This window comes from Lactuca virosa, chromosome 5 (assembly GCF_052849685.1).
Source record: "Lactuca virosa cultivar CGN04683 chromosome 5, Lactuca_virosa_CGN04683_v6, whole genome shotgun sequence".
NCBI classification, from domain to species: domain Eukaryota; kingdom Viridiplantae; phylum Streptophyta; class Magnoliopsida; order Asterales; family Asteraceae; genus Lactuca; species Lactuca virosa.
In genome coordinates, this window is record NC_136430.1 from 409,242,884 (window position 1) to 409,314,972 (window position 72,089).

Consider the following 72,089-nt stretch of genomic DNA (forward strand, 5'->3'; position numbering starts at 1 on the left):
GATGCCCTATTACATTTATTTGTCTAAACTAATTTTTAACGACGGTCAATGATGTGTTTTCTTTGGTTGTCACAACATGCGATCTCATTAACATATAAAATTAATCTTAAGATCATCACATCTATTTCTAGAGTTGATATGGTGACCCTAGATGCACGACAAAAATTAAGTTGTTAACTTTGGTATGGTTAAGTTGGTTCGTTCATTTAATTCATGTTATTATGCATCCTAACTATTCAGAGTAGAATGTGGAGTAATAACATGTATATTTTATTCTTGAGATTATATCACTTTTTTCTAGAGTTGGTATGGCGGCAGCAATTGCACATATTTTGATGGGAATCTAGTTTATAGACTTCTTGATCTTTTCTTTCTTAAATAGATGTTTCCTTCAAATTTGTAGGGTAGGTAAAACCGAACTTGTAAACCGAAAACCGACAAAACCAAAACTGAAAAACCAAAACCGAAACATAAACCTATGGGTTGGATTTAGATTTTTTAAAACCAAATTTTTTTGGTTGGGTTCGGTTTATGGTTTTGGTAAAACTGAGAGAAACTGAACCGAATCGATTATTTATAAGTTTAAAAAAATATATATTTTATATACATATTATAATGATTTTTTGCAAAATAAATCAAAAACATCCACCGGTGTAGGTGGTTAGCACGCTGCTTCTTTGAACCTAAGGCCTCGATTTCGATTCGTCTTGTTTTTATTTTTGCAAACAAATTAAGATGTGTATATATACGTTTCCTGTAATGGAACGACTGAACATAAACACGGTCATGGTCTGTTGGTACACTTCTTGTTTATTCAAAAGGTCGCATGTTCGATTCACGTTCCTTACACCTTGTGTTTTATTTTACCAACTCAGCTTTTACTTCAAATAAAACTTATCCCACATCGTTGGAGACTTGAAATCCAACGCCACTTCAAGCTTATAAATGAATTAATCTTTTCTCATGTGCTTAGATGCATCCCACATCACCAATGGGAAAGAAAATAAATGCATCTTGGTACTTATATAATCAATGCTTCCTTAACATTCTATAGTTTGAATTGAGTTTAAATCCAATCAACTTAAAACTGAAAACCTAGCAACCAAACCCATCGTTTTGGGCTGGATTGGTTTTTAATTTTCTGAAAACCGATAAGGCGGTTTTGGGTTCGGTTTTACCCCAAACCGACCCAACCTCGCCCATGCTCACCCCTACAAATTTTTATTGAAATACCAAATTCCAGGTATATACTTCTTTGCTTGTTATGGCTTCTAAGCTTAAAATGATGGGTTTTGATGGCCACGACGTGATGATGATAGTATCACGATGTGGCAGTACCCGATGAAAGCGTGCGACTTAAGTGCGCGCTACGACGTTACATTGTAATGGTCACCACATGGCAACCATTTTATGTTAAACCCTAATTCAGGGGTTTGTGCCCCTATTTAAGGGAAGTGAGGATTGGGTTTTGCACACCCTCAACCTCCATCACCTCCCTTTTATCCTTAAAGTAACCCTAACCTCTATAGTGCCATTTTGAAGCTTTATGGTGTTTTGTGACCTTGAAGGAGAAGAAGAAGGTGTTCTTGAGCATTGGTCCAACAAACAAACCTCCCCATCATCTTGTTGCACACCTCCTGGACCTTTGTAGGTCCTCAAGTTGATGAGTGGTGATATGGGCATATTTAGTTATAGGTTTAGAAGCTTTTTCATTATCTTTTGTGTTCAAACCTTTTAGATCTAGGTTTAGAAGCTTTTTCATTAGGTCCTTATTGGTTTGGATGAGTGGTGATATGGGCATATTTAGTTATAAAATTAATGCATTATCTTAGTACTTTATGTTGTTTTTGTCTCAAATATTGAACAAAAGGTACTTAATTACTTTAAAATTTCATTTTCAGCAACGAAGACATGCTCGGAAGGAAAAGGAAGCAGATTTAGCGATTGGAAGCTTGGAATTAGGATTTTGAAGAAAGAAGGCAAAGTTGAAGAAGAACTCGGCGAGTTTACCTTAAAACTCGACGAGTTGAAATGATGAATCCAGACAAAATAGTGTCTTGTCGTACACGCAATTTTAGTGAAAAACTCGGCGAGTTTGGGTCCTCCAACCCGACGTGTTGCGCCTAATTTTAGAACCTATTCAAGGATTGTTTCTGTTCGAAACCCTAACGTTTGCTGGAGGCTTTTATCGACTTTTGGAGGCCAGAGACATTCTCAAGAAGCTTTGGAACTCAGAATTCGACTAGATGTTAATTTTGAAGAGATCAAAGGCAATTAATCATTACTTTTCTCTTAATTCTTTGTGTGAATCATGTTTACAACATTAGATTTTGAGTTTATGTGTTTATTTGCTAAAGTTATTGTGACATCTGTCAAATTTTGGTCAACAAAGTCAACAAGGGTCAACAAAAGTCAATTGTGTGTATATTAGGTTAAAAAGGAGAAATGTGATTCTCGTAACATCCCTAATGTATTATCGAATATTATAATGCTACGCATGCTATTTTGAAATCCGTTATCGAATAAACGTTTTTATTGCGATCAATAAACTACGGTAATGTAGTAATTCGATAAAACACACAAATATTACCGGGAATTGGGTAATGTTCATAACACAAGGTTTACGTGTTTACAAATCCATAAACACGTTTTAAACGTCATATGACCTAGTATTTTGTTGATACTCCGACGGTTATTCTAGAAAAAGGTCATACATTAAGAAAACGAAACTTATCACGATTTAACACTCATACTTTATATAACGAATTGGGAAATAGTCAAATTATAAGGTTTCAATATTATTATTATTATTAATATTAAATAACATCATTTTTATTAGTTATTAAACCTTACAAATTTCTCATATTACAACACACTTTTATAAAAATGCCAAACTTTTATAAAAAAAGGGCTAGGTTTTTTTAAAAACTATAAGAAGACAAATCATGTCTCTTCTTTTCCTACAAAATCCACCATATCCCAACATAATCATGATCTTCTTATAAAAAAAATCAAAAAGGCCATGCCTTGAATTAAATATTCACAAGACCATGCTTCATTATTTTAATGGAAATGGCTTAACCCTAGATTTTTATAATCAAAAGAATACATGTGCTACTTCCCCATGCAAACCACCGCCACTCTTCTCTCTTCCTCTCCTTCTATAAATTCGGCCAAGAGGCCTCCCTCCCCACCATTTCATCTTCAATCTCACTTATATACTCTCTAAACTCTCCAAGAATTCTCTAGTTGATTCAAGGCTTTTGACAAGTGTTTTTACAAATCTTTTGTTAAGTTTTCCTCCTAATTTTCGAGATTCACCACCATCCATCATCATCTTTTGGTTATTTTTACTCATAATCTTGAATCAAAAACCCTAGGCAATATCCTGAACTTCAAGGAGGTGTTGTCTTCCAAAGCTTGATTCCTACTTCATCTTTCTCACCATTTTTTCCATCTTCTAGGGAAAGCACAAAAGGTGAGTTCATACCCCCTTTTCTACTTTCACTCATTTTACACTTTCGGGGGAGGTTACATGTCATGCAAACAAAATACATTTTGAACAATAACTTTACAAAAAGGTTCTAGATCTAATATATGTTGGATAAAACTTTTAACCTTTGGGTAATACCATTACATGCATGTTTATGTTCTTTTTATGAAGATATATAAATATATTCATGTTTTCAAAGAAAGCACACAAGTCTCGTTCCCTTATATATAAATATAATCATGTTCTTTTTATGAAGATCTATTGTATGATGGATAATACCTTTATCCATTGGATAATATTATTACACATTGGATAAACACAAACTAACATTTTTTACCAAAAGTCTAGTTTTGAAAGATTAAAACTTTGTGTTTACACATTAGATAAAACCATTACCCCTTGGATAATACCATTACCCATTGGGTAATACTATTATATTAATACTATGGAAAAGTGATATTTACACATACAAGGGTTTGCATTACACCAAAACGTAAACTTGTTGAAACAATTATGTGAGACAAAGTCTTCACCGTACCTACCAGAATACACACTAAAGTCCTGAATTATAACCAGAGTCTCGGTAAGAGAGCGTGATACTTGTGTATAGATATATACGGGACTGACAATCCCGCACTTAAGATGCTAGCTAGAGCTAGACCGACAGGTCTGGGGTGACAAATGTCTAACATTTTGACGCCTGAAGAACGTAGCAGCAGACCAACTTCAGTTTTAGCATGGTTGTAATAACTCACATGGGAAATCAACGAAACATTTAGTTTACAGGGTAACATGTGTTCAAATGGTTTTATATAAGAATAAAACTACGTAATACTAATTTAAGTATAAAAATACTTATACATTTTGGGTCTTAGGGTTTTTAAGATACAACTCATTTTAAAGGAAATATTGGATTTTCTGGGAACAAACACTACATTTTTAAGTATGGTTATTTACTTATACAATACATTTATAAGTAAGGTTATATACTTATACACAACATTTATAAGTATGGTTATTTACTTATACACAACATTTATAAGTATGGTTATTTACTTATAAACTACATTTATAAGTATGGCTATTTACTTATACACTCGATTTTTGGATAATCAAAATCACATGACAAGTCACACTTTTTATAAGTTTAGAAGTTATGGGAACTTTTATTTTATAAATGATTTTGGATACATACTACACACATACATTCTTCTTTTACGCTGAAGGCGTACAAATACAAAACATTTTACGAGGATACGATTTTTACACAAGGAAGAATATCACAATTTTCTACAACTGAACTCTTATGAACTCACCAACTTTATGTTGACTTTTAAAACGGCATGAAATCTCAGGAAACAATTAAGATCGGGTCAGTGGAACTACTTTTGAATACAAGACACCAAATATCATTACGAGAACTACTTTATTTGATAAAATGCAAACCTTGTAATGTATTTTGATACTAAGTAACATTTGGATCATGTAACTGATATAATCATATGATATGATGGTTGTTTATGTACTTGTGTTTCAATGTATATAATTATTGTGATACTGTGATCATTATTCCACCCCAGACGTTTTCGTCATCCGGTTTGGGGGTGTGACAGTTATGGTCATACTTTCGTTTAGAATAGATGATCTTATGACTATGTGTTAATTGAGTGGCTTTGGATTAAGTAGAATTGATTATTTATCTTGTTAAGCTTGTTAAAAGATCCTTATGTGTTAATGATAATTATTTTCCGTTAATGACTAAGTATATTGAGTTGTATGAACATCTGCTTGATTACTTGAATCTTATGGTTTTGTGAAAACAAGATTTTATGCCTAGTGTTGTGAACATAACCTAGGGTTAACTAGAGAATAAGTAAATTAATGTGTGAGCATATGTGATGACCAACCATATATGAGTTAATTGAACCAACCAATTTGATTAACTATTATTACAAGTCTTACTTAATTCGAATTGAACACTAGTAAACTCTTTAATTTAATCACTTGATCACTGCTTGAACTGATTTGTTTGCTAAAGGATTAGTAATAGTGAACATGAACCTAATCATATTAGAAACCGGTAATTAATGATATATTAATCCATTGCACTTGCCACGAAATTAACCATAGGAATAAGTGAATCGAATCTAAACAGAAGTCTCTTTAATCTTATTGCATCTAGTTGTCTTTTGTTTCTCCCTTAGTTGTTAATTGCTTTTTGCTAAAGTATTCAAGTTATTGCTTAAGTTTCTAGTCTTGCAAAACTAGAGAAAAACTCCTTTTAATAATTGTTTTATTTAGATAATATTAGTAATATTTTAATTGTTTACCGTTCCCTGAGTTCGATACCCTACTTGCCTACACTAAACTGTTAATCGATAGGTATACTGCCTTTCGTGTGTTTGTTTTTATGTTTAAGTTAGTTAGGATTAAAACTAGTACATTCCACACATATCACATCCTATTAGGCATCCTAATTAATGTCATGTCACTTGTCAACCTGTTGATTTTCCATTTTAAATTTCTCATTCTAATTACATTAAATAAATAATATTAGAATAAAAATTAAAATAAAATTAATACAAATTATAAGGTGATATAATTTCACGTATTTATTTAAATGAACGATTATAATTTTATATAATTAAAAAAATATATCTTAATTAATAATTTATTTAAAATAACTGATTAATATTTTTAAATTTTTACTATGAAAAATTAGTTAATTTTGTAACCATAATTACCACTAATTATAAACCGGTCCTTATAAAAACCTATCCAAAATACACTTTGCAATTGAATTCCAATTGCAGCGAGATACATCACAACAAACATGACCTAAGCTTTTTTCTCAAAAGAAACTCTTTTGAGATTAAGCACTCCCAAACACATACTTTTTTTTCTTGAAATTGCGAGGATGATGTTAATCGTTTTCCTCTGGGTATGCTTTTCATCTTTTTTCTTGCTCTATCCAAAATACATTTGCGATTCTGTAGGGTTTTAAACACATTGTAGGTTGATGTTCTTTCCATTCCACTATAGGTTACTGGGTTTTTCATGGAACGCTTGAAATTTCTAATATTAGTCGTTTTCTCCGGTTCCAATAAACAAACAAATCTCTAGAAGTTGGCGATAGTGGAAGAAGACGATGATACGGAGACCAAGCGTTCATGGCTGTTCTCCTTTTTATGCTCTGCATTTTTTTTTCTTCAGGTATTTTTATTCTTTGTCTAAAACCCACTTACACTCGCATTTCTTTAGGGTTTAATTTTTCTAAAACACATTATCTGTTATTGATGTTCTTCCCATCGTAATAGTTCTTTTAGGGTCTAATCGGCTTAACCATCACAGATAAAAGTTAACACATTTTTTCACTCAAACTTTGTGTTGCTGACATTTAACAATATAGCAACGTATGTGATCTTCAAAAGCTACATCTTTTAGGGTTTAGTTAATTGTTTTTTTTTTTGGGTTAAATTTTATATATTATCTTGAAGATGAAATTGAAGGCATTCGACACTCAAATTGAGACGTGAGCATACTTTTTTGAAATTCAGAGCAAGAGTTTTTCTGTATACATCGTCTTTCACCATTAATATCCAGTGATAGGTGTTATTCTTTTTTTCAATTTGAACATTCTCATGGATAATTGAGTGATTCTAAACATCTGTTTTTTTTTTGTTGTGTTTTCTAAATTCCTATTACTTATAGTGGAGACACTAAATTCTTGCTACACGTATTGGTTTACATTGATCAGCATTCCAAACCAAAAGAACTTGAACAAGAAAATGCGCTAATACAATAAATAGCAAAATAATTTCATTTCTTTCTATTATTGTATTGTAATTTTCAAATTGTTTCTTATCAAGGCATTTTATATTGAAAAATCTACCAATTATAGTTTTCTTACTATAAGCACATTTTCCTTGTGAAAATTAGCTTTGTAATTTTAGTTTTATTTCTGTTACAACATTGTAACTTTCATTTTTCTTCTTATCAAGGCATTATATTAAAAAAAAACTTCCAATTATGGCATTGTACTTTTCAGTTTGCCTATTATAAACACATTTTCATTTGAAAAATCAACTCACGTATATCTTTGCCCTTTTTTATTTTTCTTTATGTTACAACATTGTCACTGTCAAATTTTTTTCATCAAGGCTTTTGTTTTGAAAAATATACCAATTATAGCATTGTACTTTAAGTTTTTCTTATTTTAAGCACATTGTCTTGAAAATTGAACCTAATTACTTCCGCTTTTTTTTTCTTATAAGGGAATTCCACTTTGAAAAATCCACCAAGTATAGCATTAAACGTTTTAATTGTCTTCCTATTACAATCTTGTAACATTTAAATTATTTTCTGTTGAGGTATTTTACTTTGAAAAATTCATCAATTTTTTTTATCAAATTTAATTTTGAAAAATATACCAACTATAGCATTGTACTTTCAATTTTCTTTTTATAAGCACATTTCATTTTGAAAAACCTACTCATATATAGTATTGCACTTTTTGTTTTTTTTTTCTGACAACATTATAAATTATAAATTTTTTCTTAATAAGGGATTCTTTTTTTTGGAAAATTTACCAAATATAGTATTATACTTTCACTTTTCTTATCAACACTTTTCCAATTTGAAAAATCAACACAATTATAGCATTGCAGTTTTTTGTTACGAAAATTGCAACTTTCAACTTCTTATCAAGACATTTTATTTCTAAAAATCTACCAGTTATACTGTTGTACTTTCAGTTTTCTTATTATAAGCATATATCCTTTTGAAAAATCAACCTAATTATAGGATTGGACTTTGTAGTATCTTTCTTTTACAACTTTGTAACTTTCAAATTTTTTATTATCAAGACATTTTACTTTGAAAAATCTATCAATCATAGCATTGTAGTTTCGCTTTTCTTTTTATAAGCACATTTCCCTTTGAAAAACCAAACCATATATAGCATTGCACTTTTCTGTTTTCTTTTTGTTACAACATTGTAAATTTTAATATTTTTCTTATCAAGGGATATTATTTTGAAAAAGCACCCAATTATAGCATTGTATTCTCACTTTTCTAATAAGAACGTTTTCCTTAAAAAATCAACCCAATTATAGCTATGTACTTTTTACTTTTTTCTTTGTTACAACATTGTAAGATTCTAATTTTTTCCTATCAAAGCATTTTACTTTGAAAACTCTACAAATTTTAGCATTGTATTTTCAGATTTCTTATTGTAAGTGCATTTTCCTTTGAAAAGTCAACCCAATTGCATAACACTTATCGGGCTTTTTTTTTAAATAAGGGAATTGCGGTTAAAAGATCCAACTTAGTGGGGCTAATTATGAGGCATAATGATCTTGCAAACGATATCCAACATACACCTTGCGTTTTTTCACCATTAGCTCAAAATACTAACAAATTAAAGTTTTTAGACTAGTTTTATGGTTGTGTTTTATGTTGAAGGCAAACAACAGAAGTGTTGAGGGAAGTGGAATAGGCGATGTTTACAGTTCACTTGTGAAAACACTGTTGGAAAATTAATTTAATTAATTTCCAAAAATGGATTTTCTCCATTTTTGAGCACAAATTTTGGACTCTAAATATAATCAAAACGAGTTATTGATTATATATTCGTGTTCTCTTCCGTGATATCTACGTTTCGATATATCACACGTCCAAAACGGATTAAAAATGAATGAGAAATTACTTGTCAAAGTAGAGCAATTGGAAGAGAAAATAAAAGAGTTAAGTGGGTTTAAAACTCATCCAACATTGGTGGGAGAATGAAAAGGAAATTGGTTTATAACTACAAAGACTAGCTACCTTTGTAAGACTTATTAGAACCAAGACTCTCTCTTGCGCGCGCATGCAAGGGGGGTGCAAATGCGAGCCAAATTGGCTTTGGGCACGAATGCACCACCGATCGACCAGAAAAGTTCAATGACCTTTTTTGCATTTTTTCCTTTTGGTTAACAGTTACAAAACCGAATTAAGAGCAATTAATCATAGATTACGGTTTTGATTTCTTGATTAATTTTCTTATTTAATTGTGACAGTTACGATTTCGTTTTAATTGCATCGGTTACATTGGATAGTATATATACGGTGCATATGTGACTGATTCCACACACCGGATGAAACGAAATCATTCTCTTCCTCTCTTACGCTTCTGCTTCATCTTTTCTCTCCTGCTGCAACCAAGGTATCATCCGGGCCAAGTGAGGGTTCGGGCAATCTAGAAGAATTGCTTTCTACTGTTGTATCCTGGGAAACAAACACCCATATAGGGCGAATTTGTTTTAAGGAAACTGTGTTAAACACAGGCGTCAGTCAATAATTTTTTGGATTTTGTTCTTTCGCACAGTTTTGGGTTATATTTTCCTAACAGTATATATAACCCAAAACTGTGCGAAAGAACAAAATCCAAAAAATTATTGACTGATGTAACATGCCATTTAAAAGAGATTAATTAAATAATAAATCAGGAACCCCGGGAAGTAATTATTATTATTTTATATTGTTAGAGCTCAGAAATTAAATAATAATTAGTGGGGTGTTGGTTTCGGGAAGTCAAATGACAAGATTTGAACTCCAGGGGTTAAAGTGTAGTTGTGAACTTAATTTGTAAAGAATTTTATAAGTCAAGGGTGTGTTTGGTAAATATTATACCTGAATTGTAATGAATTATGAAAGATGGGGGTTAATTGGTAAATACTGGATCAAATTTGAATGGATTTTGAAAATGGAGGGCTGTTAGGTAAATTTCGGACTTGATCTGAAAGGAAATTCAGAAGGTAGGGTATAAAACGTAAATATTGGACTTTGTTTGAAGAGATTGGGAATGGGAGGGACCAGTTCTGCCATATTCATTATAAGTTGCATGGAGCGGGTATATAAGCCTAATACCACCGGTTAACCCTAACTCTACTACTCTCCCTTCAGCCGCCATCTCTCTCTCTCTCCATTGCCCAGCCGACCTTCTTGCGTTTCCGATCAGCCAACCACCACAGCGACCACCGAAGCCAACCACCTCGTGCCAGAAGATGACCTTGCGGGTGCTACCACTTTGCTGCCGGCGAAATCGGGAGCCATCGAGCACCACCACTGCCGAGAACATAACCAACACTCGGGAGATCCATTGACGATCAAAGTCGGAGCAGGGAACGACGAAGTGAGGGCTGTGGAGCCTCTTCAGTTGCCACCCAGCCGAGATCGTCTGTCGCCAGCACCGCTCCATAGCGGCCGAAGGGTTGCTGCCGCCGCTGTTAGGTGTGTGTGTGTGTTTCAGCCAATGTATCGCAAGAAGAAGACGTGTGGGTGTGTTCTTATGTTAGTGTGTTGTGTTGTGTGAGGCTAGTAGACCGAATTTCACAAAAGGGCCACCACCACCACCGTGAGGTGGTGGCTAGCACCTCCGACCACCACCTGCCGCCGCGGTGTGGTTGTGTGTGTGTAATTAGTATGTGTTATTAGTGTTTGTGTGTGTTAAGAGGATACTATTGTAATTTGTAACCAAAGTGAAATAATGAAAGAAAAGTCTAAACCACCACCATAGGGTGGTGGCTGCCGCCTCCTGCAGTCACCGACCGCCGTGTCGGGTGGCGGTGTGCTTTGATTGCGTTTGGACCTCGTTTGGGGGATGTTTGGACAATGTGGGATCAATGAAACCCTAATGGGCCCAATGAAGATCTAATGGACCTAAAAGCCCACTCACTTGATTAATGGGCTAGTAATTGGGTTGGAAAACCCTAATGCCATGAAACCCTAATTTTGGGATTTATCGGGACCCGCACGTGGATTAATTATTAAACTTAAAATAATAATTAATAATCATTGGCAAACTAACTTAAGGCAATAATGGACTTAATGGATTAAGTCCTTAAGGGGTTAAGTAAGAAACACTTAACCCTAATCATCATTTCATGTGAAAGCCCTAATCTCACTCGGGCCTTGAGTTGGGCCTTCCTATTGGGCTTTGGTAATTGGATTATTGATGGATCATCCAAGAATGATCATATAGACTAGAATATGTTGATGGGCTTAGGGTAAGGCCCATATGAGGGTGTAGGCCCAATTTGGAAAATTGGGCCATAGTTTGGGCCTTGATGATTATATGATATTGGGCCATATGTTGGGCTTTGGCCTATTACTTGACTATTGAGCCTTTAGTGTGTGAGTTGGACTTTGGGCTTGGAACCCAATTATTAATTGGGTGTTGTTTGATGTTGACAGTTCGGGAATCTGTCAACCAGCAGCTGGAATTTTATCGGCGGGACTTTAGCAGTGCCAGGTGAGTTCTCCTCGCTATATCAACAGGGTCTAAGGCACCAAGGCCGACCCTTTATGGATTGTATTCGGACTATTGCATGTTATGCTTACTGATTTATATCCTGGTAGTTAGGATGGTGATATGCTATGCTTTAGTAACCCGGTTGGGTTGGTATCCTGGTATATAGGATGATGCTATGTTAGTGACATGTTAGGTCGATATCCTGGTTATAGGACTGTTGCTATGCTTTGTGATCTGTTAGATCGGTTTGACTGTTATATATATATATATATATATATATATATATATATATATATATATATATATATATATATATATAAATGAGTTTTATAACAATAATCTTGATTGTTACAAATATGAACATCGGAAACTTTATAATTTATTTTTAAACTGGTTCCTTCAGCTCCAGTAAGCCTAGGTTCTATTAAAGATAGTTATGTATGATATTTCTGTTTGTTATTTGGTTAATTTTTGTTTGAAGAATTTTAAGAAAATTATGAGTTTTGTTAAGAATGATACAGAGACCAGACCAGTGATTGGTTGGATTAGCGTAAGACGTGCAAGTATGGTAAGTCGCGGAGCCGGACCACAATCATCGTTGGGCCGATGCCCTCTCTGTTCATCCTAAATAGAACAAGTAAGTTTTCTTATAAAATCTTTAAACTAAAATTAATCAAATATGAGTAGATTTTCACGCATATTATCTAAAAAATATGATACTGGTAAAAATATCATGAATAAAGAACAAGATTATGATGATAACCATATAAACTCTATTGAAGAAACTATTGATAATATAGAACAAAATTTAAATGATTGGACTATACCTAAAACAAATATAAATACAATTTATAGAATAGGGACTTTTGATTATTTTCAAAGTTACTCAATTAAAATGACTGAACAAACCCTATCCATTGGTCAAGACCAACAAAATATAAATTTGTTATCATCAAGATCTATTTTTGAACATAGACAAAAATATAAATTTCTTCATTTAGGTCTTGTTCAAATTGCTATCAAACCTCTTTTTAGAATTGGTGTTGATGCTCCTGTTCTCTTAATATTAAGAGATAAAAGACATACAGATTTTCAAAATTCTATTTTAGCTATGGCAGAAACAAATATCGCAAATGGACCAATTTATTTTAATTGTTATCCAAATTTTTCTGTAGGATTATTTGACAAAAATATTTTAGACACTTTGGTTTTAACTGTTGAAACAAAGAATTTAGAATTTAAAAATAACTCTAAACCTTTAGCAATCATTTATCGTGTTTGTTATAAAACCATGACAACTACTTTAGAACCAAAAACCCGTTTGTCAAGTCCAAGAAATGAAACAATTATTTACGAAGCAAATACTAATCATACAAAAGTTCATATGCCTAAACGACTTAAATGGTCAGAAATTACTCAATCATGTAATTGGAATTTACAAAATGTTATTGAACCAAAATCTTTAGATTCTTCAAAACAAATTTCAAATATAATTGAGCATAATGATGGCTCAGTTGATATAAATTTTTCTTCTATAAATTTTTCATCATCTAGATTTTCTACTAATTCTATTCCTGAAATTGGTACTTCTAAATCTTCGTTTTCAAAATCAAAGTCTTTAAATTTAAAAACTGTTGACTATTCTAGTTCTATTCCTAAACCTCTTTATCAAGAAGATCAAACTAGTGATACAAGTTTACCAAGTCCTACTAAATCTGATTTTATTAATGAACTTCAAAATTATAGACAACAATTATGAGTAATAAAGTTCAAATAAATTGTAATTCTTTAAACAGAAATAGAGTTACTGCTATTAAAAGATTAAGAAATTCAATAAAAATATTTAAAAAACTCTTACAAGAAAAGGTATTAGAATTAAAAAATATAAATTTAATAATTAATGATAAGGAACTATTAGAATTAGAACAAGAAATTAATAACATAAAAGCAGTATTAAAAACCTTTAATATACATCTTGATAATTATTTAACAAATTTATCTAAATATACGTGTTAATGAGTTCTAAAAGACAGATTAGTTGTTGTAATAATAATATTTTTTGGAATAATTTATTAAAGACTAGATGGCAAATTATTGCAAGCGTTTCTAAAGAAATAAATAGAATTAAACAACTTAAAGAAGACGAAGAAATTAAATTATCTAATATTGAAAAAGACACATATAATTATAATATTCAAAAGGAAATAATATATTGTTTATTAAAAATGATTAAAAATAAATATATTGTTATTAGTGCTCAACTTAGTATTATTAAAAATATATCTTTCAGAATAAATCAATCAACTTGTTAAAATGAATATTAATATAGATATTTCTAAAATACCTTCGTATGTTAATTTTGATTATTTAAAAGAAGAAGAATATTATAAAGATTATAATAATACAAAAAGAATTTGGCATGAAGAAAACTTTTCATATTATATAAGATTTTTACATTTTGGTCTTTGGGAAGATTATGTTTTATCAAATCAAATTCACTCTCCGTTTTTTCAATGGTTCGAATTGATTTATGTTCCTAAACATAATATAGATTATCCTTTTAAAATGCAAACTGTTTTTCCTGTTTCTTCAAAAACATACAAGGATGTTATTACTAATCAAGAAATTATTTCTGAATATCCGCCAAAAAAGGAAATCATTATTGATAATAATTTTATTGCAACTCCTTTAGTTAAAGTTCCGAGTCAGATAACAAATGAAAAATGTTTTCAAAATATTATTTATCAAAATAATTATTCGAATGAAACTCTTTTAACTATTTCAGATCAACTAAATAGGATTGAAGAAAATACTATAAATTTACAGTTATCAAAAGAAAATAAAATTGAAACAAAAAAATTTTATAATAATATAGCAAGCTCTAGTAATGTCAGCTTTATTCCTCATCAAATAAATGGGAATTTTAATCTTGGAAATAAAGATTTAATTGATGAATTAGAAAAAAGACTTACTAATTTTCGTATTTCAAAAAATATATCTATAAATATGTTAAAAACAAATAATGACTCTTTTGACGAATCTGACGAAAGTAATAATGAAAGTGAATTAAATTTAGACAATCTTACTCAACAATTCATAAATGATAATGATGATATAAATCAGCTTACAAATGATTTTTCAAGATTAAATAAGATTAATTCTTTTGGTAATAATCCAAAACCAACTATTAAAAATTATTGGAATAGACCTTCTCTTCCTGATGTTCAAATTGAAGAAAGAGCTTTTCAATATGATCGTTCAGCTTACGATGGTACCTCTGTTTACGAATGGAATATCGATGGTAACTCTGAACATCAAATTCTTAATATTGTTCAAGAAATGACCATGGCAGCTAATGCTTACAAGTCTCACAATAATACTCAACTTCAAATTGTTAATATTATTATTTCTGGGTTTACTGGTACTCTTAAATGTTGGTGGGATTTCTATATTACACCAGAAGAAAAGAATTTTATAATGACTGCCAAGAAAACCGTTATAAAACAAGAAAATAATTTACCTATTCAAACTCAAGAAGATGATATGGTTAATACTTTAATTTTTGCTATAATCAAAAACTTTGTAGGAGATCCTACTACTTTTCAAGAAAGAACTTCTGAAATTCTAATGAACTTACATTGTAGAAAATTAACTGATTTCAGATGGTACAAAGATAATTATCTCGTTAAAGTTTTTTCAAGACCTGATTGTAAAGAATCTTATTGGAAAGAACGTTTTATTGCTGGACTTCCAAAACTTTTTGCCGAAAGAATTAGACAAAAATTAAGAGAAAATTTTAATAATACAATTCCTTATCAAAACCTAACTTATGGAGATTTAATTAATTATATTAATAAAGAAGGATTAGCTATTTGTGCTGACCTTAGATTTAAAGAAAAACTTAAAAATGATAGAATTAATAGTAAAAATGAATTAGGAAATTTTTGTCAACAATATGGTTATCAACCATTAACAGGTCCGTCTACTTCAAAAACCAAAAAATATAATAAAAAGTCTTCAAAATATTTCAAGAAAAAGAAATATAATAAAACAGAAAATTATAAGAATTATAAGAAAAATAAATTTTCAACATCAAAAAACCCTTATAAACAATCTAATAAAAAATCTAAAAGAAAATCAAAAGACATTATTATTTGCCATAAATGTGGTCGTAATGGTCATAATGCTAATAATTGTTATGCAAAAACAAAAATTAATGAATTAAATATTTCGGAAGAATTAAAAGAACAAATTAGAAAAATTATGTTAAATTCTGATTCCAATTCTGATTCTAGTTTTTCCGATTTTCAAGAAAATGATTTAAACATTTTAGAGCAAAATAGTTCAAGTTCGGAAGATTCTGATACATGCGAATGTGTTGGAAAATGTAATTGTAATTATTCAATTAATGTCCTTACAAACAATGACAAAGATCTTTTAAAAAATTTAGATTCCATTAAAGATAAAAATATCCAAGAACTGTTAATAAAACAAATGCTTAATAAGAATGAAAATTCTGTTTCAGATAATACAAAAATTTTTAATTTAAAGGACATATATGAACGATTTTCTGAAACAAAACCCATTTCCATGCAAGAACTTCAAGAAGAATTAAAATCAGTTAAACAAGACATAAAAGAAATTAAAGGCAAAATTATAACTCTTGAAAAGGGAAAAAATATTATTAATTCACAAAATAATGATAATAAAGATGAAAAGGTTATCGAAAGAATTATAAATGATCAAATTTCTCAAAAATGGAATACTCAAATAACTTTAGTAAAGGATAATTTTAAAATGGATATTACTGCTCTAATTGATAGTGGTGCTGATATGAACTGTATACAAGAAGGTATATTTCCCACTCAATTTTATGAAAAAACTTCTTCTAGGCTTACTGGAGCTGAAGGAACCAGTTTAAAAATAAATTATAAAGTTTCCGATGTTCATATTTGTAACAATCAAGATTATTGTTATAAAACTCATTTAATTTTAGTAAAAAATCTTACTTCTCCTTTAATTTTAGGAACACCTTTTATTACTAAATTATATCCTTTTATGGTTCAAGATGATGGAATTATTACTAAAGTTTTTGGAAAAGAAATTATGTTTAAATTTTGTGAACCTCCGTCTTATTCAACTATTAATATTCTTAATTATAAAACAAAACAAGCAAATTACCTTATCAATGAAATTAATGATTTTCGTATACATAATCAATTACAAGATAAGTATATTCAAGACAAAATTATAGCTTTAAAACAAAAGTTTGAAAATAATGTTTGCTCAAATATTCCAAACGCCTTTTGGAACAGAAAACAACATATTGTCAAATTACCTTATATTAAAACTTTTAATGAAAAAGATATTCCTTCAAAATCAAGAGCTATTCATATGAATAATGAATTAGAAGCTCATTGTAAAAAAGAAATTCAAGATTTATTGGACAAAAAATTAATTAGACCTTCTAAATCTCCTTGGTCTTGTTCAGCTTTCTATGTTATGAATGCTGCTGAATTAGAAAGAGGATCACCAAGATTAGTTATCAATTATAAACCTTTAAATAAAGTTTTAGATTGGATTAGATATCCTATTCCTAATAAAAGAGATTTATTGAAAAAACTTTATGATTCAAAAATATTTTCAAAATTCGATATGAAATCTGGTTTTTGGCAAATTCAAATTCATGAAGAAGATAAATACAAAACAGGTTTTAATGTTCCTTTTGGACATTATGAGTGGAACGTTATGCCCTTTGGTTTAAAGAATGCTCCTTCTGAATTTCAAAACGTTATGAATGATATTATCATTCCTATAAATAGTTTTTCAATTGTTTATATTGATGATGTTCTTATTTTTTCAAAATCTATTGATCAACATTTCAAACATTTAAATCAGTTTTATGATTTAATTTATAAAAATGGCTTAGCTGTTTCAGCTAAGAAAATGCATTTATTTCAAAATGAAATTAGATTTTTAGGACATAACATTGTTAATAATACTATTAAACCTATTATAAGAAGTTTAGAATTTTCTAATAAATTTCCTGATGAAATTATAGATAAAAAACAACTTCAACGGTTTCTAGGATGTTTAAATTATATTCATGATTTTTTCAAAGATTTAGGAACTCTTTGCAAACCTCTTTATAATAGATTAAAAAACAATCCAGAACCTTGGACTCAAGAACATACTAATATTGTTAAACTTATAAAACAAAAAATTCATTCTTTACCTTGTTTAAATTTACCACATCCTCATGCTAATATCATAGTCGAAACTGATGCTAGTGATATTGGATTTGGAGGTATTTTAAAACAAAAATTATCAAATTCCTCTGAAGAACAATTGGTTCGTTTTTATTCAGGTGCTTGGAATAATACTCAAAAGAATTATTCAACTGTTAAAAATGAGATTTTAAGTATTGTTTTATGTATTACTAAATTTGAAGATGATTTATTTATGAAAAAGTTTTTATTAAGAATTGATTGTCAATCTGCAAAATCAATTTTAGAAAAAGATGTTAAAAATATTATTTCTAAACAAATTTTTGCTAGATGGCAAGCATTGTTGGGCAATTTTGATTTCGATATTGAATTTATAAAAGGAGAAAGCAATTCATTACCAGATTTTCTTTCTCGTGAATTTTTGCAGGGAAAATGAGTTCATCGTCTTCCTCCAAGATTGAAGACAAGAAACCAGTTAATCAAAAGCTTGTTCCTTTCTCAAGTCAAAATCGTTTTTCCCCATTAACTCCAATTGCAAAAAATTCTCAACTTTATTCAAACATGCTACAATCAAAACTAGCTACTCCAAACATTTCTCCAGTTCAATCAATTAGCCCTTTTTCAAAACCTATTCCTTCTGAGACACAAATTTCAACAAATCCTAAACCTACAAATAAAGCCCCTTATGTTCTCAATCCAAATCTCTTGAAAATCCAAATACTTGAAGATTCTCAAATTCTTAAGCTTAATCAAGGTTTTCATGTTCTTACTGAACATCTCTTTGGTCGAGGAAAAACCTTTCATGAAAACTCTTACAAATCTCGAGAATATTATCAAACCATTCTACAAGAATCTGGATCTGTTCAGATTGATCACCGTTCTAATAATAAGGAAGGATCTATTGATTTTAGCAAAGCCCGAATTCTTAAAATCATTTCTCCAGAAAATTGGTCATCCAATCTTTCCTTCGAAAAACCCCTTTATCAATTCCCTGCTTATCCAAGATATTCATATTATGATTACCAAGAAGCTTGGACTAAAGCATTTTTTCTTCGAAACTATTCTCATTCATGGTTCATTTTCTTTGATAAAAATTTCAACTGTGAATACCCCAGATGGTTTGTCAATTGGTATCGTTATATGGGACTTGTTCCTATTTGTTTACCCACTGAAATTCTCAAAGGATTTTCTAAATTCAAAGAACTATTTATTCAACAAATCCCAGAATTTGAATATTTGTTACAGTTCACCATGTTATTCAAAGTTCCATGGATCATGTCCTGGACATTCTCTTATCAAGAAGCAACAGACTTAAATCCCCCTTGGCTCAATAGACAATTTCGTCTAAAATGGTGGGATAAAGTCACAATTTCTCAAGCAAACGAGCAGGCTGTTTTCAATCATTATCAATCAATGTATAATCAAAAGCCAGAAATTGAAGCGAATCTTATCAAGAGTCTATCTTCTCCAGATGCTAATCTTATTAGCAAAATTCGTGCCGCTGCAAATTCTTCCCCTGAAGATCTACAACAATTACTTCAAGAAATTCGCAATTCTCCAACTAATTCAGAAAATTCTCCCACATCTGTCAAAAATAATTTTCAAGATGCTCAAGATCCTTTTGATGATCCATTTGCAGATTAATTAAATTTTTAATTTTGGTGTTATACCTTCAATGAAAGGTATTCTTTCATTTCGTATTTCACCCTCCACCCTTGGTGTCATACCTTTTTAGGTATTTTGCAAAAAGTGTTTGTTATTCAAGGGGGGGTAGTACTACGTGTTATCAAATTGTGTTAGTATTTATTCAACTGTTATCAAATTTATACACTGTGTGAGTACATCAATTATCAAAAATAATCAAATTGTGTTAGTATTTATTCAACTGTTATCAAATTTATACACTGTGTGAGTACATCAATTATCAAAAATATTATCAAATCCTCTGCAGAGATAAGATGTTAAATTATTACAAGAAAACAAACAACTTTTACAAAGATGAAAGAAGATGCTCCATTATCGCAAAAGAAGATTTTCCATTATCAAAAAATGACAAAATATGATGCCAATTTGTCAAAAGCTTTACAGTTTTGTCTGCCACATCTACACTCCGACAAATGCAAGTTGATTCAATAATTCTCAAGATTGATCCGGTAATCCTTCGGTTTCCCGTTTCAAGATATTTCAAGACTCCAAGACTCCTATATATTGAGGAGATATGTTTTAATTAGAATCATCTCTAGGTTCTCTAAAAATTTCTCTCATTAAATTTCTCTCTAATGTTTAGTTCATGTCTAAGAAAAGTGTTCTCCTATCTACTTCTAGATGTTCAAAATCTTTAGATTTTCAAATCATACTTGCTCCAGACGGATGCTCTGATTGTAATTTAAAAGAAGGTAATATATAAAGAATTTTATTCAATTGTTGTATTATCTCTATGGCAATCTCATTTCGAGTTATTCTAACTATTAATTCTACAAAGTTTGAAATTTTTGTTAAAATAATACTCGCATTTAATAATAATCAAGTTAATCAAATTCATGCTTGAAATATTTAAATAACTTTTGTTCTTTTATTATTCATCATGTCTGATTCAAAGATACAAGCTAATCGTCATTATTATTGTAATCAATTAAAAGCTTTACAAGTTCTAATCAGTAATCATAAGTTTATAAGCAAAGATAGAAAACAGTTTTATAAACTAATGTATGATTTTTATCATCAAAAAATATCTGAAACTACTTGTTAATTTGTTCCGCAATTAATGGTATCAGAGCCTAGGTTCTATTAAAGATAGTTATGTATGATATTTCTGTTTGTTATTTGGTTAATTTTTGTTTGAAGAATTTTAAGAAAATTATGAGTTTTGTTAAGAATGATACAGAGACCAGACCAGTGATTGGTTGGATTAGCGTAAGACGTGCAAGTATGGTAAGTCGCGGAGCCGGACCACAATCATCGTTGGGCCGATGCCTTCTCTGTTCATCCTAAATAGAACAAGTAAGTTTTCTTATAAAATCTTTAAACTAAAATTAATCAAATATGAGTAGATTTTCACGCATATTATCTAAAAAATATGATACTGGTAAAAATATCATGAATAAAGAACAAGATTATGATGATAACCATATAAACTCTATTGAAGAAACTATTGATAATATAGAACAAAATTTAAATGATTGGACTATACCTAAAACAAATATAAATACAATTTATAGAATAGGGACTTTTGATTATTTTCAAAGTTACTCAATTAAAATGACTGAACAAACCCTATCCATTGGTCAAGACCAACAAAATATAAATTTGTTATCATCAAGATCTATTTTTGAACATAGACAAAAATATAAATTTCTTCATTTAGGTCTTGTTCAAATTGCTATCAAACCTCTTTTTAGAATTGGTGTTGATGCTCCTGTTTTCTTAATATTAAGAGATAAAAGACATACAGATTTTCAAAATTCTATTTTAGCTATGGCAGAAACAAATATCGCAAATGGACCAATTTATTTTAATTGTTATCCAAATTTTTCTGTAGGATTATTTGACAAAAATATTTTAGACACTTTGGTTTTAACTGTTGAAACAAAGAATTTAGAATTTAAAAATAACTCTAAACCTTTAGCAATCATTTATCGTGTTTGTTATAAAACCATGACAACTACTTTAGAACCAAAAACCCGTTTGTCAAGTCCAAGAAATGAAACAATTATTTACGAAGCAAATACTAATCATACAAAAGTTCATATGCCTAAACGACTTAAATGATCAGAAATTACTCAATCATGTAATTGGAATTTACAAAATGTTATTGAACCAAAATCTTTAGATTCTTCAAAACAAATTTCAAATATAATTGAGCATAATGATGGCTCAGTTGATATAAATTTTTCTTCTATAAATTTTTCATCATCTAGATTTTCTACTAATTCTATTCCTGAAATTGGTACTTCTAAATCTTCGTTTTCAAAATCAAAGTCTTTAAATTTAAAAACTGTTGACTATTCTAGTTCTATTCCTAAACCTCTTTATCAAGAAGATCAAACTAGTGATACAAGTTTACCAAGTCCTACTAAATCTGATTTTATTAATGAACTTCAAAATTATAGACAACAATTATGAGTAATAAAGTTCAAATAAATTGTAATTCTTTAAACAGAAATAGAGTTACTGCTATTAAAAGATTAAGAAATTCAATAAAAATATTTAAAAAACTCTTACAAGAAAAGGTATTAGAATTAAAAAAATATAAATTTAATAATTAATGATAAGGAACTATTAGAATTAGAACAAGAAATTAATAACATAAAAGCAGTATTAAAAACCTTTAATATACATCTTGATAATTATTTAACAAATTTATCTAAATATACGTGTTAATGAGTTCTAAAAGACAGATTAGTTGTTGTAATAATAATATTTTTTGGAATAATTTATTAAAGACTAGATGGCAAATTATTGCAAGCGTTTCTAAAGAAATAAATAGAATTAAACAACTTAAAGAAGACGAAGAAATTAAATTATCTAATATTGAAAAAGACACATATAATTATAATATTCAAAAGGAAATAATATATTGTTTATCAAAAATGATTAAAAATAAATATATTGTTATTAGTGCTCAACTTAGTATTATTAAAAATATATCTTTCAGAATAAATCAATCAACTTGTTAAAATGAATATTAATATAGATATTTCTAAAATACCTTCGTATGTTAATTTTGATTATTTAAAAGAAGAAGAATATTATAAAGATTATAATAATACAAAAAGAATTTGGCATGAAGAAAACTTTTCATATTATATAAGATTTTTACATTTTGGTCTTTGGGAAGATTATGTTTTATCAAATCAAATTCACTCTCCGTTTTTTCAATGGTTCGAATTGATTTATGTTCCTAAACATAATATAGATTATCCTTTTAAAATGCAAACTGTTTTTCCTGTTTCTTCAAAAACATACAAGGATGTTATTACTAATCAAGAAATTATTTCTGAATATCCGCCAAAAAAGGAAATCATTATTGATAATAATTTTATTGCAACTCCTTTAGTTAAAGTTCCGAGTCAGATAACAAATGAAAAATGTTTTCAAAATATTATTTATCAAAATAATTATTCGAATGAAACTCTTTTAACTATTTCAGATCAACTAAATAGGATTGAAGAAAATACTATAAATTTACAGTTATCAAAAGAAAATAAAATTGAAACAAAAAAATTTTATAATAATATAGCAAGCTCTAGTAATGTCAGCTTTATTCCTCATCAAATAAATGGGAATTTTAATCTTGGAAATAAAGATTTAATTGATGAATTAGAAAAAAGACTTACTAATTTTCGTATTTCAAAAAATGTATCTATAAATATGTTAAAAACAAATAATGACTCTTTTGACGAATCTGACGAAAGTAATAATGAAAGTGAATTAAATTTAGACAATCTTACTCAACAATTCATAAATGATAATGATGATATAAATCAGCTTACAAATGATTTTTCAAGATTAAATAAGATTAATTCTTTTGGTAATAATCCAAAACCAACTATTAAAAATTATTGGAATAGACCTTCTCTTCCTGATGTTCAAATTGAAGAAAGAGCTTTTCAATATGATCGTTCAGCTTACGATGGTACCTCTGTTTACGAATGGAATATCGATGGTAACTCTGAACATCAAATTCTTAATATTGTTCAAGAAATGACCATGGCAGCTAATGCTTACAAGTCTCACAATAATACTCAACTTCAAATTGTTAATATTATTATTTCTGGGTTTACTGGTACTCTTAAAGGTTGGTGGGATTTCTATATTACACTAGAAGAAAAGAATTTTATAATGACTGCCAAGAAAACCGTTATAAAACAAGAAAATAATTTACCTATTCAAACTCAAGAAGATGATATGGTTAATACTTTAATTTTTGCTATAATCAAAAACTTTGTAGGAGATCCTACTACTTTTCAAGAAAGAACTTCTGAAATTCTAATGAACTTACATTGTAGAAAATTAACTGATTTCAGATGGTACAAAGATAATTATCTCGTTAAAGTTTTTTCAAGACCTGATTGTAAAGAATCTTATTGGAAAGAACGTTTTATTGCTGGACTTCCAAAACTTTTTGCCGAAAGAATTAGACAAAAATTAAGAGAAAATTTTAATAATATAATTCCTTATCAAAACCTAACTTATGGATATTTAATTAATTATATTAATAAAGAAGGATTAGCTATTTGTGCTGACCTTAGATTTAAAGAAAAACTTAAAAAGGATAGAATTAATAGTAAAAATGAATTAGGAAATTTTTGTCAACAATATGGTTATCAACCATTAACAGGTCCGTCTACTTCAAAAACCAAAAAATATAATAAAAAGTCTTCAAAATATTTCAAGAAAAAGAAATATAATAAAACAGAAAATTATAAGAATTATAAGAAAAATAAATTTTCAACATCAAAAAACCCTTATAAACAATCTAATAAAAAATCTAAAAGAAAATCAAAAGACATTATTATTTGCCATAAATGTGGTCGTAATGGTCATAATGCTAATAATTGTTATGCAAAAACAAAAATTAATGAATTAAATATTTCGGAAGAATTAAAAGAACAAATTAGAAAAATTATGTTAAATTCTGATTCCAATTCTGATTCTAGTTTTTCCGATTTTCAAGAAAATGATTTAAACATTTTAGAGCAAAATAGTTCAAGTTCGGAAGATTCTGATACATGCGAATGTGTTGGAAAATGTAATTGTAATTATTCAATTAATGTCCTTACAAACAATGACAAAGATCTTTTAAAAAATTTAGATTCCATTAAAGATAAAAATATCCAAGAACTGTTAATAAAACAAATGCTTAATAAGAATGAAAATTCTGTTTCAGATAATACAAAAATTTTTAATTTAAAGGACATATATGAACGATTTTCTGAAACAAAACCCATTTCCATGCAAGAACTTCAAGAAGAATTAAAATCAGTTAAACAAGACATAAAAGAAATTAAAGGCAAAATTATAACTCTTGAAAAGGGAAAAAATATTATTAATTCACAAAATAATGATAATAAAGATGAAAAGGTTATCGAAAGAATTATAAATGATCAAATTTCTCAAAAATGGAATACTCAAATAACTTTAGTAAAGGATAATTTTAAAATGGATATTACTGCTCTAATTGATAGTGGTGCTGATATGAACTGTATACAAGAAGGTATATTTCCCACTCAATTTTATGAAAAAACTTCTTCTAGGCTTACTGGAGCTGAAGGAACCAGTTTAAAAATAAATTATAAAGTTTCCGATGTTCATATTTGTAACAATCAAGATTATTGTTATAAAACTCATTTAATTTTAGTAAAAAATCTTACTTCTCCTTTAATTTTAGGAACACCTTTTATTACTAAATTATATCCTTTTATGGTTCAAGATGATGGAATTATTACTAAAGTTTTTGGAAAAGAAATTATGTTTAAATTTTGTGAACCTCCGTCTTATTCAACTATTAATATTCTTAATTATAAAACAAAACAAACAAATTACCTTATCAATGAAATTAATGATTTTCGTATACATAATCAATTACAAGATAAGTATATTCAAGACAAAATTATAGCTTTAAAACAAAAGTTTGAAAATAATGTTTGCTCAAATATTCCAAACGCCTTTTGGAACAGAAAACAACATATTGTCAAATTACCTTATATTAAAACTTTTAATGAAAAAGATATTCCTTCAAAATCAAGAGCTATTCATATGAATAATGAATTAGAAGCTCATTGTAAAAAAGAAATTCAAGATTTATTGGACAAAAAATTAATTAGACCTTCTAAATCTCCTTGGTCTTGTTCAGCTTTCTATGTTATGAATGCTGCTGAATTAGAAAGAGGATCACCAAGATTAGTTATCAATTATAAACCTTTAAATAAAGTTTTAGATTGGATTAGATATCCTATTCCTAATAAAAGAGATTTATTGAAAAAACTTTATGATTCAAAAATATTTTCAAAATTCGATATGAAATCTGGTTTTTGGCAAATTCAAATTCATGAAGAAGATAAATACAAAACAGGTTTTAATGTTCCTTTTGGACATTATGAGTGGAACGTTATGCCCTTTGGTTTAAAGAATGCTCCTTCTGAATTTCAAAACGTTATGAATGATATTATCATTCCTATAAATAGTTTTTCAATTGTTTATATTGATGATGTTCTTATTTTTTCAAAATCTATTGATCAACATTTCAAACATTTAAATCAGTTTTATGATTTAATTTATAAAAATGGCTTAGCTGTTTCAGCTAAGAAAATGCATTTATTTCAAAATGAAATTAGATTTTTAGGACATAACATTGTTAATAATACTATTAAACCTATTATAAGAAGTTTAAAATTTTCTAATAAATTTCCTGATGAAATTATAGATAAAAAACAACTTCAACGGTTTCTAGGATGTTTAAATTATATTCATGATTTTTTCAAAGATTTAGGAACTCTTTGCAAACCTCTTTATAATAGATTAAAAAACAATCCAGAACCTTGGACTCAAGAACATACTAATATTGTTAAACTTATAAAACAAAAAATTCCTTCTTTACCTTGTTTAAATTTACCACATCCTCATGCTAATATCATAGTCGAAACTGATGCTAGTGATATTGGATTTGGAGGTATTTTAAAACAAAAATTATCAAATTCCTCTGAAGAACAATTGGTTCGTTTTTATTCAGGTGCTTGGAATAATACTCAAAAGAATTATTCAACTGTTAAAAAGGAGATTTTAAGTATTGTTTTATGTATTACTAAATTTGAAGATGATTTATTTATGAAAAAGTTTTTATTAAGAATTGATTGTCAATCTGCAAAATCAATTTTAGAAAAAGATGTTAAAAATATTATTTCTAAACAAATTTTTGCTAGATGGCAAGCATTGTTGGGCAATTTTGATTTCGATATTGAATTTATAAAAGGAGAAAGCAATTCATTACCAGATTTTCTTTCTCGTGAATTTTTGCAGGGAAAATGAGTTCATCGTCTTCCTCCAAGATTGAAGACAAGAAACCAGTTAATCAAAAGCTTGTTCCTTTCTCAAGTCAAAATCGTTTTTCCCCATTAACTCCAATTGCAAAAAATTCTCAACTTTATTCAAACATGCTACAATCAAAACTAGCTACTCCAAACATTTCTCCAGTTCAATCAATTAGCCCTTTTTCAAAACCTATTCCTTCTGAGACACAAATTTCAACAAATCCTAAACCTACAAATAAAGCCCCTTATGTTCTCAATCCAAATCTCTTGAAAATCCAAATACTTGAAGATTCTCAAATTCTTAAGCTTAATCAAGGTTTTCATGTTCTTACTGAACATCTCTTTGGTCGAGGAAAAACCTTTCATGAAAACTCTTACAAATCTCGAGAATATTATCAAACCATTCTACAAGAATCTGGATCTGTTCAGATTGATCACCGTTCTAATAATAAGGAAGGATCTATTGATTTTAGCAAAGCCCGAATTCTTAAAATCATTTCTCCAGAAAATTGGTCATCCAATCTTTCCTTCGAAAAACCCCTTTATCAATTCCCTGCTTATCCAAGATATTCATATTATGATTACCAAGAAGCTTGGACTAAAGCATTTTTTCTTCGAAACTATTCTCATTCATGGTTCATTTTCTTTGATAAAAATTTCAACTGTGAATACCCCAGATGGTTTGTCAATTGGTATCGTTATATGGGACTTGTTCCTATTTGTTTACCCACTGAAATTCTCAAAGGATTTTCTAAATTCAAAGAACTATTTATTCAACAAATCCCAGAATTTGAATATTTGTTACAGTTCACCATGTTATTCAAAGTTCCATGGATCATGTCCTGGACATTCTCTTATCAAGAAGCAACAGACTTAAATCCCCCTTGGCTCAATAGACAATTTCGTCTAAAATGGTGGGATAAAGTCACAATTTCTCAAGCAAACGAGCAGGCTGTTTTCAATCATTATCAATCAATGTATAATCAAAAGCCAGAAATTGAAGCGAATCTTATCAAGAGTCTATCTTCTCCAGATGCTAATCTTATTAGCAAAATTCGTGCCGCTGCAAATTCTTCCCCTGAAGATCTACAACAATTACTTCAAGAAATTCGCAATTCTCCAACTAATTCAGAAAATTCTCCCACATCTGTCAAAAATAATTTTCAAGATGCTCAAGATCCTTTTGATGATCCATTTGCAGATTAATTAAATTTTTAATTTTGGTGTTATACCTTCAATGAAAGGTATTCTTTCATTTCGTATTTCACCCTCCACCCTTGGTGTCATACCTTTTTAGGTATTTTGCAAAAAGTGTTTGTTATTCAAGGGGGGGTAGTACTACGTGTTATCAAATTGTGTTAGTATTTATTCAACTGTTATCAAATTTATACACTGTGTGAGTACATCAATTATCAAAAATAATCAAATTGTGTTAGTATTTATTCAACTGTTATCAAATTTATACACTGTGTGAGTACATCAATTATCAAAAATATTATCAAATCCTCTGCAGAGATAAGATGTTAAATTATTACAAGAAAACAAACAACTTTTACAAAGATGAAAGAAGATGCTCCATTATCGCAAAAGAAGATTTTCCATTATCAAAAAATGACAAAATATGATGCCAATTTGTCAAAAGCTTTACAGTTTTGTCTGCCACATCTACACTCCGACAAATGCAAGTTGATTCAATAATTCTCAAGATTGATCCGGTAATCCTTCGGTTTCCCGTTTCAAGATATTTCAAGACTCCAAGACTCCTATATATTGAGGAGATATGTTTTAATTAGAATCATCTCTAGGTTCTCTAAAAATTTCTCTCATTAAATTTCTCTCTAATGTTTAGTTCATGTCTAAGAAAAGTGTTCTCCTATCTACTTCTAGATGTTCAAAATCTTTAGATTTTCAAATCATACTTGCTCCAGACGGATGCTCTGATTGTAATTTAAAAGAAGGTAATATATAAAGAATTTTATTCAATTGTTGTATTATCTCTATGGCAATCTCATTTCGAGTTATTCTAACTATTAATTCTACAAAGTTTGAAATTTTTGTTAAAATAATACTCGCATTTAATAATAATCAAGTTAATCAAATTCATGCTTGAAATATTTAAATAACTTTTGTTCTTTTATTATTCATCATGTCTGATTCAAAGATACAAGCTAATCGTCATTATTATTGTAATCAATTAAAAGCTTTACAAGTTCTAATCAGTAATCATAAGTTTATAAGCAAAGATAGAAAACAGTTTTATAAACTAATGTATGATTTTTATCATCAAAAAATATCTGAAACTACTTGTTAATTTGTTCCGCAATTAATGTTATCAAAGCCTAGGTTCTATTAAAGATAGTTATGTATGATATTTCTGTTTGTTATTTGGTTAATTTTTGTTTGAAGAATTTTAAGAAAATTATGAGTTTTGTTAAGAATGATACAGAGACCAGACCAGTGATTGGTTGGATTAGCGTAAGACGTGCAAGTATGGTAAGTCGCGGAGCCGGACCACAATCATCGTTGGGCCGATGCCCTCTCTGTTCATCCTAAATAGAACAAGTAAGTTTTCTTATAAAATCTTTAAACTAAAATTAATCAAATATGAGTACTATCTTTAATAGAACCTAGGCTCTGATACCATTAATTGCGGAACAAATTAACAAGTAGTTTCAGATATTTTTTGATGATAAAAATCATACATTAGTTTATAAAACTGTTTTCTATCTTTGCTTATAAACTTATGATTACTGATTAGAACTTGTAAAGCTTTTAATTGATTACAATAATAATGACGATTAGCTTGTATCTTTGAATCAGACATGATGAATAATAAAAGAACAAAAGTTATTTAAATATTTCAAGCATGAATTTGATTAACTTGATTATTATTAAATGCGAGTATTATTTTAACAAAAATTTCAAACTTTGTAGAATTAATAGTTAGAATAACTCGAAATGAGATTGCCATAGAGATAATACAACAATTGAATAAAATTCTTTATATATTACCTTCTTTTAAATTACAATCAGAGCATCCGTCTGGAGCAAGTATGATTTGAAAATCTAAAGATTTTGAACATCTAGAAGTAGATAGGAGAACACTTTTCTTACACATGAACTAAACATTAGAGAGAAATTTAATGAGAGAAATTTTTAGAGAACCTAGAGATGATTCTAATTAAAACATATCTCCTCAATATATAGGAGTCTTGGAGTCTTGAAATATCTTGAAACGGGAAACCGAAGGATTACCGGATCAATCTTGAGAATTATTGAATCAACTTGCATTTGTCGGAGTGTAGATGTGGCAGACAAAACTGTAAAGCTTTTGACAAATTGGCATCATATTTTGTCATTTTTTGATAATGGAAAATCTTCTTTTGCGATAATGGAGCATCTTCTTTCATCTTTGTAAAAGTTGTTTGTTTTCTTGTAATAATTTAACATCTTATCTCTGCAGAGGATTTGATAATATTTTTGATAATTGATGTACTCACACAGTGTATAAATTTGATAACAGTTGAATAAATACTAACACAATTTGATTATTTTTGATAATTGATGTACTCACACAGTGTATAAATTTGATAACAGTTGAATAAATACTAACACAATTTGATAACACGTAGTACTACCCCCCCTTGAATAACAAACACTTTTTGCAAAATACCTAAAAAGGTATGACACCAAGGGTGGAGGGTGAAATACGAAATGAAAGAATACCTTTCATTGAAGGTATAACACCAAAATTAAAAATTTAATTAATCTGCAAATGGATCATCAAAAGGATCTTGAGCATCTTGAAAATTATTTTTGACAGATGTGGGAGAATTTTCTGAATTAGTTGGAGAATTGCGAATTTCTTGAAGTAATTGTTGTAGATCTTCAGGGGAAGAATTTGCAGCGGCACGAATTTTGCTAATAAGATTAGCATCTGGAGAAGATAGACTCTTGATAAGATTCGCTTCAATTTCTGGCTTTTGATTATACATTGATTGATAATGATTGAAAACAGCCTGCTCGTTTGCTTGAGAAATTGTGACTTTATCCCACCATTTTAGACGAAATTGTCTATTGAGCCAAGGGGGATTTAAGTCTGTTGCTTCTTGATAAGAGAATGTCCAGGACATGATCCATGGAACTTTGAATAACATGGTGAACTGTAACAAATATTCAAATTCTGGGATTTGTTGAATAAATAGTTCTTTGAATTTAGAAAATCCTTTGAGAATTTCAGTGGGTAAACAAATAGGAACAAGTCCCATATAACGATACCAATTGACAAACCATCTGGGGTATTCACAGTTGAAATTTTTATCAAAGAAAATGAACCATGAATGAGAATAGTTTCGAAGAAAAAATGCTTTAGTCCAAGCTTCTTGGTAATCATAATATGAATATCTTGGATAAGCAGGGAATTGATAAAGGGGTTTTTCGAAGGAAAGATTGGATGACCAATTTTCTGGAGAAATGATTTTAAGAATTCGGGCTTTGCTAAAATCAATAGATCCTTCCTTATTATTAGAACGGTGATCAATCTGAACAGATCCAGATTCTTGTAGAATGGTTTGATAATATTCTCGAGATTTGTAAGAGTTTTCATGAAAGGTTTTACCTCGACCAAAGAGATGTTCAGTAAGAACATGAAAACCTTGATTAAGCTTAAGAATTTGAGAATCTTCAAGTATTTGGATTTTCAAGAGATTTGGATTGAGAACATAAGGGGCTTTATTTGTAGGTTTAGGATTTGTTGAAATTTGTGTCTCAGAAGGAATAGGTTTTGAAAAAGGGCTAATTGATTGAACTGGAGAAATGTTTGGAGTAGCTAGTTTTGATTGTAGCATGTTTGAATAAAGTTGAGAATTTTTTGCAATTGGAGTTAATGGGGAAAAACGATTTTGACTTGAGAAAGGAACAAGCTTTTGATTAACTGGTTTCTTGTCTTCAATCTTGGAGGAAGACGATGAACTCATTTTCCCTGCAAAAATTCACGAGAAAGAAAATCTGGTAATGAATTGCTTTCTCCTTTTATAAATTCAATATCGAAATCAAAATTGCCCAACAATGCTTGCCATCTAGCAAAAATTTGTTTAGAAATAATATTTTTAACATCTTTTTTTTAAAATTGATTTTGCAGATTGACAATCAATTCTTAATAAAAACTTTTTCATAAATAAATCATCTTCAAATTTAGTAATACATAAAACAATACTTAAAATCTCCTTTTTAACAGTTGAATAATTCTTTTGAGTATTATTCCAAGCACCTGAATAAAAACGAACCAATTGTTCTTCAGAGGAATTTGATAATTTTTGTTTTAAAATACCTCCAAATCCAATATCACTAGCATCAGTTTCGACTATGATATTAGCATGAGGATGTGGTAAATTTAAACAAGGTAAAGAAGGAATTTTTTGTTTTATAAGTTTAACAATATTAGTATGTTCTTGAGTCCAAGGTTCTGGATTGTTTTTTAATCTATTATAAAGAGGTTTGCAAAGAGTTCCTAAATCTTTGAAAAAATCATGAATATAATTTAAACATCCTAGAAACCGTTGAAGTTGTTTTTTATCTATAATTTCATCAGGAAATTTATTAGAAAATTTTAAACTTCTTATAATAGGTTTAATAGTATTATTAACAATGTTATGTCCTAAAAATCTAATTTCATTTTGAAATAAATGCATTTTCTTAGCTGAAACAGCTAAGCCATTTTTATAAATTAAATCATAAAACTGATTTAAATGTTTGAAATGTTGATCAATAGATTTTGAAAAAATAAGAACATCATCAATATAAACAATTGAAAAACTATTTATAGGAATGATAATATCATTCATAACGTTTTGAAATTCAGAAGGAGCATTCTTTAAACCAAAGGGCATAACGTTCCACTCATAATGTCCAAAAGGAACATTAAAACCTGTTTTGTATTTATCTTCTTCATGAATTTGAATTTGCCAAAAACCAGATTTCATATCGAATTTTGAAAATATTTTTGAATCATAAAGTTTTTTCAATAAATCTCTTTTATTAGGAATAGGATATCTAATCCAATCTAAAACTTTATTTAAAGGTTTATAATTGATAACTAATCTTGGTGATCCTCTTTCTAATTCAGCAGCATTCATAACATAGAAAGCTGAACAAGACCAAGGAGATTTAGAAGGTCTAATTAATTTTTTGTCCAATAAATCTTGAATTTCTTTTTTACAATGAGCTTCTAATTCATTATTCATATGAATAGCTCTTGATTTTGAAGGAATATCTTTTTCATTAAAAGTTTTAATATAAGGTAATTTGACAATATGTTGTTTTCTGTTCCAAAAGGCGTTTGGAATATTTGAGCAAACATTATTTTCAAACTTTTGTTTTAAAGCTATAATTTTGTCTTGAATATACTTATCTTGTAATTGATTATGTATACGAAAATCATTAATTTCATTGATAAGGTAATTTGCTTGTTTTGTTTTATAATTAAGAATATTAATAGTTGAATAAGACGGAGGTTCACAAAATTTAAACATAATTTCTTTTCCAAAAACTTTAGTAATAATTCCATCATCTTGAACCATAAAAGGATATAATTTAGTAATAAAAGGTGTTCCTAAAATTAAAGGAGAAGTAAGATTTTTTACTAAAATTAAATGAGTTTTATAACAATAATCTTGATTGTTACAAATATGAACATCGGAAACTTTATAATTTATTTTTAAACTGGTTCCTTCAGCTCCAGTAAGCCTAGAAGAAGTTTTTTCATAAAATTGAGTGGGAAATATACCTTCTTGTATACAGTTCATATCAGCACCACTATCAATTAGAGCAGTAATATCCATTTTAAAATTATCCTTTACTAAAGTTATTTGAGTATTCCATTTTTGAGAAATTTGATCATTTATAATTCTTTCGATAACCTTTTCATCTTTATTATCATTATTTTGTGAATTAATAATATTTTTTCCCTTTTCAAGAGTTATAATTTTGCCTTTAATTTCTTTTATGTCTTGTTTAACTGATTTTAATTCTTCTTGAAGTTCTTGCATGGAAATGGGTTTTGTTTCAGAAAATCGTTCATATATGTCCTTTAAATTAAAAATTTTTGTATTATCTGAAACAGAATTTTCATTCTTATTAAGCATTTGTTTTATTAACAGTTCTTGGATATTTTTATCTTTAATGGAATCTAAATTTTTTAAAAGATCTTTGTCATTGTTTGTAAGGACATTAATTGAATAATTACAATTACATTTTCCAACACATTCGCATGTATCAGAATCTTCCGAACTTGAACTATTTTGCTCTAAAATGTTTAAATCATTTTCTTGAAAATCGGAAAAACTAGAATCAGAATTGGAATCAGAATTTAACATAATTTTTCTAATTTGTTCTTTTAATTCTTCCGAAATATTTAATTCATTAATTTTTGTTTTTGCATAACAATTATTAGCATTATGACCATTACGACCACATTTATGGCAAATAATAATGTCTTTTGATTTTCTTTTAGATTTTTTATTAGATTGTTTATAAGGGTTTTTTGATGTTGAAAATTTATTTTTCTTATAATTCTTATAATTTTCTGTTTTATTATATTTCTTTTTCTTGAAATATTTTGAAGACTTTTTATTATATTTTTTGGTTTTTGAAGTAGACGGACCTGTTAATGGTTGATAACCATATTGTTGACAAAAATTTCCTAATTCATTTTTACTATTAATTCTATCCTTTTTAAGTTTTTCTTTAAATCTAAGGTCAGCACAAATAGCTAATCCTTCTTTATTAATATAATTAATTAAATCTCCATAAGTTAGGTTTTGATAAGGAATTGTATTATTAAAATTTTCTCTTAATTTTTGTCTAATTCTTTCGGCAAAAAGTTTTGGAAGTCCAGCAATAAAACGTTCTTTCCAATAAGATTCTTTACAATCAGGTCTTGAAAAAACTTTAACGAGATAATTATCTTTGTACCATCTGAAATCAGTTAATTTTCTACAATGTAAGTTCATTAGAATTTCAGAAGTTCTTTCTTGAAAAGTAGTAGGATCTCCTACAAAGTTTTTGATTATAGCAAAAATTAAAGTATTAACCATATCATCTTCTTGAGTTTGAATAGGTAAATTATTTTCTTGTTTTATAACGGTTTTCTTGGCAGTCATTATAAAATTCTTTTCTTCTAGTGTAATATAGAAATCCCACCAACCTTTAAGAGTACCAGTAAACCCAGAAATAATAATATTAACAATTTGAAGTTGAGTATTATTGTGAGACTTGTAAGCATTAGCTGCCATGGTCATTTCTTGAACAATATTAAGAATTTGATGTTCAGAGTTACCATCGATATTCCATTCGTAAACAGAGGTACCATCGTAAGCTGAACCATCATATTGAAAAGCTCTTTCTTCAATTTGAACATCAGGAAGAGAAGGTCTATTCCAATAATTTTTAATAGTTGGTTTTGGATTATTACCAAAAGAATTAATCTTATTTAATCTTGAAAAATCATTTGTAAGCTGATTTATATCATCATTATCATTTATGAATTGTTGAGTAAGATTGTCTAAATTTAATTCACTTTCATTATTACTTTCGTCAGATTCGTCAAAAGAGTCATTATTTGTTTTTAACATATTTATAGATACATTTTTTGAAATACGAAAATTAGTAAGTCTTTTTTCTAATTCATCAATTAAATCTTTATTTCCAAGATTAAAATTCCCATTTATTTGATGAGGAATAAAGCTGACATTACTAGAGCTTGCTATATTATTATAAAATTTTTTTGTTTCAATTTTATTTTCTTTTGATAACTGTAAATTTATAGTATTTTCTTCAATCCTATTTAGTTGATCTGAAATAGTTAAAAGAGTTTCATTCGAATAATTATTTTGATAAATAATATTTTGAAAACATTTTTCATTTGTTATCTGACTCGGAACTTTAACTAAAGGAGTTGCAATAAAATTATTATCAATAATGATTTCCTTTTTTGGCGGATATTCAGAAATAATTTCTTGATTAGTAATAACATCCTTGTATGTTTTTGAAGAAACAGGAAAAACAGTTTGCATTTTAAAAGGATAATCTATATTATGTTTAGGAACATAAATCAATTCGAACCATTGAAAAAACGGAGAGTGAATTTGATTTGATAAAACATAATCTTCCCAAAGACCAAAATGTAAAAATCTTATATAATATGAAAAGTTTTCTTCATGCCAAATTCTTTTTGTATTATTATAATCTTTATAATATTCTTCTTCTTTTAAATAATCAAAATTAACATACGAAGGTATTTTAGAAATATCTATATTAATATTCATTTTAACAAGTTGATTGATTTATTCTGAAAGATATATTTTTAATAATACTAAGTTGAGCACTAATAACAATATATTTATTTTTAATCATTTTTGATAAACAATATATTATTTCCTTTTGAATATTATAATTATATGTGTCTTTTTCAATATTAGATAATTTAATTTCTTCGTCTTCTTTAAGTTGTTTAATTCTATTTATTTCTTTAGAAACGCTTGCAATAATTTGCCATCTAGTCTTTAATAAATTATTCCAAAAAATATTATTATTACAACAACTAATCTGTCTTTTAGAACTCATTAACACGTATATTTAGATAAATTTGTTAAATAATTATCAAGATGTATATTAAAGGTTTTTAATACTGCTTTTATGTTATTAATTTCTTGTTCTAATTCTAATAGTTCCTTATCATTAATTATTAAATTTATATTTTTTTAATTCTAATACCTTTTCTTGTAAGAGTTTTTTAAATATTTTTATTGAATTTCTTAATCTTTTAATAGCAGTAACTCTATTTCTGTTTAAAGAATTACAATTTATTTTAACTTTATTACTCATAATTGTTGTCTATAATTTTGAAGTTCATTAATAAAATCAGATTTAGTAGGACTTGGTAAACTTGTATCACTAGTTTGATCTTCTTGATAAAGAGGTTTAGGAATAGAACTAGAATAGTCAACAGTTTTTAAATTTAAAGACTTTGATTTTGAAAACGAAGATTTAGAAGTACCAATTTCAGGAATAGAATTAGTAGAAAATCTAGATGATGAAAAATTTATAGAAGAAAAATTTATATCAACTGAGCCATCATTATGCTCAATTATATTTGAAATTTGTTTTGAAGAATCTAAAGATTTTGGTTCAATAACATTTTGTAAATTCCAATTACATGATTGAGTAATTTCTGACCATTTAAGTCGTTTAGGCATATGAACTTTTGTATGATTAGTATTTGCTTCGTAAATAATTGTTTCATTTCTTGGACTTGACAAACGGGTTTTTGGTTCTAAAGTAGTTGTCATGGTTTTATAACAAACACGATAAATGATTGCTAAAGGTTTAGAGTTATTTTTAAATTCTAAATTCTTTGTTTCAACAGTTAAAACCAAAGTGTCTAAAATATTTTTGTCAAATAATCCTACAGAAAAATTTGGATAACAATTAAAATAAATTGGTCCATTTGCGATATTTGTTTCTGCCATAGCTAAAATAGAATTTTGAAAATCTGTATGTCTTTTATCTCTTAATATTAAGAGAACAGGAGCATCAACACCAATTCTAAAAAGAGGTTTGATAGCAATTTGAACAAGACCTAAATGAAGAAATTTATATTTTTGTCTATGTTCAAAAATAGATCTTGATGATAACAAATTTATATTTTGTTGGTCTTGACCAATGGATAGGGTTTGTTCAGTCATTTTAATTGAGTAACTTTGAAAATAATCAAAAGTCCCTATTCTATAAATTGTATTTATATTTGTTTTAGGTATAGTCCAATCATTTAAATTTTGTTCTATATTATCAATAGTTTCTTCAATAGAGTTTATATGGTTATCATCATAATCTTGTTCTTTATTCATGATATTTTTACCAGTATCATATTTTTTAGATAATATGCGTGAAAATCTACTCATATTTGATTAATTTTAGTTTAAAGATTTTATAAGAAAACTTACTTGTTCTATTTAGGATGAACAGAGAGGGCATCGGCCCAACGATGATTGTGGTCCGGCTCCGCGACTTACCATACTTGCACGTCTTACGCTAATCCAACCAATCACTGGTCTGGTCTCTGTATCATTCTTAACAAAACTCATAATTTTCTTAAAATTCTTCAAACAAAAATTAACCAAATAACAAACAGAAATATCATACATAACTATCTTTAATAGAACCTAGGCTCTGATATATATATATATATATATATATATATATATATATATATATATACATGCTGGCGTTATATGATGTCTGTGTGCACATGATTGTCCTGGTTATAGGATGGTGTTATGTTAGTGACCGGTTAGGTCTGTATCCCGGTTATTGGGATGTTGCTATGATTGGTGATCTGTTAGATCGGTTTGACTATTATATGAAATGAGCTAGCGTATGATATTTATGTGCACATGTTTGTTTGATTGGGGGTTGGGTTGAGGCGGTCCTGCTTTGTGTTGTAGGCCAACATACCCGACGAGCGGTCCGGATAGGCTGTAGGCCCTGCGTGGCGGTCCAGACGTGCCGAAGGCTCGAAGAGCAGTCCAGATAGACTGAAGGCCTGTGAGGCGGTCCAGTCAGGATGATGACTCATTATGCATGTTGTTCTGTATTGGTTATATGATATGGTTATGTTTGTATGGCGTTGGTATTTTGGGGAAACTCACTAAGCTTCGGGCTTACAGTTGTTGATTTTGTTTCAGGCACTTCTGATGATTGCTGATAGGCGAAGGCGTGATCGTGCACCTCCTCATATTTTCATGATTGATTCTGGGAATACTCTGATGTCTAAACTATTTTAAAAACAACCTGTAATAACTTAATGGTTTTAAAATGTGTTAAAAAGTTTAAATTTGGCTTGAATCTTATGGGTGTTACAACTGAGGCCTGTGTTTAACACAGTTTCCTTAAAACAAATTCGCCCTATATGGGTGTTTGTTTCCCAGGATACAACAGTAGAAATCAATTCTTCTAGATAGCCCGAACCCTCACTTGGCCCGGATGATACCTTGGTTGCAGCAGGAGAGAAAAGATGAAGCAGAAGCGTAAGAGAGGAAGAGAATGATTTCATTTCATCCGGTGTGTGGAATCAGTCACATATGCACTATATATATACTATCCAATGTAACCGATGCAATTAAAACGAAATCGTAACTGTCACAATTAAATAAGAAAATTAATCAAGAAATCAAAACCGAAATCTATGATTAATTGCTCTTAACTCGGTTTTGTAACTGTTAACCAAAAGGAAAAAAGGTCCTTGAACTTTTCTGGTCGACCGGTGGTGCATTCGTGCCCGCAGGACGCGCGCTCGCACACAAGTTCAGTAGCCCGAAGCCAATTTGGCTCGCATTTGCACCCCCCATGCGCGCGCGCGCAAGAGAGAGCCTTGGTTCTAATAAGTCTTACAAAGGTAGCTAGTCTTTGTAGTTATAAACCAATTTCCTTTTCATTCTCCCACCAATGTGGGATGAGTTTTAAACCTACTTAACTCTTTTATTTTCTCTTCCAATTGCTCTACTTTAACAAGTAATTTCTCATTCATTTTTAATCCGTTTTGGACGTGTGATATATCGAAACGTAGATATCACGGACGAGAACACGAATATATAATCAATAACTCGTTTTGATTATATTTAGAGTCCAAAATTTGTGCTCAAAAATGGAGAAAATCCATTTTTGGAAATTAATTAAATTAATTTTCCAACAATCCCCCACATGAATGAAAATTGCTTCAGCATCCGCAATTCCAAGCTACTTTAGGTAAAATCCAGCAGTTGAATCATGCACATGATAGGTAGGTATGACCCTTTGAACATTCCCTTAAGATACATATTTATTTTACTAGTGGACCAGTAGACTCGATGTCCTTGAACTGTTCTGCCATTTGTGTAAATAATCAATACATGTCTCACATGATTCTCCCTGACCTAGTTAGGTTCTCATGGATGTGTCCGTTTTGGTCGTGGACACTTGCCTGGTTCTGTAAGAGCTCTTAGGAACTTGCCCATTCAATTCCCTTTGAAGCGACCCCACTTCTCTCTCATATAGGTGATTATATCTTAATCATTAAAAGCTAAAGCTTGATGATTTCCAACTTATCACCAACTACTATAAGCTTAACCTGCATCACTGTTATTTATAGGAATGGGTTGGGGTTGACCCCCACAGTGATCCACATATGTTATATGCAAGTAGGTTGTCCCACTGAACCTAGATCTTGGGATCTCCAGGAAACTAGGTTGGGTTTTCCTTCGCAATAACTTATTTGTTCATGGGTTATAATCCCATTCCTTTTGACGATTTTGCAATTAACTCCCTGTTTAACCCTTTGGTTAGCGGATCCGCAATGTTATCCTTGGACCTTATGTAGTCAATTGAGATAACTCTTGTTGAGAGTAGTTGTCGAATGGTGTTGTGTCTTCGACGGATGTGTCGAGACTTACCATTATATATAGCACTTTGCGCTCGTCCAATTGCCGATTGACTATCGCAATGGATTGAGATTGCAGAAACTGGTTTAGGCCAACCTGGTATATCTTCCAAAAATTGTCGTAGCCATTCAGCTTCTTCTCCACTTTTATCAAGTGCTATAAATTCAGATTCCATGGTGGATCTAGCTATAACTGTTTGTTTTGAAGATTTCCATGATATAGCTCCACCTCCAAGTGTGAACAAAAACCCGCTGGTTGACTTGGAGTCTTTAATGTCAGATATCCAATTTGCATCACTATACCCTTCTATGACCTTGGGATATCTTATATAGTGCAGCCCATAATTGCGAGTGTACCTTAAGTATTGTAATACTCTTTTAATACTCTTCCAGTGTTCAGCACTTGGATTACTGGTATATCTACTTAGTCTACTTATTGCAAAAGCTAAGTCGGGTTTGGTACAACTCATAAGGTACATCAAACTACCAATGATTCTTGCATATTCGAATTGTGCAAGCCCTTCACCTCTATTTTTACTTAGATGATGACTTGTATCAATTGGTGTCCTAGCTACAGTAGTATCACCAGAGTTGAACTTCTCAAGAATTTTATCCACATAATGGGTTTGATTCAAAGTAATTCCATTTTCAGTCCTTGTGATTTTCACACCAAGGATGACGTATGCCAGACCCATATCTTTCATTTCGAATCTTGCCTTTAGCATGTTCTTTGTTGATTGAACCATTTTATCGTTGCTCCCAACAATAAGCATATCATCAACATAAAGGCACAAGATAACATAACCCTCACTTGTGTTTTTAACATAAACACACTTGTCACATTCATTAATCTTGTATCCATTTTCCAACATCGCATGCTCAAACTTTTGATGCCATTGTTTTGGGGCTTGTTTCAACCTATATAATGACTTCACTAGTTTTCAAACCTTTGATTCTTTTCCTGGGGCAACATACCCTTCTGGTTGTTCCATGTAGATTTCTTCTTCTAAATCCCCATTTAAAAAGCTGTTTTAACATCCATTTTATGTACTTCAAGATTTCTTATAGAATCGATTGCAAGTACCAATCTAATGGATGTAATACGTGTGACACGAGAGTACGCATCAAAATAATCAAGGCCACTTTTCTATCTATAGCCTTTAATTACTAGTCTTGCCTTGTACTTGTCAATGGTTCCATCCGCTTTCATTTTCTTCTTGAAAATCCATTTATAGCCTAGTGGTTTGCAACCTTGAGGTAAATCCACTAGCTCCCATGTATGGTTTTGCAAGATTGAATCCATTTCACTTTTAATTGCCTCTTTCCATTGAGGTCCTTCTTAGGAGGTGACTGCATCTTTGAAAGTTTTAGGCTCTCTTTCAACCATGTAAGTGTAGAAATCATCTCCAAACGACTTCTCCACTCGTGCCCTTTTACTTCTACGGGGCACTGTTTCTTCCTCTATTTCTTCTTCATAAGAGGATTCATTGTGCTCAATTAACTTTGAAGCATTTGTCTCAACCTTATGAAGACATGGAAACTCATTCTCAAAGAACGATGCATTTCTTGACTCCATTATTGTGCCTTTGTGAATTTCTGGAATTTTTGAGTCATGTACAAGAAATCGATACCCACTACTGTTTTGTGCATATCCAACAAATATGCAATCAACAGTCTTGGGTCCTATCTTCACCACCTTGGGTGCAGGTACCACGACCTTTGCAAGGCACCCCCACACTCGAAGGTATTTGTAGGATGGTTTTATACCTGGCCATAACTCGTATGGTGTTTTATCCGATTTCTTTCGTGGGACCTTATTTAAAAGGTAGTTAGCTGAAAGTATAGCTTCCCCCCACATTGAGGGTGGCAGCCCAGAACTTAACAACATGGCATTCATCATTTCCTTTAAGGTCTGATTTTTCCTTTCTGCCATACCAGTTTGTTGTGGTGAATAAGGTGCAGTAAACTCATGTATGATACCATGAGTTGCACAGAATTCCTCAAACGGTGATACATATTCACCTCCACGGTCACTTCTTAGTACTTTAATTTTCTTATTAAGAATTCTCAACTTCACTTTTATACACTTTAAACTTCTCTATAGCCTCATCTTGACTTTTAAGTAAATAGACATAGCATAATTTAGTGCAATCATCAATAAAAGTAATAAAGTACTTATTTCCACCTTTAGATGGAATTGATTTCATGTCACACACATCGGTGTGAATTAATCCAAGTGGTTCGGTTGTCCTTTGAATGGACTTGAAAGATTGTCGTGTTAATTTCGATTCAACACAAGTGTTGCATTTGTATTTTGAGTCAATGTGAAAGTATGGTATGTGATTGAGTTTAATTAAACGACGAAGAGTATCAAAATTAACATGTCCTAATCTAGCACGCCATATATTTGAAGACTCAAGCAAGTAAGTAGAAGAGTTATTCATTTCATTATCATTGTTACTTGGCTTTAGAGACATTACACAAAGTTTGAACATACCCCTATCAGCATACCCCTTACCCACATACACACCATTTTTGGTTAACACAAATTTATCTGACTCAAACACCAAGCGAAAACCATGCTTGTTCAACAACCAACCCGACACAAGATTCTTACGAATTTCGGGTACATACAACACATCATTCAACGTCAGCTCTCTTCCCGACGCCATCTTCAACACAATCTTTCCAACACCTTGGATATCAGAAGTGGCCGAGTTTCCCATGAACAACTTGTCACCATTATCCACAACCTTGAAGTTTCTGAACCATTCTCTATTTGAGCAAACATGACGGGTAGCTCCCGTATCAATCCACCACTCCCTTGGATTGGACTCCACAAGATTAACTTCAGAAATAACCGCTGCAAGATCGATGTCAGACACATCTTTGCTTATCTTCTCCACAACATTTGCCTCCTTAGCCTTCTTTGGAAGCTTGCAATTTGCAGCCCGATGACCCCGTTGGTCACAGTTATGGCAGTTTCCTTGAAACTTTTTCTTAAAAGTTCCACCTTTGGCTCCTAAGTTTGAACCCTTGCCTTTCTTTTGGAATTTGCCCTTTCCAGATTTATTCTTCCAAGAAGTTTGACCATGCTCCACCACATTAACTTTCTCAGAAGTAGGGGTATAACTACTCTTTTGAGCTATCTTATTGTCCTCTTCAATTCGAAGGCGAACAATAAGGTCCTCAATGGACATTTCCTTTCTCTTATGTTTCAAGTACTTCTTGAAATCAACCCAACTAGGGGGTAGCTTCGCAATCATGGAAGCAACAGAAAAAGGCTCATTCAACCCCATACCCTCGGCATGTATGTCATGTAGGAGGACTTGTAGTTCTTGGACTTGGGACATAACAGTTTTTCCATCCACCATTTTATAGTCAAGAAATCGGGCAACCACAAATTTCTTTGTCCCGACATCTTCAGTTTTATACTTTTTGTCTAATGAGTCCCATGGTTCTTTGGCTGTCTTTGTTACACAATACACATTATAAAGTGAATCAACAAGGCCATTAAGGACATAATTCCTACACAAGAAATCAGAATGTTTCCAAGCATCAATAGCAGTTAAAGCTTGCACATCTCCTTCTCCTTCGGGCATCCGAGGAGCCTCTTCAGTTAAGAATCTAGCAAGATTCAATGTGGTAAGATAGAAGAGCATCTTCTGCTGCCACCTCTTAAAGTTCGGTCCAGAGAACTTCTCAGGTTTCTCAGCATGATTGACCGACATGGTCATCATTGGAGCTCCTTGAGCATTAGGAGTTCCATTAGGCTTTGGTGGTTGGGAACCTTCACCAGTAGTCATGCTACAAAAGGAAGCAAATATAAAACTGTTAAAGATTAAAATTCAGTAACCACTAAACTGTTAAATATTGTCTGTTTCCAGAAAGCAGGTTCTGAAAAACTGTGAAACAAAAGAAAGAATCTGAAAATTGTTTTAGAAAACAATTTCTGAAAACAGTAACAGATTATGGATGCAATAAACTTAAACAGAAAACAGAAGAAGTAGAAAATGTCTTAGAAAACGATTTCTGAAAACAGATTCTGCAATTGTTATGTAGAGAAAAAAAATCGTTTTTATAAACACTTAAAGACGAATCAGAAACAATTTTTTTTCCAAGTTCGTTTCGCACAAACGATTTGTTTTAAGACTGTTAGGAAAATATAACCCAAAACTGTGCGAAAGAACAAAATCCAAAAAATTCTTGACTGAGGCATGTGTTTAACACAGTTTCCCTAAAACAAATTCGCCCTATATGGGTGTTTGTTTTCCAGGATACAACAATAGAAAGCAATTCTTCTAGATTGCCTGAACCCTCACTTGGCCCGGATGAGACATTGGTTGCAGGAGGAGAGAAAAGATGAAGCAGAAGCGTAAGAGAGGAAGAGAATGATTTCGTTTCATCCGGTGTGTGGAATCAGTCACATATACACTGTATATATACTATCCAATGTAACCGATGCAATTAAAACGAAATCGTAACTGTCACAATTAAATAAGAAAATTAATCAAGAAATCAAAACCGAAATCTGTGATTAATTGCTCTTAATTCGGTTTTGTAACTGTTAACCAAAAGGAAAAAAGGTCCTTGAACTTTTCTGGTCGACCGGTGGTGCATTCGTGCCCGCAGGACGCGCGCTTGCACACAAGTTCAGTAGCCCGAAGCCAATTTGGCTCGCATTTGCACCCACCTGCGTGGGCGCGCAAGAGAGAGCCTTGGTTCTAATAAGTCTTACAAAGGGAGCTAGTCTTTGTAGTTATAAACCAATTTCCTTTTCATTCTCCCACCAATGTGGGATGAGTTTTAAACTCACTTAACTTTTTTATTTTCTCTTCCAATTGCTCTACTTTGACAAGTAATTTCTCATTCATTTTTAATCCGTTTTGGACGTGTGATATATCGAAACGTAGATATGACGGAGGAGAACACGAATATATAATCAATAACTCGTTTTGATTATATTTAGAGTCCAAAATTTGTGCTCAAAAATGGAGAAAATCCATTTTTGGAAATTAATTAAATTAATTTTCCAACAAACATAACATATATGAGTTAGGAATTGGTTGTGTAATATTTAAGCCAACTATAAAAAACAACTAAAAAATAAAATTCAACACCAAAGTCAAAATTTAACTCACATCAAGAATTGCGGTCTAACAAAATCGTATGTACTGACGTCGTAGGTTGACCTAAAGCAAAAATTAATGTGGTATAACAGAGTACTTTTCCACTAGATTGAAAAATAGTGTAAAAGGAAAAGGAATAGGTAACATTATACCCCACTGGAAGATTGATCACCTTAAATTCATTGTCAAATCATATTGAAACATATGTAGGCAGCTCTTCTGTAAGCCTAATACGCATAGCCATTGCAATACACTTTTTTTTTCCAAAGTCATCACTGTCGAAGACCTTTGATTTCAACAAGAAAATTCTAATTTCCAAGCGGAAAGGAAGGCTCCTCGAGCAACTAACACCAAACTCCCAAGGCATTTGTGTCTCTAGTATTACCAAAATCGACATTTCTTAAGCTTTACTTGGCCTCTAAATGGTTATACTTATACACTTGTACATTAAAACCATACCTTTTCGAATTAAACTTTCGTATCTTAAAATTTGAAGTAGATGTTTCATGCAATTGTTCGTGAGATTTAGCAGACAATATAAACAGTTTCTGTTTCAGAGCATCAATTTATTCGTTGGTTTTTATACATACACCATGGAGTCAATCTTGGCGACAATGTGATCCGTATATATGGTTTCAATTGGTTGGTGGATGTTTGGAACAAAAGAAACGAAATCAAAGCCCAGATGTGGTCTGCATCGTTCTAGTTTCACCAACTTACCATTAGGATATTGTCTTTTTTTTGTGAAATCACAAAAAGTTTCAATATCCCCAATATCCCAGTGGTTTGTTGGTGGAACTAGAACGATGTAGACCACATCTGAGCTTTGATTTTGTTTCTTTTTTTCTAAACGCTCAAAACAACCAATTAAGACCATATATGTGGATCTCATTGACCCCCAAGATTGACTCCACAATATATTTACAAGACTCAACGTATGACTTGATTTTCTTAAGCAGAAACCGTTTCCATTTGTTTAATCCCATGAACAATCGCATGGAAAATCTATCTCGATTTGTGAGGTACATGGGTTTAATTCAAAGAGATGATTTTAGCGTATAACCGTTTGGACTAGTCCAAGTGAAGTTTAAGGATTGTCTATGTTGGTAATACTAGAGACAAGAATGTCTTGGAGTATGGTGTCTATTGACTGGGGGTCTCCTTTTCCGCATGGCAACTAGGATTTTGCCTCCGAAATCAAGTGTTTTTTTATGGTGATGACTTTCGAAAAGGAGTGTATTGCGATGGCTATCCAGATTAGGTTCAAAGAAGCGTTTCGCTCATATGTTTAATATGTTTGACAATGAAGTTAAGGTAATAAATCTTCCATTGGGATATAATGCTACCTTTTTTTAGTTGTTATACTATTTTTCAATGTAGTGAGAAACTACTCTTGGTTAAAATGTTGGAAAGGTGTAAACTGATTTTAAAATTTATCAACTCAAGTCAGATTTCAGTTAGGAGGTCGGAGGTCAGATATGACTTTAATCTCAAGGGGTTGTTTGATAGAAATTAAAATTCACAATAATGTTAGATTTCACGTTTGCTCTATTGGTTTAAGTGAAGATAAAATTAATCATACATTATTTTTGAAAAACATCAAAAAAAATGTCTGTAAATATAAGTTTATTTAAGGAGAATTCCGTAGATTACATGAATTTCTGCGTGAGGTTAACCTACCACACCAATCATATGATACATATGATTTCGTTAGAACGTGGTTAATGTGAGGTAATTTTGATTTTGGTGTTGAATTTTATTTTCTAGTTGTTTTCTATAACTAGATTAACTATTGTAAAATTAATTCTTAACTCATATATGTTGTGTTTTCACCCTGCAAGAAATAGGAAAAGTTGATTGATTTAAAAGCAAATGAACTGGATGTATAAATACAAACTATAGTCATAACTAAGGGGTTGTTTTTTTCTCCATTAAGGTTTCTATGGTTAAAGTGGTTGAATGGGTAATGATGTCTGTATTGATAGAATGTTGTAAACATAATTATTGTTTCTTTTCTTGTCACACCCCCAAACCGAAACGGCGGAAACGTCCGGAGGTGGATGACTTCATGTTAAGTATCACAACACATGCATCATAGTAATCAAAGTAACAACAACCATCGTATTGATAATATAATATTTACATTGTGTTCAAAATATTACTTGAAATACATTAAAAGTACAACAAAAGTTAAGACGTAAAGCTCCATCTTCGCAACACCTGAGAGGTATCTGTCTACTAACGTTCCTGAGAATACAAGTGGTTTGAAAAAGTGTCAACATTAAAGTTGGCGAGTTCATAAGTATTTTTGTTATAAAAAGTATACTCTTTGTTCTTTGGAAAAGTTCGCTTGTTCCTCTACAAAATCCTATATTTTCTTAATAAGTAATATGACTGTAGTTATTCCTTCCGTGATCATTTAGTGAATACAAATTATATATAATACAGATCGATTAGACAGTTGAATGTGTGAATCTGCCCTAAGCCCACAACCAAACAAGGAACAGGAAATGAGGCGGAAGTCACACATTCCACTGTCTACCGGATCTTTATTATATATATAATCCTAATGTATTCATCAAGTAATCACAAAATTAACATTAATGATTCTCTAGTAGAATGGTAACCACAATAGTTCTTTCTATAATCACTTAGTTTGTACTAACTATATATAACCTAATATCGAACAGACAGTTGAATGTGTGAATCTACCCTAAGCCCACAACCAAACAAGGAACAGGAAATGAGGCGGAAGTCACACATTCCACTGCCTATCAGATATTATTTATGTATAATTCTGATGTATAAACTTAGGAATTATAGAATTAACCATTAAAGGTCCTTTATGTTATACTAGTTTGATAATAGGTATTAAACCTTTTGTAAATAAGTTCCTAGTTTCATTTACTCAATTGTAAAACATTGTTTTCAGTAATAATTGTTATCGTTTTTAGAAAGTTCTATCGAAAGCTGTTTACTTTTAAAAATAACGATGTTTACCATAGAAAATCCTATATTTTCTATAAAACCGAATGGTAGTCTTAATCGTTCCAAGATCGAAAAGCACAAGTATAATTAATATACTTACTTTAATGATATCTAGTTTTGTTGATAAGTTAAATTGGTTGAAGACTTGTTTGCCCTGAAAACCTGATGCGACGATACTACCCTCCTATGATCACTTAATACATACGAGTTGGATATAACCGAGATCGAATAGACAATTGAATGGGTGAATCTGCCCTAAGCCCACAACCAAACAAGGAACAGAAAATGAGGCGTAAATCACACATTCCACTGTCTATCATATTTCAATTTTATCTAACCTTATTGTATATACTGAGTAATCATATAGTTAATATCCCTTGGGAAAGTTTAGGAAAAGTATATTACTACGTAAATATATCGTTATTTTCTCTTTGTGAGTTTTATGACCATACTGATTGATATGACGTGAATCGGACGTCGATATCATTTATGACGTTTGTCACCCGCAGACCTGCCGGTCCAACTGTAGCTAACAGTAGAGGTGAGGGATTGTCGGTCTCATATAGATCTATACACAAACTCACGCTCTCCCTCCAGGAGACTCTAGTTCATAAAGGTAGACCTTCACTGGTACTTAAGTAAGTACACGAAGACACGTCTCACAAACTAGATTAACGACTTTACAAGTAATAATGCAAAAACCTTTTTATAAATAACTGGTAATTTTGTAAAAAGATCTCCTTGTTCCATAAACTATATTTATCATAGTTTATAAGTTTATTTCCATGTTTTAACCTGGACTTTGTAAAATAGTTCATATGATCCATAAACTATACCTATTATAGTTTATAAGTTTATTTCCATGTTTTAACAAGTTTCACGTTTAAATACACATTGATGGTAAGAGAAACATAATAAGTAAATTATATTTTAAAACACAAAATTTCTTGTGTTTTACTTGTATTCTCCCCCTAAAAACATTGAAAAAGCTTGGAAAAATATGGGGGTATGAACTCACCTTATTTGAGGAATTCGATAGAAGGTTCGATATAGGATGTTAGCTCCACAAGTGAAGTCCCGTTAACAAAACGAGTCCTAAACATGATTCATATAATATATATATATATATATATATATATATATATATATATATATATATATATATATATATATATGTATACTTATTAATGAATATAATCATAAGAATGATAGGGAATCGAACTAATTTGCAAGTTTAACTTACAAATAAGGGTGTTAGATGCAAAGTTTGAAGGCTGCAAGCTGTTCACGGCCAGCTGGGTGTTCACGACCCAAGAACACTTGGTGTTCTTGAGTTTACGGCCCAAGTTAGGTGTTCATGGCCCAACAATTTTGATGAATGATTAACACTTGAAGATCCTAAGCAAGTTCCCTTGAAGATTAAGGGAAGAAGGATGATATTTGAGAGGGAAGAGAGTTTTCGGTTGAAGATCTAGAGAGAAAAAGAGTGTGTTTTCGGCCAGAGATGAAGAAATGAGGAATAAATCAGTCAAACTCATATATATAGGGTAGGGTTCATGGTCCGAAGGGAGTTCACGGCCGAGGCGAGTTCACGACCCGAAGTGGGTTCACGGCCCGAAGTGGTTTGCGGCTGCGAACCTCGTTTGCGGTCCATGCGAGGTTTTCGGTTCAGGCAAAGGTTCTCGGTTCCTAAGGGATTGTCCTCCTTAACACATTACACTCTGAATACAAAGTCCATTCATCTATAACTTATTACTCTAACTATTTTAAGGTAATTAAAGAAATAAATTTGACCTTTAATTGACATGTTTTGACTTTCGTTGACTAAGATTGACTTTTACAAGAATAAAATTTTCGGGTTGTCACATTTCTGAACCGAATAAACTATTCGAACGAGACTAATGACCATTCTACCCTTGATTTCGAAAAACAAATTTCACAATATTCATTAATTTTAATAATATTTATCAATTTGAAGATGAAAAGAGTTGAAAGGAAAAAAAAGAAGTGCAAATAGGTAGTTTTTTTTTGGCTTGACCCATCAAGTCATTCTGTCTAAAATAAGTCAGAAAGAAACAAGAATATGTTTTTTCTTTTTCTATATTTTTCTATCTCCAGATTGTGAAGAAATATACGTGGGGTCACAAAGTTTGAAAAGTCAACTTTCAAGTACTTGTGTACCCTCCATTGTTCTTGACACCGGAAAACTTCACTCAAGGCAACCGGTTTGTTTATCGCTTTGTAAGACATGATGTGGATATATCAAATCCTCCATCTTCAAAAAATAACTTGGAATGCTTGCTTCATAAGGGGGGGAGTGTGTGGTAATTTATATAATTTTAGACATCAATTGTTTCTTCCTTTTACAAAATTAATAATTTTATCTTTACTTTTCTATTAGGTCTAGAGCACTAATCCTGGTCATCTTGTGGTTGGAAGGGGTGTCATAATGGACATTGCACGCACCCCATGTCACTGTATGTCCTTTTATTTTAGTAGTTTTTCGTTTCTTGTTACAAAAAAATAACTTATTAAATTTCTTTTTAATGCATAACATGTTTCTTTCTCAAAGCACTTAAGACTTCTAGGGAGCAGTCATTTTACAATCATCCGTGATCTTTTTGAAGATGTTTGGAGGATTGATAAAGATGAATTTACAACAATGAGGTAGTTAGATGTTCTTAATTATTAATTTTCAACTTGTAAATGTTTATGTTATCATATGAATTATGTAGTGTGTAATAAACCTTGTATTATTATCTTAAGTTTCAACCTAATTCAAATGTTTCTACAAGATGATAAGAGTTCACACCTTCATGTGAGTGAAAATTTCTTCAAATTCCTTTTAGGTTGTATTCTCATGTAGATTTTATGTAGGCTCCTCGATATGATGGTGGTTAGGCATCAATAATTAGGTAGTGTTTGGTTTGAGGAAATTGGGGAGGGAATGTGATGGTTAATTCCATTAGAGTGAAAGAAGTTGTTTGTTTTTGCCTGATGAGATGAAATGAAACGTTCTTGAGGGGAATGTGATTCCTTCCCCTTTGTGGAGTGTTATTTTCTTCATTCCATGCATCGTACCATAGTGGAATGAAAACTTATAAGATAACCTGTTTTTATTTATGTAATTGTAATAACATTTTATGATTATTTTTATATTTTTGTGAAAAATTATTAGTTTTGATTAAAAAAAGTATACTATAGAGTTAACACCATACATTTTTTTATACGATAACAAAAGTTTATATGGAAATTTATTTATTTCTACAAAGCAACCAAACATGATCATAGAATGTAATTATTCATTACATTAACTTGACCCGTTCATTCTATTCCTTTGTTGTTTCATCCCATCCAGCCAAGTGGCTAAATTGCTAATGAAGTTTGTGTGGATAAAGTGTTGTATTTGTTTCTTTTCTAGACGGAATAAACCATCCAAATAAAACTAAATGATTTTACCCTTACATTCCAAAAATCAAATTTCACAATATCAATGCATTTTAACATGAGAGGGGTAAAGAGGAAGGTTACGTAAAATAGTCATTTGGTGCTTAACCTACTAAGCATGTTAAGTCATTCCGGCTAGAATAAGTAAAAAAGAAACATAAATATATCATTGTCTATATTAAGTGCTTAACACACTAAGCACATTAAGTTAATACGAAACAACCCCTTAGTCTATATGTATAATTTCTTTTCCAACTTTAGTAGATGAGTTCATTCTAGTTGTCCGTCGGAAATACTGTCATGCTCTTTTGGCAGAGCCATCTCAAGGTCTTGTCGACGCCAACTCACACTCAGCAGCCCTTAGCCTCTCACTGTACACTGAGTATTTTGTCGTTCCGAACTCACATTCTCTATATCTCTCTTTCCTTGATATGTGCATCACTATTTATTTAAGCATCTCATACTAGTATCCTTTAAGTATTATGAACACGTGTGATTATAGACTAGGACAACTTTATTTTTATAGTTTTTACCTATGTGTTGTCATTGTCTAAAATTTATTGTTTTCACTTTTAAACCTTATACTTTTATGATGAATAAAAGGAATACTAAATTACTAATATAAAGATATATGTGTTTATGTATAATTAATTTTAATATTTTTTTTCAGGATTATTTGTTTTATTTACTTATTTAAATTATTATAAGAGTACCTTAGATTAGTACAAAATAATGAAAACAGTGAAAAATGTTAACTTTTATAAACACGTACCAAATAATGTTAATATTTATTTATTATTAGACAAATTAAATTTTGTTCTAAAATAACTAGAACAAACATTTATGTTACTATTGAAAATATTATATTACTTCAACATTTATTTCACAATGTTTTTATTTAAAGTATTTTAGTGTATATGCCATTTACATGATATGTAAGAGTAAATGAACAACCGTGATGCAAGTGGCATCTTCATTATTCTGTCACCCCTTAATCTAAAATTATGGCTCCGTCCCTCTAACCACACTCCTTGCATAGATTTCATGTTCAAAAAGTTTACGTTGCTAGAAACCATTTGAGTAAAGACACTTTTGTAGCGATAACTAAAATTTAATATGAAATGAATGTGTGTGGAGTAGCATATATATAATGATGATATGTTCAAATCATAGCACCACCATGTGCCACGTCATCACAGTACCCTACCAAAAGCATGATTTTTCCAACACCCTTCCAATGTAGGACTACTCTTACCACACGCCCTCCATATATAGACCCTTTCTCCAATCTCTTTCCCAATTTACCCTTACTAACTTCTAGCAACCCCCCTCGCCTCCAAGGACAACCGAGTCATTTCGCATATCCACCTTCAAATTTTATTCCTTAAATCCCGATAACCATCCTCAAAACCCTCTTATAAATCTCCCTTACACAGTCACACGTATCATGCATCAATCATCATCAACAACAAAATCTCAATCTCATCTAATCATCTATGGCGAAACTCCAATACTGCCTCATCCTCCCTCTCCTCCTGCTCTCCACCTTCGCAACACTATCTCACGGTGGTAACTCCACCACCGGACCACCCAACACCATCCCTGAAGAATGCCAGAAGGCCACCGGCGGACGATGCCACAGCAAAACCAGATCTTTAAAGCTTAAAGTCATCGCCATTGCTGCAATTTTAGTAGCAAGTATGATGGGTGTGATCCTACCCATGCTTTCACGGGCCATACCCGCTTTACAACCCGACAAGAAGCTCTTCGTATTGGTTAAAGCCTTTGCTTCCGGAGTAATTCTCGCAACTGGATACATGCACGTCTTACCCGATTCGTTTGATTGCTTGACATCCGAATGCTTGCCCGAATACCCATGGAGAAAGTTCCCATTCACAACGTTCATTGCAATGCTGTCAGCTGTATTCACGTTAATGGTGGATTCGTATGCAATGAGTTGCTACAAAAAGTATCACGAGAAAACAAAACAGAAACTGGAAGTGAAGATCTCCGGTGATCATTTCCATGGCGATGGATCATCTGGGCTTGATTCTCCGGCGTCACAATTGAGGAGATACAGGGTGGTTGCTCAGGTACATTTCACCGGAATATTCCTTAATTACCTAAATTTACTAACGAGTAATTACATTCATATGATAATTAATGCAGGTTCTAGAGTTAGGAATAGTTGTACACTCAGTTGTGATCGGACTATCCATGGGTGCATCGGATAATTTATGCACCATAAGACCTCTAGTGGCTGCGCTATGCTTCCATCAGTTCTTTGAAGGAATGGGTCTCGGTGGTTGCATTCTTCAGGTGATCAGTGTGCATGGCTTTTATTTACTTTAAAATTCAAACAAAAATCAAAATTTTGGAATTTGGATTCATTTGTTTTATATAATGAGTGTAGGCGGAGTATGAGATGAAAATGAAGGCAATGATGGTGTTTTTCTTCTCGGTGACGACTCCATTTGGGATAGCACTTGGAATTGGGTTGTCGAATGTGTATCGTGAAAATAGTCCGGCAGCCCTGATGGTGGTCGGAATACTAGATGCATTGTCGGCAGGGCTGTTGAATTATATGGCTTTGGTGGATCTGTTGGCGGCGGATTTCATGGGGAAAAAGCTTCAAGAAGATATGAAGCTTCAAGCAATTTCTTTTGTTGCAGTTTTTCTTGGTGCTGGAGGCATGTCGGTGATGGCAATTTGGGCATAAATAATTTTGCCTTCCTTAATTTGTTTGTTTAAGATTTTTGGGTTAGGATTGTGTACCTAGGGGATTATTAACGCATTTATTTGAAAAAGATTGATTAATTTTACTATTTTGCCCTTATATTGAAAATGATGACGCCACCAAGTAATAATAATATAATAAAATAAAATTATGATGTTGTGTTTACATCAAGGTTGTCAAGATCGGGATCCTACGTAGGATCGTTTTTGGGTTTGGAAGATCGGGATCGGGATCCTAAGATCCCACAAAATAAAATATAATTTTAATTTTTAATTTTTAATCATTAAAAATAGTTCAAACATTTAATTTTTCGTTCAAAAGTTATAAAAACTTCAAAATATTAGTCATAAGTCGCAACACAAAATGATAAATGCTAAATTGGTAAGGGTAAAAGACATAAAGTGGTAAAAAACTCATTGACAAAAAAAAAATCAAGGGAGGTAGGATCGGATCGGATCTCGATCCTACGATCCTACTTACGATCCTACCTGCGATCCTACCTCAAATACGATCTTTTTACGATCCGGATCGTTTTTCATACCTAGGATCATAGGATCGTACGATCCTACGATAAGGATCGTGATTTTGACAACCATGGTTTACATCCGACATGATGTTCGTGAACGCTAAAAAATCGTTTATTTAATTATCCGGGCCATATATTAAATGAGAAATCTTTATAAAAGTCTTAATATTTTGGTAAAAATTAACGATAAAGTCTCTCACAAAATTATTTTGAATAGAAAAGTCCTGATTATTTGATTTTACACGATAATATGTCATTTCCTGTTAAAAGAAAAATAAAATTTTTTTTGTCAATTTGATCAATATATTAAATAATCGGGACTTTTTGTTTTAATTTTTTCTTTTGGATTTAATCGTTATTTCTTTTTCAAAAATTTGTGATTTTTGTGAAGATTTCGTATACTTATATAGTGAAAATATCTTTTGTATTTTTTTAAAAATTTTATATTTATCAGGAGATAATTATGACATCATTTGTTTTCGACCTGTCATTGGTTGTATAAGTTAAATATTCGAATCAGTACAACATCGGATTTGATGTTTGGTATGATTTTTAGAAGATTGATCAAATATGGTAACTTTATAAAGAAACTAACCAACTATTTAAGAATAATTAAATGCAAATGACTATTTTATCATATTTATTTGACTTTTTAGCATCTTTTTTTGACTTTTGACAAAATTGTAAGAATGGTCCCTGTGGTATGTCAAAACTAGCAACTTTGGTCCAAAATGAGTTTGGCTCGTAAGGATGGTCCAATAGTTTCATTTTGTTGCGAGTTTAGTCCAATTTCCTATGAACTTTTTTATAATGACGGATTTGCCCATTATTATTTTATTTTCTATTTTTCTTTTATTATAACAATTAAAAAACAATTAAAAATAAAACAAAAATAAAATCTCTCTCTCTCTCTCTCTCTCTCTCTCTCTCTCCCCCTCTCTCCTTTCTTCCTTTTGTCCCTATTTCACAAACAAAGAATGGAGCACCAGTGGTTTTGACACCGGTGGTGTTGCTGTGGTGACCATCGTGAACATCCACCACCTCTTCGCTATCACATCACCGCCACTGCCTTTCCCGACTTTCTCCATCCACCCCCTCCCCCTTTGAATCTGCAACGATGACGAGAGAAGGAGACGGATGTGAGCTCGTCGACTGCCAGCCTTGTTTCGCCCGTCCCAATCGCTCAACGCCACCTCTCACCACCGTACATGACCTCACCACCCTCGTCACCTCTCTCCAGTCATACTGCACCGCTAAGGAGGAAACCCAGCTCCTCTCGTCGCTCTGCCACCCAAACAGCTTGCTGCCACCGCTGTTGTTGTGAGTTCCGGCCACCAAATGCTGCTACTCCCTCCGACCACCAGCTTCCTTTCTCTTTATTCTCGCCGGCAGGAAAGAAAAAATGGAGGCAACAAGTGTAGTGATGTATTTCAGATCCAAAATCAATGGTAGGTTTTCTTTTCTCTTCGAATCGATGGTTGGTTTTCGTTTCAGGTAAGGTTTTGTGTGTGGATTTTGTTTCAGATCTATCCTTTTTCATCTTCGTTTCAAATTTGAAACCAAGAACGTACCTACCTTCAACTTTTGGATTTGGGTTTTATTTCCGATCCAAAATCAAGAACAAAGAACACCTATTGTGGATTTGGATTTGGGATGTTGGATGGTGGTGGGTCACGACAGGGGAGCCGGAGGAGCTGCCACAGTCGACTGTGGTGGCTCTCTTCGTCGGAGAAGTGCGAAACGAGGGAGATAGACGAGTTGGAGATAAGAGAGAGAGAGAGAGAGAGAGAGACAGAGAGAGACAGAGATATTTTTTTTCTTTTTCTTTTTTTGATTTCTGTAATAAAAAAATTGAAAAAGGGAAAATACCAAGGGCAAATCCGTCATTATAAAAAGTTATAAAATTTTTGGACTAAACTCGCAACAAAACAAAACTATTGGACCATCCTTGCGAGCCAAACCCATTTTGGACCAAAGTTGCTAGTTTTGACATACCACAGAGACCATTCTTGCAATTTTGTCTTGACTTTTAGATATAAAAGAGTTGGTTCGTAATAAAATTCAATATAAACCGATCTTTTTAATGTTTTTATTTTAAAATCAACGACCAAAGAAGCTTTATATATTTCCACTAGAAAAAACTTCCCATAAATTTTAGCTTCTTTATTTTAGAAGACAAAAATAAGAAAAAAAAAGTTTTAGATAAATTGGTTGTAGCGACACAACTTATGTAAAAGAAAAGTCTTAGGGGTGTTTGGGATAGCTTTTAGAATGACTTTTGACTTTTAACTTTTTCAAAAAGTCAAAAAAATATTTGGGTAATAGAAAAGTTCTTTTTAAAATGACTTTTTGCATAGAGTAAAATTAGGAGTTTCAAAAAGTCACAAAAAACCTGACTTTTTATGATTTTACATGTAAACTAAAAGTCATTTTGCTAATTCCAACACTTTTTAAAAAGCTTCTTTTACAAAAAGTCTTTCTACAAAAATGACTTTTTATGTTTAAAAGCAATCCCAAACACCCCCTTAATTCTGATTAACTAATTATAAATTAATTCTTTCCAAAATAAATAAATAAATCCTCAATAAGGTCTTGGAAAATCTATATGGAGTAAAGTTATTCAGTCATACCTTCACATTGGGTGCTGACTAACGGAATCCGTCCATACCTCACAGTTGACTCACAGTTTGAGTCACAGAGTTATTCAGTCTCGTACCTTCATATTTAACCTCAAACCTCCAAACTCAGCACACACACTAATCAGTCATCAATGACGAACACTTTCCTCCATTACCAATCAATCGCAGAGAAATTCCTCCTCTCCTCCACTAAATTCTGGTCAACTATCTCCACTGTCGCCGCCATCGCCGGCCTCTCATCCTTCTTCTACTCGACTCATGAGCAATACACAAACAGTTTCAACAATTCCGGCAGATACATTTGCGCCTTCATCATCATCGCCCTCCACTTCATCATCTTCTTTTCTGATCCCCAAAAGCTCAAAGTCGCAATCGCCCCCTTTTTTCCCGGATCCGCTATGAAATGGACCCTGCGATTCACGGCTATGAGAGTCATTTACGTCTTCCTTTATGTCCCCGAAAAATCGGTTGTTGTGTTGATATTCTCGATTTGTGTTTGGATTGACATTATCGCAATCACTCGGATCATTAAACCCTCGATTGATTTATGGGTTACAAATTCGGTGTTTATCGCGGTTGTTAGTCGAAGTATTGATCTATACGGGTTCACGGTTCATCACTGGTTGATCATGTTGTTATGTTATCCGGTGATGTTTGTGCAATTTCGGCTAGAGGGTTACAAGGATGAAGAAACAAAGGAGAAAGAGGGATGAAACTGTTATATAGGGTTCATGTTCCTTCGATCGTTGTAGGAATTTGTAGGCTCTAACATTCATACTTTGTTAATGGTTACACTTTTCAATCAGGGAACTGTTTTCAGTTTTGATATTGGAGTTATAAATACTGTATTTGCAAAAATACATAAGAACAATATCATTGTTTATTTATAGAGTAAATTACACGAATGGTCCCTATGGTTTAGGGTAATTTGCACGTTTGGTCCCTAACTTAATTTTTTAACTCGGAAGGTTCCTACTGTTTGTTTTTTATACGCGCTTGGTCCATGTCTTACCTAAAAAAACTATTTTGCCCTTGATTTTTTAATTTATTTAAATAAACACACTCCTAACCCCACCACCTCACCTTACCTTACCTACCTTACTATTTTTTCCTATTTAAATAATAGTCTTTTTAGGTCAGATAAGGATCAAGCGCGCAACAAAAACAAACTGTAGGAACCAAGCGTGTAACAAAAACAAACAGTAGGGACCTTCCGAGTTAAAAAAATAAGTTAGGGACCAAGCGTGCAAATTACCCCAAACCATAGGGACCATTCGTGTAATTTACTCTTATTTATACTTTCTCATGATTTTCACCAAAAGCTAATCCAAAGGTGACCAAATGATAAAAGAGTTTGACATTTTGACTTTGGATTTCTCCTTTAATTTAAGTGTTTTAAAATAGATTTTTCAAGCCGAAAGTTAAAAACTGGATACAAAGGAAGGAAGAAAACAGTAGAAAACAATTATGAAATGACAATTTTCATTGAACAAACTTATTTGACCGTGAAACAATTATGAAATAACATCTAAAATAACAAAGCTTTCTCGTTTAATGGTTTCTATAACATAAAATTCTTTGTCATATGTAGAATACATGCGCCTTGTTTCGTTTATTTTCCACTGAGTAAGGCGAGAGGGCGCTGATTTTGACTAAGAACGCCACAAATGTCAACCCCGGAGGTATCACATTCAACCTAGAAAACGTCATTAAAGTTTGGTAAGACAAAAACAAGAGCTTGGGTTCATGTAGTTTTCAAAGTTTGATAAACCGACCACCCATCAGACACTCGGTTATAATTTTGATAATGCTACTAAAATTCTGAAAGAACTGGCTTTAAAAAAAATCTAAACCATGGAAGATCTAAATGCATACAAAAGAGTTGGGAGTGGTCAAGTTGATGATGGTCTCAGTATTTGTTTCAATCATCTTGATTCCCTCCTTGAGATCACATTCCCTAAGAAAGTTATTTCACGAACAAGAAACTTACACTTCCTATCGTTGGCATATGACTTATGCTCGTGCAAATTTGAAAAAACTTTGTAGATATGAGAAAGATGGTCTTTAACAGTTCTACCAAAAATCAAAATAAACCACTACAAATCACCCCCATAAAGGACTTAAAAATGTTATTCATGAGGCGCATGAAAGTGCTCGGTGCATAAACAACATAACCATCCACTTGTATAACATATCATGTATCTTGAAAGCTTTCGGGACACTCATCGATGAGCCTCATCCAAATTTGATGATACCCGCTCCTCAAATCAATTTTTGAGAACAACATCGCCATGTAATTAGTATAGCAGATCGTTGAACCACGATACTTGATCGTTCTCGTGTTAATGCATTGACAACATATAGAAAGTGCCCACGTTTTTGGGAACCAATAACACACACAGACTCATAGTCTCTCGAATCAAGCCCTTCTCCAAAAGCTATGTCACTTGTCCTTGAAGTTTTGCATATTCTTTTAGGTTTCATCTGATAGGCTACCTTGTTCGAAATGAAAGTCCCCGAGACAAAATTGTTATGTCCTAAACCATGGAACTTTAAGTCATGATGGTCGGATTAAGTTCGTTCTCGGCTTTTAAGGCTAGTTGATACACATATGAATATGTCCAATAAATAATGATCAATGAAGACTCCTAATATCCTAGATATAGAAAACTAAATAGGGTTCAACTGGAACAATTGATTTCAGGTCGTGTGTCTTCATTCAACTGATAAAGAGTATATATATATATATATATATATATATATATATACACACACACACACACACACACACACATCAAAGATCCAAACGGATAAAAATATGAAAAAAGATTATAATCCTACCAGGAAACTAGGAATAAATATAAGATAAACACAAGAGAATATAAGATAATCTCGATCACTTTCTTCACTCCCCCTCAAGATGGAACGTGAAGATCACGAACGCCCATCTTGCCTAACATAAAACGAAATCTGTCAGTCCCAAGTGGTTTGGTAAAAAGATCTGCTAGTTGATATTTGGTGTGAATAGCAGTTAGAAATATTTTCCCAGACTCAACTCGCTCACGAACGAAATAACAATCCATCTCAACATGTTTAGTACGTTCGTGAAATACCAGGTTGTTAGTTATATGTCGTGTAGCTTGATTATCATAATAAATTCGAGTAACAGTCGTCTGAGGAACTTCAAGGTCCGTTAATAACCAACGAAGCCATAAAATTTCACTCACTGTAGTGGCCATGGATCTATACTCAACTTTAGTAGAAGAGCGAGACACGACAGACTGCTTCTTTGTCTTCCAAGAGAGGATCACCTCCAAGAGTAATAAAATAACTAGTCTTTGAACGCCTCGTGAAAGGGCAACCAAGCCAATCGGAATCACAATATGCAACCAATGTTAAATCACTATCAGTCGGAAGAAAAATGCCTTGACCAGGCGTGGCTTTAAGGTATCGCAACACACGGAGAGCCGTAATCCAATGAGTTTCCCGAGGAGCCGAAAAAACTGGTTGAGCGTATTTACTGCAAACGCAATATCAAGTCGGGTGACTTGTAGGTACAGAAGACGACCAACAAGCCGCCTGTACTTCCCAACATCAACTAAGGGTGAATCGTCTTCAGTAGTAAGACGAATGTTCAGCTCCATAGGAAAAGAACTTGGTCTACACCCTTCCAAACCACTGTCAGCAAGTATATCAAGAGTATACTTCCTTTGGATAAGAACCATTCCATCCGGTGTCCGAGCCACCTCAATTCCAAGAAAATATTTCAGCGTTCCCAAGTTGCCGTCGAGAAAGGTTTTAATTTTAGCAATGTGACGATCATTATTCCCCAAAAGAATAACATCGTCCACATAGATGAGGGCTGAAATAAAAATATCCTTTTGCTTGAATATAAAAAGTGTGTGATCAGCCTTAGAATGCTTGAAACCAATTTGTAAAAGTGCTTCAGTGAACTTATTGTACCAATTTCGTGAGGCTTGCCGTAAACCATACAAAGATTTTTGTAGACAACAAACTCAAGTATCCCCTTTCTTTGCAAAACCTTGTGGCAGCTTCATATATACTTCTTCATCTAAATCTCCATGTAAAAAGGCGTTATTTACATCGAGTTGGTGAATCACCCATCGTTTCTGAACAACAATTGCTAATATGGTTCTGACTGTCACTAGCTTGGCAACCGGTGAACGTCTCATGGAAGTCAACGCCTTCAATTTAGGTGAAACCCTTTGCAACTAGTCTTGCTTTGTAGCGCTCTACTTCACCAGTCGGTTTATATTTGATTTTGTAAACCCACTTTGAGTCGATAGCTTTCTTTCCAGGTGGCAAATTTGTCAACGTCCATGTGTTGTTATTTTCAAGAGCTTGAATCTCCCTTTGCATAGCATCCCTCCAATGTTGACTTTTAACTGCTTTAGAAAAGTGTTTAGGATCATCTAGAGAAGAGATGACACTCAAGTAAGCCTTGTGGGAGTTAGTAAAATTCTTATAAGACACAGAATGTGATAAAGGATGTACCGTTGAAGAAGCCGTGTTGACATGGGAGTGAGAATGGTCAATGGAAGGTGGCAATTCGACTTCAAATTCTTGCAGGCGTGCAGGTTTGGTTCGAGTTCGCTCAGGACGAGTGTTGTGGGGTGGATGACGGGCTGGGTCAACATCAGATTGACTTGTTTGGGATAATGTAGACCCATCGATAGAAGACGTCCTGTCTGGGCTGTGCTGTGGGCTAGTAGAAACACTTGAAGTGTTGTTTGGAACCGGCTGATCAACAACAGGCGCATGATCAGCAGTATCAAGAATGGCAGTTGTCTCATTATCATAAGTATTGTCAAGAGGATTTTAACCTATATGGTTCCTGTTTCGATTTTCGTCTTCAACATTTTGGAAAGGAAAGATGCCTTCTACAAACTTCACATCTCGAGAGACAATGATCCTTTTGTTTTGGATATCAAAAACTCGATACCCCTTTTGTCCTTGTGGATATCCTATGAAAACACAAGGCCTCCCCCTTTCTTCAAACTTTTCCTTTCCAACTTTATTCTCTTTGACATATGCCAAGCAACCCAAAACTTTCATATAATCATATGGAGGCTTACTTTTGAAAAGAACTTCATATGGGGTTTTAATTTGGATGGATTAACAAGGTAATCTATTTATGATATAAGTGGCCGTAAGAACACATTCACCCCAGAACTCGATAGGAAGACTAGCTTGAAAACGTAAAGCTCTAGCTATTTCTAAGAGGTGTCTATGCTTCCTCTCAACTATTTCATTCTATTGTGGGGTATGTATGCATGAAGTTTTCAAGCAAAATCCCATGTTCTTGATAGAATTTATGTATATAGTTTGAAACAAACTCTCCTCCATTATCACTTCTAATTCTTTTGATTCTTCTTTCAAATTGGGTCTCGATCATTTTGTAGAAAGTTACAAGAATCGAGCTTGCATCTGATTTGTGCTTTAACAAATAAACCAAAGTGGAACGACTATAATCATCAACAATTGTAAGAAAGTATCGGGCTCCAGAGAGCGAAGGAACCGGTAACCATCCCATATATCATAGTGCATTAAGTCAAAAGGTGCAGAAGTTTTAATAAAACTATCTTGAAAAGGTAATCTAGTTTGTTTAGCCTTAATACATGAATCACAATAATCTATTTCTCCTAAACTATTCAAAAAACTAATATTGAAACATCCCAAAAATACAGACCAAAAATTTCGTTTTTAATTATTAATAAAACCATAGTTATCCCAAAACACATGTCATAATATCTCAAACATCATATTCATGTATATCAAAATATCAGAGTATACACATCCCAGGATGTAACAAATGGTGGGTGCACTGCAATCATCCCGAGCTCTTCCCCTTGCTACCGGAAGTACCTGAAACCAAAACTGAAAACTGTAAGGACGAAGCTTAGTGAGTCTCCCCAAACTACCACATACCATAAAAATATCATGCAACTAGGAGATGCGGGCCCTGCCCACTCTCATGGAGATTCGGGCCCCGCCCACACTCCGCTGTCTAGGAGATTCGGGCCCTGCCCACACTCCGCTGTCTAGGAGATTCGGGCCCCGCCCACACTCCACTACTAACATGCATACAAGTATCACACAGACAACAAGTATATCTACCAAACAATCACATATCTATACTCAAATAATACTATAAGAATCGGGCCCCGCCCACTCTAGGCTGCGACAAGATTCGGGCCCCGCCCATACTCAGCTACTAACATATCACATATACGGACCGACCTTGGTGCCGTAGACCCGTTCCTACTGAAGGACTCACCTCGCAAAACTGACTGCTGAAAATTCGAGTGAGGAATCCTTGTCTGCTGCTCCGGCGACTCTCCGTCTATCAATTCCATAGTAACACTTAATCAGAATCTGCTAATCCTTCTTAGGGTAAAATGACCATTTTACCCCTGGTCAAAGTCAAAGTCAAAGTCAACTCCCAGTTAACCTAACTCGTCGAGTTATCTCCCAACTCGGCGAGTCCATGAATGCTTAAAATCGTTGTCAACTGAGTCAACTCGACGAGTCCCTTAACAGACTTGTCGAGTTCCTGCTGTCATAATAATCGGGACAACCCGCTTCAACTCGTCGAGTCCTTTCCGGGACTCGCTGAGTTCCCCTGTCTGATTGAGCCATCTCAATGGATTAAGCTCCTACCATTCAGATCTATGTTCCAAACTTCATCTACATACTGGAAATACACTCTTAAGGGTAAAGTTTCCAACTTTACCCGTCCTTAGCCCTTCCTAATGGGTTTAATCCAAACCCTAACTTCTTTAAGACATAAATCTTGGTCCACAAGCCATAATACTCTAAATCAAGGCACAATATACTAGATCTAGGCTCTTATCATATGTGGGACACGTAAAGTCCCGAGCTTTCCTCCCATGTATGGTCTTTTAGGGCTAAAAAGACCATGTTCTTGCATATAAGCTTGCATGGGGTCTCCATGGTCATAAAGTTTGCACCTTTATGCCATGGAACCCTTCCTAGACCCCAGATCTGAGATGTACATCACTTGGGACGTCCCAATCCCAAGGATAAGGTTCTTGAACCAAATCCTTCATAAAATGAAAACAAATAGATCTAAGAGAAGAAAGATCAAGTTAGGGACTTGATTACCAGAAAATGTAGTAAATGGAGTGTAGCTCCTGGATCTACTTCTTCCCCTTTGAGCCCTCTATCTTCTTCTTCTTCTTCTCCCACAAGCTTCAAGAGACACAAATAACACTCAAAATGGCAAGAACTAGCTCAAAATCACTCAAGGTGGATTAGGGTTTCGAGATTAGGGTTTGGAGGTGATAGAGGTTGGGGTGGAGGCCAGATATGATGTTTAAATAGGGTGTAAACCCTAAAGATTAGGGTTTCCTCCTGATGGACCTATTCGTCGAGTCCAGGCTTCGACTCGTCGAGTAGACCACTTAAACCCCCGCGACCAAGCTGGCATCTACTCGACGAGTTAGGGCTACCAACTCATCGAGTAGCTCTTACAAAATGAATACTTTAATAGATTAAATGCGTACCAGGAAACGGGGTGTTACAAATATGTTGAAGTCTAGAATTTGAAGCATGTCCCAACCTTCTATGCCATATTTCAGTATCAACCTTGACTGCCATAGCCTTGATGCTTGCATCCATCCCTTCCATGTTGTAAAGACCATCCTTACACCTCCCCATGCCAATCAGCTTCGTCGAGTGTAAGTCATGTATGTAACAAAAATCCGGGAAAAATGTTACAAAACAATTGTGATTTTTAGTGAATTTACTAACAGACAAAAGGTTGCATTTGAAATCTAGTACGTAAAGGACATTATCGACACTCAAATCACTTGGCAAGAAAGCACTCGATATTCCTTGAACAGGGACACTGTCACCGTTTGGTATTTTAACAGGAGCACCATCAGGTGATTCCTTTAAATTGATTAGGACAGAATCATCACAAGTGATGTGTTCGGTTGCTCCTGAGTCGATGACCCACGGCCGATGACAGCTAATCTTACCAACCATGTTAGCTTCATGCCTAGTTTCGCTGCTTAACTGTCGCAGCAACTTTTTATATTGTTCAACCTTAAGCCCGGGAATGGGACTGAATTCGACTCCAACTGCAGCGGCCTTGGATTTCAGTTTTATCGGTTTCTTTTGATCGTTTGGAGCCCTTCGTTGTCGATTTTCCCACCAGTCAGGACACCCGATCTTTTCAAAACATCCATCAATCGTGTGTCCGGTTTTATTGCAGTGCTTACGCTTCAGGCTCTCACGACTGGTGCGTTTTTCAGGATAGTTGGCTTCAATTTTTGGTGGCGCTCGTATCTAATAAGCTGCTGCCTGCACCACTGTTTTCTTTGTTGTGCTGATGTTCTTTTGTTGTTCATCTTCGGCTACTAAATGGTAGACAGTACCCAAGCTTGGTATGGGTTTAGTGTTGAGAATTTGGGTTTTTATGGTCCCAAAACTGTCATCAAGTCCCATCAAAAATTCGTATATACGTTCCTTTTCTTTGGGCTCCATGAGTCTTTTCCCTAAATTGCAAGAACAGTTGTTGTAGGTGCAAGTTGGTGGAGGTGAGACATATACAATTTCATCCCATATTCCTCTCATCATTGTGTAGTAGGCAGAAACTGATTGATTGTCTTGTCTCATAGTTTTTAGATTTCGATTTAACTCATAAGCCCTCACAGCAATTTCTTTTCTGAATCTCTCTTGGAGGTCTTCGCAAATCTGTTTAGCTGTTGTTGCATATTTTACGCTATTTCTTATTTCCTTTTCCATGGCGGTAGTGATCCATCCCTTCACAATGGCGTTACTATGCAGCCATGCTCTGTAGTCTTGTGCATCCTCTGCTGGTTTTGGAAGAGTTCCATCGATGAATCCGGTCCTATTTTTAGCGATAAGAAAGTCACTCATCTCCAGAGACCAGTCTGCATAGTTGTTGTCGTTTAGACTATCATTCACATGCATCTGACGAGGATAATCATTGGGGTGAATGTAATATGGAGAGTCTGGATCAGAAGAAGGATTCTTGGTTTTGTCTTTCCCACTCCCTTCAACGCCATCTGTTGGTCCTGCCATGGAGACGGTTTCTGGTTTTGTGATTTTGGCGGATCAGAGGACCCGCTCTGATACCATATAGAAAACTAAATAGGGTTCAACTGGAACAATTGATTATAGGTCGTGTGTCTTCATTCAACTGATAAAGAGTATATATATACATCAAAGATCCAAACGGATAAATATGAAAACAGATTATAATCCTACCAGGAAACTAGGAATAAATATAAGATAAACACAAGAGAAGATAAGATAATCTCGATCACTTTCTTCACTAGATTTGGGTTTTAGTATCCTCCACCATGTCACATTATCCTAAGTCGGTCAAATTCATGAATAACTTCTTCAATTGTATGATTTTCTGGACATATTGTGGTAATCCAAGAAAACTCAATGTCTATGGTTATAAGGTAGGGAGTTAAGATTCATTAGTTTTTCTTTTTTGCCACATAACAACTCTTGATTTCCCCATTAACTTTTTATCTTTCTCCATGTGATGCTTCCTCACTATGATAGCTACCTAACTTTACCTTTGGATGTTTTGGTATGTCTAGGATCAAACACAACTCAATGGTGTTTAACCAATCAATGAAGTTGTTAGGGTGAGCGTTACCCATGAATTCAGGAATCGTGACCTTTAAACTAAGGTGTCGTTTGGTTCGTTAACGGGAATTAGAACCAAATTACACCACTTTCTTATGTTTGGTTCAAACTTTCAAAAGGAATTGGATTCCTAAATGAGTCAAATTTTTCTTCCATTGCGGGAAAATAAATTTCTTCCAAAATCTAAAGGAATTAAAATTCTTTTCAAGTGAGAATGCTAAAGAAAACCATATTACTATTTTTACTTTTAACACTACATATAAAACTCCTCTACCACCACCACAACCATCACTACCGCTACCTCCACCTCCACCATCGCCATCCACCACCGGCACCACTGCTACCATCACCACCACTGCAACCATCACCATCGCCACTTACCATCACCACCGTCACTTCCACCACCTTTGCCACTGTTGGAATAGTGTCATAGGTCATTAACTATTGGTAATATTTCTAATAATAGCAGGGTCCTTTTGGGTTGCCCTCAAGACCCAAATTGAGTAGAATAAATAAAGGAGAAATTGGTTTATTAATTATTATGATTAATAATTAATTAGAAACTAATTGGAAATATATTTTGGAAATATATTATGGGAATTAATTAACAGTCTAATTAATTAAAGGGTTGAATGTTCATTAATCGATAGTTGGTTAATCAGGAATGTTCCAGAACCTTTATGGGATTAGGGTTGGATGAAAATCACTCCATCCCACATGGGAAAGGAGTGAAATTTCGTGGTTATGCTCCCATCCCACATGGGAAGGAGTACTAAACCTAAGGAGGCATCCAAGGCTATAAATAGGGCCTTAGGGATTTCATTCCTCCTTGCACCTTGGCTTGAAGTTTCGCCAACCCTTCTTCCTCCCCCTCTTAGGGACGATTTCTAACCCTCTTTGGGTTTGAGAAATTGTCCCTTCTCCTAGTTATTTTTATTCCACTCTTTGGTGTCATTGGGTGTGATACCATTAGAGGGATTCTGGTTTGGATCCTTTCATCCAAGCAACTTCATGGAGGATCAAGATCTCAAGCATGGAGATCAAAGGCTACATAAGAGGTATGTTTTCTTACTTATGTTTTAGTTTCTAGGGTTGATGTAATTAGCATGAAGCCATAGATCCATAGGATGCATGTACACTTAGGTATATCGTTGTTTCGATTTTTCCGCTGCCTAGTTTTAGAGTGTATTTGATGCATAGAAAACCCAACAGTGGTATCAGAGCCATTGGTTCATGGTTACTTTCACCCTAGGTCCATATTTTCTGTAAAAACTTGTTTGAAACTGAATGAAAGCAGATTAGATGAAAATTTCGTAATTGATAAAAACCCTAGTCGTAGCTCACGACGTGAACAAGGAGGTCACGACGTGAGCTCAGCAGAATTAGGGTTTTCGGATTTTTGCCATTTTTAAAATATGAAGGTTTATTAAATATGGATAAATACCTAATTTAAATTGTTTTTGAATCTGGAAAATTGATAAATATTATTTAAATGCGTTTATTTGAATTTGAATATCTATTTGATAATGGATAAATATTGTTTAAATATGTTTATTTGAATTTGAATATTTATTAATTGATATATATTATTTAAATGTGTTTATTTGAATTTGAATATTTATTTGTTATTTAAATAGTGAATTTAAATATTTAATATTATTTATAATATGGATTTATAAATTTGAATATTAACCCCTCATGATTTATTAATTGTTACATTGCGTCCTCGCAATTAATTAGAATTAATAATAGACAGCTAAATTTAAAGAGTTTTAAATTTACCCCTTGTATTTATATATATTAGAATTGTGTTTATTATATGTATAAGAAAGTTACAACATGCGTCATCGTGTGTTTAAATGTTGACATTGTCAGTCTTACATCGACTAGGCTCACCTGTTCTGATGTAGGGGTTTAAGGGGGTCTCTTTGATTCCTAATGAGGTCGGTTTTTAATATGCTTCGCGCTTACCACCCTCACCGCCCTATTGCATTTTGAGAATGGAGTTACCGAAAGGGTTTGATATTATCCATGAAAATTGCACAATCTCAAAGTATTCTAAATACAAGTATAAAACAAAATCTCGTTTTATTAATAGAATGTGAGTTTATATTATCCATGAAAATTACACATTCTCTTTATATTCTGTTGGTGGAGCTCGTGTGGTTAACCGACACATCAATCTAGAATATAGTCGAGAATGATATAGAACTCACGAATCTCAAGCGTAACTTGAGCTGGGGACCATGCGATTTTGCAAGGTTAATTCTCAATCTATTTAATGTGAATCTTATGTTATCCATAAAAGTTGCACATTCTCTTTTAACTTGTTGATGGAGCTTGTGTGGTTAACCGGCACGTCAATTTGAGAGTATAGGTAGAGAAAGATGTGGAACTCGCGAATCTCAAGCGTAACTTGAGCCGGGGACCACGTGATTTTGTATGGTCGATTCACCATCTGTTCAATGATCCGCGGTGACCCCGTCATTGAATTTGAGATGAACATAATCTGATATTAACATGTCATTGATAGTCAATGAATCTCAAAGATCTAGGAATTTCGTGGTGATCGAAATTGGCAAAGGATTTGCCTACCTAAATAACTTTATAGTGTGTTTACGGCATCCCTTTACACATCATAGAGCCAAATATGGATCCTAGCCTTCTAAAATAATTTTATTTAGGGTGATTATTTTCTAAGGATAAGTAAAACAAACTATAATGGAATTTTATTGAATGATGTCTATAACCTTATCCACTAAAATCTACTGCTATAAAACCTTTGAAAAGATTAGCTTTGAGGATGATCAATCTTGTCAATTTCGTAGTTTGGGAATAGTTCTCATAAACGAAAGGAAAGATCATGCCTTTGTTAAAGCTCTTCCTAGGTTACTTCAAACATTGCATTCTAAATTGTTAGAAAGAGCAATTATCAAATGTACGTTGTAAATTGACATATTGAAGTAAAATGGAATTTCCTTGAGTTAGAAGTTGACTAGGGTTAGTCAACTAGCTGACATGTACATATAATCAATTCATTTTGATTTTGATATGAACAACTTGGAATGACCATGAAGGAGTTGTGTATCATGTTGAGGTTTCCTTTTGGAATTAACATAGCAATCATAGAAACTCATACTTCAAAACACTCCTATATTTTACTATCATGAATAGTGTCAAGAGAAAGAAAGTCAATTGTCCATGGGTTAAAAGGCGATTAGTTTTGGTATACCTAATCTAGGTCCAAATACCCTAGGACAAAGGAAGGCTTATTTTGAGACATGTTCTGATAGCAATTTGTTTCCATAACAAGAAAAGGACTAAGAAAGAAAACTTGCCCAAATGTATATTTGAGGTGAAAGGACTAAACATGAAGAAGTTAAATTTGATCATGGATCACGAGCCCGTGCTACTTTCCATAGGATCAAAAGATAATTGGTTCTTCCATATTTGGTATTCAATCAAATATATGGATTTATAATGCCATGAGAACATTACTTCTAAACCTTAAGTATTTTGTAAAGGTTTAAGTATTGATATTTGCAAGAGTGAGCAGTGACTAAAATGAAGTAAGAAGACTAAAACATGGAGAAGATAGTTTGATCATGAATGCCAAGCCCTTGCTACATTCATAGGATCAAAAGACAACTCTTTTCAAAATATTTAGTCTATGGTATTATAATTGAAATTGTTTATACTATGATTCATGAGATAGTTCTGACTTATTTAAATGTGGAGCATTCTAACATGTTAAAAGAAAGTCGTGAAATCTATGAAGCTAGTATAGTAGCAATAGTTCAAAATTGATTCGAACATTTGAATAAGGTGTATTATTGTGAATATCTGTTGATGTTAGTTCAACTAATGGATCGTTCATATTGACCATAATAAGTACTTATTCAAATACATCCAAATGTTTGGGTGAAATGTATTTGTGGAATCATAGTCTTGGATACATAAATGAGAAATGCATTACCAAGTATCCAGTTGGATCGGATTTTGGATATCATTTGACCTTGAGTCTTATGATAAATGCAAATCTTGTTTATCAAGATAGATGATGAATGCGTCACTGGGTGATGTGAGTATCTGTTGGAATTAGTTCACACTAATGGACCGTTCAGATCAACCACGATACATGGTAAGACCAACTTCGTATGAATGTGAGTCTGGAACCTTTCAGGTGTTCAGAGCTCTCATAAAGCGAGGTTAAGAATCAATTGGGCAATAGGATGAGACACTCATAGTGAGAATCTCAGTCCAAACTTTATCGATCATCTAAGTGATCATGAAAGAGTTTCATGATCTATCTCTGCCCAAAACACTACCACTAGGAAGTGTTAGTTGGATAGAGAAACAAACCGTTCATTGATTTTGTACTAGATGAGTCGCACTGTGTTTGCTAACAAATCGTGGAATGTACCATGAATAGTGTTAC

At 32.3% G+C, this 72,089-nt stretch overlaps 2 protein-coding genes across 2 annotated transcripts; one reads left to right on the forward strand and one right to left on the reverse strand.

The window, feature by feature from the left end:
- The first annotated feature begins 53,543 nt into the window (after window positions 1–53,543).
- Window positions 53,544–54,793, forward strand: LOC145116501 (fe(2+) transport protein 1-like). Its single transcript, XM_079052841.1, has 3 exons — window positions 53,544–54,167; window positions 54,244–54,393; window positions 54,488–54,793. The coding sequence occupies exons 1-3, from the start codon at window positions 53,571–53,573 to the stop codon at window positions 54,791–54,793; spliced, it is 1,053 nt and encodes a 350-aa protein (XP_078908967.1). The 5' UTR covers window positions 53,544–53,570.
- An 11,517-nt stretch (window positions 54,794–66,310) lies between these two features.
- LOC145113967 (uncharacterized) lies at window positions 66,311–67,069 on the reverse strand. Its single transcript, XM_079049998.1, has one exon. It carries the CDS (start codon window positions 67,067–67,069, stop codon window positions 66,311–66,313), a length of 759 nt encoding a protein of 252 aa, XP_078906124.1.
- Window positions 67,070–72,089: the final 5,020 nt, after the last annotated feature.

Bases quoted from the DNA above. Each gene is read 5' to 3' on its own strand.
- LOC145116501 (XM_079052841.1), top strand. From the start codon at position 53,571: ATGGCGAAACTCCAATACTGCCTCATCCTCCCTCTCCTCCTGCTCTCC. The intron at 54,168-54,243 runs GTACATTTCACC...TAATTAATGCAG, and splicing joins GATACAGGGTGGTTGCTCAG to GTTCTAGAGTTAGGAATAGT. The intron at 54,394-54,487 runs GTGATCAGTGTG...TAATGAGTGTAG, and splicing joins TCGGTGGTTGCATTCTTCAG to GCGGAGTATGAGATGAAAAT.
- LOC145113967 (XM_079049998.1), bottom strand. From the start codon at position 67,069: ATGGCAGGACCAACAGATGGCGTTGAAGGGAGTGGGAAAGACAAAACC.